This window comes from Bos javanicus, chromosome X (assembly GCF_032452875.1).
Source record: "Bos javanicus breed banteng chromosome X, ARS-OSU_banteng_1.0, whole genome shotgun sequence".
In the NCBI taxonomy this organism is placed as follows: Eukaryota; Metazoa; Chordata; class Mammalia; order Artiodactyla; family Bovidae; genus Bos; species Bos javanicus.
The window spans coordinates 53087551-53159639 of record NC_083897.1 but is presented as its reverse complement, the minus strand read 5'-3'; the positions used below and the strand labels follow the sequence as shown (position 1 = coordinate 53159639).

The 72089-nt window shown below is 41.8% G+C and overlaps 1 protein-coding gene across 2 annotated transcripts; it reads left to right on the top strand.

Annotated features, from left to right (window-relative positions):
• Positions 1-30583: 30583 nt before the first annotated feature.
• LOC133242960 (cancer/testis antigen family 47 member C1-like) lies at positions 30584-47506 on the top strand. 2 transcript variants are annotated; one of them, XM_061409246.1, is made up of 3 exons: positions 30584-33028; positions 34043-34217; positions 43072-47506. In XM_061409246.1, exons 1-3 carry the CDS (start codon positions 32458-32460, stop codon positions 43082-43084), a joined length of 759 nt encoding a protein of 252 aa, XP_061265230.1. In that variant the 5' UTR covers positions 30584-32457; the 3' UTR covers positions 43085-47506. The 2 variants fall into 2 exon arrangements, 1 of the variants encoding a protein (XP_061265230.1); XR_009734925.1 differs by having other exon boundaries at positions 30593-32491.
• The last annotated feature ends 24583 nt before the right edge of the window (positions 47507-72089 follow it).

Sequence of the window (72089 nt, the reverse complement as noted above, 5' to 3'; positions counted from 1 at the left end):
CATAGTTTAGCCTCAGGACAGAACAGGGAGGGAACGCAGCCCCTCCAATCCACAGAAAACTGGATTAAAGATTTACTGAGCATGGCCCTGCCCATCAGAGCAAGACCCATGTGCCCCGACAGCCACAGCCAGTCCATCCCATCAGGAAGCTTCCACAAGTCTCGTATGCTTATCCATCAAAGAACAGACAGAATGGAAACCACAATTACAGAAAACTAACCAAACCGATCACTTGGATCACAACCTTGTCTAACTCAATGAAACGATGAGCCATGCCATGTAGGGCCATGCAAGACGGATGGGTCAGTGTGCAGAGTTCTAACAAAATGTGGTTCACTGGAGAAGGAATGGCAAACCACTTCAGTATTCTTGCCTTAAGAACCCCATGAAGAGTATGAAAAGGCAAAAATATATGACACTGAAAGATGAACTCCTCAGGTCAGTACATGCCCAATACACTACTGGAGAAGAGTGGAGAAATAGCTCCAGGAAGAATGAAGAGGCTGAGGCAAAGCATAAACAGTGCCCAGGTGTGGATGTGACTGGTGATAGAAGTAAAGTTTGATGCTGTAGAGAACAATATTGTATAGGAACCTGGAATGCTAGGTCCATGAATCAAGGTAAATTGGAAGTGGTCAAACAGGAGATTGCAAGAGTACACATGGACACTTTAGGAATCAGTGAACTAAAATGGACCAGAATGGGCAAGTTTAATTCAGTTGGCCATTATATCTACTGCTGTGGATAAGAATCCCTTAGAAGAAATGGACTAGACCTCATAGTCGACAAAAGAGTCTGAAATGCAGTACTTGGGTTCAATCTCAAAAAAGACAGAATGATCTCTGTTCGTTTCCAAGGCAAACCATTCACTATCACAGTAATCCAAGTCTATGCCCCAACCACTAATGCCAAAGACGCTGAATTGACTGGTTTGATGAAGACGTGCAAGACCTTATAGAACTAACACCAAAAGAAGGTATCCTTTTCATCATAGGGGACTAGAAAGCAAAAGTAGGAACAGGCAAGTTTGGCCTTGGAGTACAAAATGAAGCAGGGCAAAGGCTAACAGAGTTTTGCCAAGAGAAGGCACTAGTCATAGCAAACACCCTCTTCCAAAAACACAAGAGATGACTACACATGGACATCACCAGATGGTTAACACCGAAATCATACTGAGTATATTCTTTGCAGCCGAAGATGGAGAAGCTCTATACAGTCAGCAAAAACAAGACCAGGAGCTGACTGTGACTCAGATCATGAACTCCTTATTGCCAAATTCAGACTTAAGTTGAAGAACGAAGGGAAAACCACTAGAGCATTCAGGTGTGACCTAAATCAATTCCCTTACGATTATACAGTGGAAGTGACCAATAGATTCAAGGGATTAGATCTTATAGAAAGAGTGCCTGAAGAACTGTGGACGGAGGTTCCTAACATTGTGCAAGAGACGGTGATCAAAACCATCCCCAAGAAGAAGACATGCAAGCAGGCAAAATGGTTGTCTGAGAAGGCCTTACAAATAGCAGAGAAAAGAAGAGAAGCAAAAGGCAAAGGAGAAAAGGAAAGATATATCCATCTGAACCCAGAGTACCAAAGAATAGCAGGGAGAGATAAGAAAGCCTTCTTCAGTGATCAATGCAAAGAAATAGAGGAAAACAATGGAATGGGAAAGACTACCAATCTCCTCAAGAAAATTAGAGATACCAAGGGAACATTTCATGCAAAGATGGGCTCAATAAAGGACAGAAATGATATGGACCTAAGAAAAACAGAAGATATTAAGAAGAGATGGCAAGAACACACAGAAGACCTATACAAAAATGATCTTCATGACCCAGATAACCACGATGATGTGATCACTCACATACAGCCAGACATCTTGGAATGTGAAGTCCAGTGGGCCTTAGGAAGCATCACTATTAATAAAGCTAGTGGAGGGGATGGCATTCCAGCTGAGCTATTTCAAATCTAAAAGATAATGCTGTGAAAATGCTGCACTTAATATGCCAGCAAATTTGGAAAACTCAGCAGTGGCCACAGGACTGGAAAAGTTCAGTTTTCATTCCAGTCCCAAAGAAAGGCAATGCCAAAGAATGTTCAAACTACTGCACAAATGCACTCATCTCACAGACTAGCAAAGGAATGCTCAAAATTCTCCAAGCTAGGCTTCAACAGTATGTGAACTGAGAACTTCCAGAAGTTCAAGCTGGATTTAGAAAAGGCAGAGGAATCAGAGATCAAATTGTCAACATCCTTTATATCATCGAAAAAGCAAGAGAGCTCCAGAAAAACCTCTCCTTCTGCTTCGATGACTATGCTAAAGGCTTTGACTGTGTGGATCACAACAAACTCTGCAACGCTCTTAAGGAGATGGGAATACCAGCCCACCTTACTTACCACCTGACAGATCTGGCTGCAGGTCAAGAAGCAAGAGTTAGAACCAGACATGGAACAACAGACTGGTTCCAAATTGGGAAAGGGATACATCAAGGCTGTATATAGTCACTTTACTTATTTAATTTATATGCAGAGTACATCATGCGAAATGCCAGGCTGGATGAAGCACAAGCTGGAATCAAGATTGTCGGGAGAAATATCAGTAACTAGCCTCAGAAATGCAGGTGACAGTACCCTTATGGCAGAAAGCAAAGAGGAACTAAAGAGCCTCTTGATGAAAGTGAAACAGGAGAGTGAAAAAGCTGGCTTAAAACTCAACACTGAAAAACGAAGACCATGACACCTTGTCCCATCACTTCATGGCAAATTGATGAGGAAACAATGGAAACAGTGACTGACTTTATTTTCTTGGGCTCCAGAATCACTGCAGATTGTGACTGCAGCCATGATTAAAAGATGCTTGCTCCTTGGAAGAAAAGCTATGGCAAATCTAGACAGTGTATTAAAAAGAAGAGACATTACTTTAGCGACAAAGGTCCCTCTAGTCAAAACTATGGTTTTTCCAGCAGTGGGGAGGGAGGTGGGAGGGAGATTCGGGAAGAGGGGTGACACGTATATGAATGGCTGATTCATGTTGATGTATAGCAAAATCCATCACGATATTGTAAATAATTATCCTCCAAGTAACTAATTTAAAAAATAAAAAACCATTGAGTGTACTCCCACATATATGCTCACAAATAACCTTACTCAAATGTATTCACACATAAACAAGATCACACAAAAAACACATTTACCCCAACTACTCAGTATTATGCTAATATGCATTCACATGCCTACAAATTCATTTATACAGGTGAACACACTTAAATATTCATTTTAAGCACACACATTTATACCTAAGAAAACACTCTCACCCATGAACATGCTCACACATACAATGTCACACAGAGATATGTTGACATACATACACATTCTTGCACACTAACTAAACACACACTGATTTGCCCTCAAACTCAAATTCAAAAACACATACATTCACATGCGTGCACCAACACATTCATTGTTTCACATAAACATGCTGATGTGTGTGTGTGCGTGTGTGTGTGTGTGTCTGTGTTAGCCGCTCAGTCGTGTCCGACTCTTTGTGACCCCATGGACTGTAACTGTAGCTGCCAGGCTCTTCTGTCCGTGGGGATTTGCCAGGCCAGAATGCTGGAGTGGGTTGCTAGGCCCCCCTCCAGGGGATCTTCCTGACCCAGGTATCGAACCCAGATCTGCCACATTGCAGGTGGATTCTTTACCATCTGAGCCACCAGGGAAGCCCAAGACTCCTGGAGTGGGTAGCCTATCCCTTCTCCAAGGGATCTTCCCAACCCAGGAATCGAAACAGGATCTTCTGCATTGCAGGCAGATTCTTTACCAGCTGAGCTACCAGGGAAGCCAAAACATGCTGATATAGTCACTCCATTTCAGGACCTTACTCACAAGTTTACTCACAAAGGGACTCAGATATAAACAGTCAGATGCTTCCAGATGATCCCACTCACACTTTCACTTACACATTCTTAAAATCCAGAACATGCTTATATACATGTATACACAAACATGTTTCCATCCACCATAAAGCTCAGACATTAGCTCACAGAAGAAATTTGCTCACATGTACTCACATTCTCATTTTTATCTCACATAAATATGCACATACTAGCTCACAGCTGAGAACCTGACACACATTCTCTCATTCACATGAACATAACTTGAATATTGTCAATAGATAATTATGCCACATGGAGTTTAAGGCAAGGAAGGCTTTGTTTAAGACTACTGTAAAAGGGGACAGAGACTGTTGCAACAGGGAAAATAAACTCAACTCCATCTACACGAGAGACAGATGAAAATTTATCGCCAACAGGGTGGTTGAAGGAGGTAGTGACTGGGAAATTACTAATAGGAACTTAGGTATTGTGTTGGCTAATTTTAGATGTCAACTTGCTTGTACAGCATTTCCTGGTGTGTCTGTAAGCAGGATTCTGGAAGAGATTAGCATGTGAATTGGTAGACTGAGTAAAGAAAATTGCCCTCACCAATGCAAGTGGGCATCACCCAATCCCTTGAGGGCCTGAATAGAACAGAAAGGCAGAGGAAGGATGAGTTTGCTCTTTGCCTGAACTGAGACATCCATATGACTCTGTTCTAAGACATCGGCACTCCTCGTCTTAGGCCTTTGCACTTAGACCAGGATTTGCACCGTCTGCCCTCTGATTCTCAGGCTTTTAGCCTTGAACTGGGTTCAGGGTTTGTCAGGCCTTCTGACTTAGACTGAATTATACCACCGACTTTCTTGGTTTACCAGCTTGCAGACAGCAGATTGCATGATTTCTCATCCTCCACAATTGCATGAGCCAATTTCTATAATAAATCTCTTCATGTATATGTATGCTCGTGCTCATGCTCAGTTGCTAAGTCGTGCCTGACTCTGCAACCCTGTGGAATTGTAACCCTCCAGAATCCTCTGTCCATGGGATTTCCCAGACAAGAATACTGGAGTGCATTGCCATTACCTCCTCCAGGGGATCTTCCCAACCGAGGGACTGAACCCATGTCTCCTGCGTCTCCTGCATTGGCGGGCAGATTCTATACCACTGAGCCACCTGGGAAGCCATATCTATATCTATCTTATATCTATAGCAACATCGATATATAGCAGAGAAATATAACTAATATATATATATATAATATATATATATATATGTATACACACACATATATAAATGTATAGACATTAGGTATCTGATCTAATTATCTATACCTATAGGTATAGATACTTGATATATAAGATACGTGTATATCTATCTGTTTCTTGTTGATCCTGTTTCTGTGGAGAACTCTGACTAACACAAGTATCAAGGGAGGCTGGGAGTGGGACTTGATTAGATATCAAGAGGAGGGATGAAAAACTCAGATATGAAGTATGGGGGGATTCTGATTAAACTGATTCTGATTAGGGAGGATTTTTGCTAAAACTGGGCTCGGCAGCTTGGCAGGTAGGATCAAGCTTCAGGTAGAGTGAAGAAGAGGACTCAGAACGGCCTAAGGTTTGGTTAAGGAGGGAGTTATTTTCAGTTCCTCCCCTTCTTCAAGGGAAGAAGAGGCATTCTTTTTCCTGTGAACAATATAAGTCCATTTCTCACTCAGTCACCTTTTGTTCACTAAGCAACAGCTGAAGCGTCTGCTGATATTTGGTAGTAGAAGATATCTGCTGGATCCTGCAAGGAGTCAATCACTTAATGAGGGAGGTTTCTAAGGAAACAAAAAAGAAAGATTAAGATTTATAGTGGACTATTAATATTTAGACACAGTTTCTGAGTCCAGAAGGATAACCAATTGAAAGCATTTCTAGCCGTTGGGCTTGAAGCATGTTTAGATGGTGGAGTGAGGGGATGGCAGTGCTAATCTGATAGATTTCCTAGTTTGCAGTGAATGTTTTCTATGAAGCATAGACATCAGATAGGTTTTGGTAAGCTCATCCACAATCATGATTATTTCCTGGAGCAGAGCATGGGAGATAAAGTGTAATTTCCTGAGCGACCCACGTGGCAGCAGTTTCAGGCATGAAGATCATACATAATCTGCTGCAATGATGAGTCCTTTGAAATTTATATCAAGTTGTCTAGCTTCAGCTCATAGGACTTCTTTTGATCCTATGAAGACAAAGCGTAGACTTCCAATAAGAATCTGGGCAGTCAGCTTTGTGTTCTCAATGATGTCAAATCAGGAGGGTTGGAAAAAATTTGGAAACAGAAGTTTGAGGAGTTGCCGCCAGATATTGAAGCAAACTGGAAGAGCTGAGAATTTGGTAACGACTGACAAAGTGTATGAGATAGCAGAAGCCAGTCCGATTTAGATGTAGGTCACATAACCACGTAGTTTACAACGACGTGCAAAATAGCTCAAAGACCAGAATCCCATACCTTACAATGCTGTGTTTTCTTTTTAAAAACAACATTTCAACAGTCACTTCCTTTTTGGCCAAAGATACTCAAAGTAAGATCATTCTTTGTAATTCTTGTAAATTCTTGTTCTGTTTGATCTGGGATTAGCCATCTCATGAACTTATCAGCTGAGAGTCTCCAGGAGAATTCAGGAAATCCTGACTCGGTCTAGTGGTGTGGTCTCAAAGTTGTCTAAGCAATGCCATTAGGAGTAAGAATAAGATCATTCTTACATTTATAAAATGTCTGATCTCACTAGATTTGGCTTGCTTATTTGCACAATTTCAGCAAGAATGATAATTGACCACAGAGGCCTTTTTAGTTTGCATTGCTGGAACTTTTCATAAGGAGTCTTAGATTGGACTTTGAAAAGCCTCTCGAGGCTAGGAAGCCATGCCAAGAACTCACCACCAGAATTCACATGCAGATTTAGGTAAACTAATCTCTTCTTGAAGTCCTCACAGTATCCTAAGTTTGCTAGGCCTGCCAGGTGGTGACCTCTCCTACTCAGCTCTAAGACTGAGAAAGCTGTAATCCAGGTAGGAGGCCCATTTGCCCAAGAGGACGTTGTAAGCATTGGCTTCATAAAATCACCTTTAATTTCTTTAACTATCTGATCATGTCTGATTATATGTATTGTTTTCAAATGTGATAGTCCACTAAAAGCTTATATAATCAAATCAATACAGAGGAAAGTTTCATATTGAACCTATACCATTCATTGTATTACTATGAAAATGAGAATACTTAATAAGAATATTCAACTCTAGAGTGATCAGGCAGGGAAAAGAAGATAAATACCTCACTTACATTTACAGCAGTATGATTTACTAAACTATTATGAATCTTAGATAGCTGAAGTTAGAAGAGAAAGTTGTTCTCCAGAGAATAGAACATTAAGGCATCAGCAGTAGTCCAAACAAAAGCTGTAATCATGCCTAATGTGTTCACTCAGCCCCATGTAATTCTTGTTCTGTTTGATCTTGGATTAGCCATCTCATGAACTTATCAGCTTCTCCAGGAGAATTCAGGAAATCCTGACTCGGTCTAGTGGTGTGGTCTCCAAGTTGTTTAAGCAAGGCAATTAGGAGTTCTGTGCCTCAAGAGTACCTGGCAGAGTCCTTTCAGGACTCCAAGATAGTCTCATTTTGTTGAAGATAGTCTGGCATGTAGCTGATTGCAAGGGTTTTCCGGGAAGCATCAAGGTAAAATAACTATGGATGACAAAAGATGAAAATCATTGGTCTGTATTTCTGCCTTTGTGCCAATACCATACTGTCTTGATGACTGTAGCCTTGTAGTATAATCTGAAGTCAGGAAGGTTGATTCCTCCAGCTCCATTCTTTTCAAGACTGCTTTGGATATTCAGGGTCTTTTGTGTTTCCATATGAATTGTGAACTTTTTTGTTCTAGTTCTGTGAAAAATGCCATTGGTAACTATTTACAATAGCTAGAATATAGAAGCAACCTAGATGTTCATTGACAGATGAATGGATAAAGAGGTCCTGGTACATATACACAATGGAATATTACTCAGCCATAAAAAGGAACACATTTCAGTCAGTTCTAATGAGGTGGATGAAACTGGAACCTATTGTAAGAAAGAAGTAAGTATTATAAGAGTGAAGTAAGTCAGAAAGAGAAAGAGAAATATCATATTCTAACACATATATATGGAATCCATAAAAATGGTACTGAAGAATTTATTTACAGGGCAACAATGGAGAAACAGACATAGAGAATAGACTTATGGACATGGGGAGAGTGGAAGAGATGGTGAGATGTATGAAAAGAGTAGCATGGAAACATACATTACCAAATGTAAAATAGATAGCCAATGGGAATTTGCTGTATGGATCAGGAAACTCAAACAGGGGCTCTGTATCTACCTAGAGGGGTGCAATGGGGAGGGAGATGGGAGGGAGTTTCAAAAGGGAGGGTGTATATATATATATATATATATATATATACCTATGGATGATTCATGTTGAGGTTTGACAGAAAAGAGCAAAATTCTATAAAGCAATTATCCTTCAGTAAAAAATAAATTTAAAAAAAAGATGAAAATCACCATGGTAAAAGATGGGATGAATGTTCATTATACAATGTTCATTATACAAAGTGATGCAATTGACAAGGACATTTAGTTGTTTCTGTGGCATACAACATTCTAAAATAGTAACTGGAATTGCAGCTGATAACATTATGCCAGTGTTGTCCAATTATAAGGCAAAGCAGCACCAAGATACATCATGAACAACAAAGGCATTGACATTTCTAGGAAGTTAATATAATTTCTTTTTTTTTCTAGGAAGTTAATATAATTTCTAAAGTATTTATATTAACATTGTACCCATAGAAGTATAAATTAGAAAAGGTGAAGCATCTCTTAGTATTTGAGAATGCTTCCTGTGCAACTCAGCTTATCAAATGAACCTAATTATTGTAACATCTCTCATTTACAAGGTGAAGGAACAGGCTCTTCGTGATTTTCCAGAGGCCTTCTGGGAAATATCAAAGTCAGTTTGAGATCAAGCAGATTTCATTTAGAATTTTATTTTGGAAAGACAGAATTTCACAAGTTGTTGGAAATGTCAAAAGTTTTGTACAATTTGCTAAATACATTCATGGGTCATGGACTTCCCTGGTGGTTGAATGGTTAAGACTCTGCCTTCCGATGCAGGAGACACAGATTTGAGCCCTGGTCAAAGAACTAGGATCCCACATGCGATGTGGAACAACAAATGATGCTGGAAGACTTGAATGTGTGTGTGTGTGTGCGCGTGCACACGTGCGTGTATATGTGTGCACAGGCACAGGCACATGCTCAGTTGTGTCTAACTCTTTGCAACCCCATGGACTGCCAGGCTCCTCTGTGCATGGAATTTTCCAAGCAAGAATACTGGAGTGTGTTGCCATGTCCTCCTCCAGCGGATATTTCTGACCCAGGGATCAAACCCGCATCTCCTGCATCGGCAGGAGGCTTCTTTGCCACTGGAGTCTCCTGGGAAGCCCAGAAAACGTGAATACCTCTGTGTAAATAGAACAGCAACAACAACTGATCACACCTTGCACAATATACAAAGATTAACTCAAAAAAATGAATCATAGACTGAAAAGTAAAACCTGAAAAAAAAAAACAAAACAGAATTAAAAAAAGAATCTTAGGTAACTAAGAAACTGTTTGGCTATCCATTTATCCAGAGTATTGATAAGAAGATTTCAAAAGTAAATATTGAAGGGAATGTGATTGCAAATAGCCTTATCTCTTTTATTTATTTATCTATTAAACATGTGGTTTTAATTTTTATTAAAGAATCCTTGATTAATTTCACTGAAACTAGGGAAATGTGGCAACAAAGAAGGGAAAAATTCTTGCTATTGCATCGAGGGCTTCCCTGGTTGCTCAGTGGTAAAGAACCTGCCTGCCAATGCAGGAGACGCAGGTTCCATCCCTGATCCCACATGCCGTGGAGTAACTAAGCCTGTGGCACAACTCCTGAGCCTGTGCTCTAGAGCCTGGAAGCCACAGCTACTAGACCCACATGCTGCAACTGCTGAGACTCACATGCTCTAGAACCCATGCTCTGCAACAAGAGAAGCCACTGCAACGAGACACCCATGTACTGCAACGAGAGATAGGCCCCAGTCTCCACAACTAGAGAAAAGCCTGCCGAGCAACAAAGAACTAGCAAGCCAAAAATAAATACATAAATAAATAAAATTAAGTTGCATCTACATGGGCAAACTAAAAGTCATATCTACGAATCAGTCCTATAAATCAAAGCAAAAACTACATTTTTTTTCTTTAAAACTTTAACTGCATGTGTAAGCATGAAAACAATGATCTCTTTTAGAAGTAAGACTGCTCACTTCTCTTACAAATAAAAGACGCGATAAATCAACAAAGAGCACAGGATATTATTCTGATAAGACATAGAATCTGTGCCTTCTAAGGAGATTACTTAGAAGATAAGGAAAAAACTTTTACAATCTCTTATTAAGAGCAAACCTAGGAACAAGTTGCCTTAGCAACTGTCAAATATACAATACAGTATTATTAACTATAGTCACCATGCTGTACATTATATCCTTATGATTATCTATCTTATAACTGAGAATTTGTACCATTTTTGGCTTCATAACTGTTTCATTTTTTGTTGTTGTTGCTGTTCAGTCACTATGTTGTGTCTGACTCTGCAACCCCATGGACTGCAGCATGCCAGGCACCCCTGACCATCACTATCTCCTGGACACTGCTGAGATTCATGTCCATTGAGTCGGTGTCTGTGCTAAGTCACTTCTGTCGTGTCCGACTCATTCTGACCCATGTACTGTAGCCTGCCAGGTTCCTCTGTCCATGGAATTGTCCAAGCAAGGATACTAGAGTGGGCTGCCATGCCCTCCTCCAGGGGATCTTCCCGACCAAGGAGGGATCGAACCCCCATCTCTTACATCTCCTGCTTTGGCACTCGGGTTCTTTACCACTAGCACCACCTGACAAGCCCAAAAGTAGATGAGGGTTTCCCTCATGACTCAGTGGTAAAGAATTTGCCTGCCAGTTCAGGAGACTTAGGTTCAGTCCCTGATCCCAGAAGATCCCACATGCCACTGAGCAGCTAAGCCCATGTGCCACAACTATCGACCTTTCTTTGAATCAGTGATGCTATCTAACCATCTCATCCTCTGCTGTCCCCTTCTCCTCTTGCCCTCAATTTTTCCCAGCATCAGGATCTTGTCCAGTGAGTCAGCTCTTCACATCAGGTGGCCAAAGTATTGGAGCTTTAGCTTCAGCATTGGTCCATTCAGTGAATATTCAGGGTTGATTTCCTTTTGGATTGACTGGTTTGATCACCTTGCTGTCCAAGGGACTGGAAATCATCACAATTTGAAACCATCAGTTCTTCAGTGCTCACCCCACTTTATGGTGCAAGTCTCACATCCGCATGAGACTACTGGAAAAACCATAGCTTTGACTAGATGGACCTTTGTCGGCAAAGTGATGTGTCTGATTTTTAATATGCTGTCTAGGTTTCTCACAGCTTTTCTTCCAAGGAGCAAGCGTCTTTTAATTTCATGGCTGCTGTCACCGTCTGCGGTATTTTGGAGCCCAAGAAAATAAACTGTCATTGTTTCTATTTTTTTCCCATCTCTTTGCCATGAAGGGATGGGACCAGATGCCGTGATCTTAGTTTTTCAGGGTTTTAAGCCAGCTTTTTCACTCTGCTCTTTCACTTTCATCAACAGACTCTTTAGTTCCTCTTCGCTTTCTGCCATTAAAGTGGTATCATCTGCATATCTGAGATTGTTGGTATTTCTCCTGGTGTTCTTGATTGTAGCTTGTGTTATATCCAGCCTAGCATTTCACATGATGTACTCAGCATAAAAGTTATACTAAATCAGGATGACAATATACAGCCTTGAATGCCATTCACAATTTTGAACCAGTCCATTGTTCTTGTCAGGTTCTAACTGTTGCTTCTTGACCCCACATACAGGTTTCACAGGAGACAGGTAAGGTGGTCTGGTATTCCCATCTCTTTTAAAAAATTTTCCACACTTTATTGTGATCCGCACAGTCAAAGGCTTTCATTTTTCAATATATTTTTATTGAAGTGTAATTGATTTACAATGTTATATTCAGTTCAGTTCAGTTCAGTTGCTCACTTGTATACGACTCTTTGCGACCCTGTGGATGGCAGCACACCAGGCCTCCCTGTCCATCACCAACTCCTAGAGTTCACTCAAACCCACGTCCATCGAGTCAGTGATGCCATCCAGCCATCTCATCCTCTGTCGTCCTCTTTTCCTCCTGCCCCCAATCCCTCCCAGCATCAGAGTCTTTTCCAATGAGTCAACTCTTCGCATGAGGTGGCCAAAGTACTGGAGTTTCAGCTTTAGCATCGTTCCTTCCAAAGAACACCCAGGACTGATCTCCTTCAGAATGGACTGGTTGGATCTCCTTGCAGTCCAAAGGACTCTCAAGAGTCTTCTCTAACACCACAGTTCAAAAGCATCAATTCTTTGGTGCTCAGCTTTTTCACAGTCCAACTTTCACATCCATTCATGACTACTGGAAAAACCATAGCCTTAACTAGACAGACCTTTGTTGGCAAAGCAATGTCTCTGCTTTTTAATATGCTATCTAGGTTGGTCATCACTTTCCTTCCAAGGAGTAAGCGTCTTTTAATTTCGTGGCTGCAGTCACCGTCTGCAGTGATTTTGGAGCCCCAAAAATAAAGTCTGGCACTGTTTCCACTGTTTCCCCATCTATTTCCCATGAAGTGATGGGACCAGATGCCATGATCTTAGTTTTCTGAGTGTTGAGCTTTAAGCATATACGTTTTCGTATTCTTTTCCATTATGGTTTATTACAGATAGTTCCCTGTGCTATACAGTAGGACCTCGTTGGTTATATATTTCATATTTAGTAGTTCATAGCTGCTTATCCCAACCTCTCAATTAACCCCTTCTCTACCCCCTTACCCCTTTGGTAACCATAAGTTTGTTTTTTATGTCTGTGAGTGTTTCTCTTTTGTAAATATGTTCACTTGTAACATAGTTTGATCCCACATATAAGTGAAATCCTATGATGTTTGTCTTTGTCTGTCTGACTTACTTCACTTAGTATGATAATCTCTCGGTCCATCCATGTTGCTGATAAATGGCCTCATTATATTTCATGCTCTTATGGCTGAGTAGTATTCTGTTGTATATGTGTACCACATCTTCTTTATCCATTCATGTGTGGATGGACATTTAGGTTGCTTCCTTGTCTTGGCCCTTGTAAATAGTGCTGCTATGAACGTTGGGGTGCATGTATCTTTTTGAATTAGAGTTTTCTCTGGATATATGCCCAGGAGTGGGTTTGAGGGGTCATATGGTGTGTTCTTGCTAAGTCACTTCACTCCAGTCGTGTCCAATTCTGTGCAGACAACAATGTTGTGTTGGTTTCTGCCATACAGCAACATGAATCAGCCATAGGTATCCATGTGTCACCTCCCTCTTCAGACTCCCTCTCGACTCCCACCCCATCTCACCCCTCTAGGTTGTCACAGAGCACAAAGTTGAGCTCCCTGTGTTATACAGCAACTTCACACCAGCTATTTATATTATATATAGTAATGTATAGTAATGCTCTTTCAATTCGTCCCACCCTCTCCTGCCCCCGCTGTGTCCATGAGTCTGCTCTCTATATCTGAATCCTATTCCTGCCCTGCAAAGAAGTTCATCAGTACCATTTTTCTAGATTCCATATATATGTGTTAATGAACGATATTTGTTTTTCTCTTTCTGACTTACTTCACTCTGTATATATAACAAGCTCCGGGTAGGAGGTCGGGTTTGAGAGCTCGCACTCTTTAACTGCCACACCTGCCCAAAGACCCCAGGTCCTGCCTCTGCAGCGAAGCTCACCCCATGAGTTTAAACACAGGGAATTGGAAAGTGTTTCTGTGTAGAGTGTATGTTTGCAGTTTGCTTAAAGTTCAACTGAAATAATACACATACACTCACACACACCCACACAGTGCTCCAGATAAGTTTCTGAGTCATAGAAGGTTTCTGTCTCTACTCAGGTTTTACACAGGTTTTATCTTTAGATCTCCCAATTCTTACAAAATTTTTAAGGCTGTTTTAAAATCTTTCAGGTAGAAAAACTGGCTTACGTAAGAGTAATGTTCCACCTGGTGCTCAGGCAAAGGTGTTGAGTGTGCCTGAGGCTGGAATATTAAACAAATATATGGAGAAGGATGCTTTTTACCTACACTCTGAGTTTTCTAGGTGGCCATGTGAGAAAGAAGAGAAGTCATTATGTGTATGAAATTTTCAATACCAAAATTAGTAAAATATGTAGACTTAATTAAAATCTGTCAACGGCTCCCTATTTACTATATAAACATCAGCTCCTAACAAAGGTCTAAATTTTAGTTTTTGTGTTTTTGAAAGTGGGTGTTATTGATGTTATTACAGTCATTTCTGTGTTTCTTTTGTTACAAAAGGCACAGTGTTTGCATTCTCTCTCAGGGTATATGTGGCATAAGACATAGAGGCTAGGTAAGTTACAGTTGTCTAAATATATGAGTTCCAAATCTATAATGTGTTCTATGTTTCTGGGTCACTGCCAACCCCATTTTGCCTTTTCAACTGTCTCCCGATTAAGCTCTGCCTGTAGAGATTTCCAGAGAAAGGCAAGAAGTCTGAAGGACGGAGAATCCACTATGTATTATCACTGCTCCTGCTTCCCCTCAGTTTCACACCCATAAAGGCAAAGATATTTTTTCAGATGAATTTTTTAAAAAGAATTCTATTTTATGCCATATAAGTATTTATGATATATAGTATATTATATTGAACATATACTGTATATATATATATATTATATTAAATACATATTGTTTTACATATATTGGGTTTTATATATATATCACTGGAGTGGGTTGTCATTTCCTTCTCCAGGGGATATTCCTCATCCTGGGATCAAACCTAGGTCTCCTGCATTGCAGGCAGATTCTTTACCATCTGAACCACCAGGGAAGCCCTATATATATATATATTAATATATGTATGTCCATTCTGAAGGAGATCAGCCCTGGGATTTCTTTGGAAGGAATGATGCTAAAGCTGAAACTCCAGTACTTTGGCCACCTCATGTGAAGAGTTGACTCATTGGAAAAGACTCTGATGCTGGAAGGGATTGGGGGCAGGAGGAGAAGGGGACGACAGAGGATGAGATGGCTGGATGGCATCACCAACTCAATGGACGTGAGTCTGGGTGAACTCCCGGAGTTGGTGATGGACAGGGAGGCCTGGCGTGCTGCGATTCATGGGGTCGCAAAGAGTCAGACACGACTGAGCGACTGATCTGATCTGATATGTATATTATACACACATATACATATGTATGCATATAATATTTTCTTTATCCTTTCATCTGCCACAAACACTTAGGTTGTCTTCATTCTTGACTATTGCAAATAATGCTGCAATGAGCATATAAGAGCAGAGCAGGAATCATGTCCTTTGGATATATTTTCAGGAGTGGGATTGCTGCATGATCTGATAATTCTAGTTTTAATTTTTTGAGGAATCTCCACACTGTTTTTCGTAGTGGCTGCACGATTTTCATTCCCACCAACGGAGCAGAAGGGTTCCCTTTTTACCACAACCTTGCCAATGCTTGCTATTTCTTGTCCTTTTGATAATAGCCATTGTAACAGATGTGATGTCTTTTTTCACATTTTATTTTATACTGGAGTATAGTTGATTAACAATGTCATGATAGTTTCAGGTATACAATAAAGTGATTTGTTATACATGTATTAATAGACGTAAGTATTATTTTTCAAATTCTTTTCCCATTTAGGTTGTTACATGATATGATCAGAAGATTTCTTTTGGGGGGCCATGCCACAAAGCTTGTAGGATCTTCGTTCCCTGACCAGGGGTCAAACCCATGCACCCTGCAGTGGAAGTGTGGAGTCCTAACCACTGGACCACCAGGGAAGTCCTCCATGTATTATTGATTGAGAATTTCTCTTTTGCTCTTGAGTTGACTGAGTTCCTTATACATTTTGCATATGAACCCCTTAACAGATACATGCTTTGCAAATATTTTCCTCTGCTCCATAGGTAAGTTGCCTTTTCATTTTGTTGATTGCTTTCTTTGCTGTGTAGCATCTTTTTAGTTTGATGTAATTCACCTGTTTATTTTTGCTTTCATTGCCTTGTTTTGGGGTCAATTAAAAAAATTCTTTGTCAAAACCCATGTTAAAGTGCTTACCCCAATATTTTCTTCTCGGAGTTTTACAGTTTCAGGCCTTATGTTTAATCTTTATACATTTTGAATTGACTTGGGGATATGGTGTAAGATAATAGGCTATGCTTTCCTCATGATGTTTTCTTGATTGTTGTTTTCCTTGCTTGCAGGTGGTCTTCCCAACCCAGGGACCCAACACACATCTCCTGCAAGTCTCCTGCGTTGCAGGGGAACTCTTTGCTGCTGAGCTACCAGGAAACACTCATTGCATGTTCTTGGAGCTCTTGTCAAATAGGTGAGCATATATGTGTGGGTTTGGCCTTCCCAGGTGGCACTAGTGGTAAGACACAGGTTGGATCCCTGGGTTCAGAAGATCCCCAGGAGGAGGGCACAGCAGTGCACTGCAATATTCTTGCCTAGAAAATCCCATGGCCAGAGGAGCCCAGTGGGTTACTGCCCATAGGGTTGCAAAGCATTGGACATGACTGAAGTGACTTAGCATGCATGCATGAACGCACGCACGCACATGTGGGTTTATTTCTGGGATCTATATGTTGTTTCAAAGATCTGTGTATCTATTCTTATGCCAGAACCATACTGTTTTGATTACTATATCTTTGTGACATAATGAAATCAGGAAGCATGATGCCTCCAGGACTGTAATTTGTGGAGTGGTTCATCAAAGGGTAAAAACAATCAGTTATAAGCTAAATAAATTCTAGGGATCTAATGTACAGCATGTTGAATATAAATTTAAGACATTGTATGGTATACTGTAGACTTGATGAGGGAGTAGATCTTAGTTTTATCCCACACCCCACCTCCTAAAATCCTTTAACTATGTGAGGTAATGTGTGTATTAAGTAGCCTGTGGTAATCATTTAACAATGTATGCGTACATCACATCACATTGTTCAACTTAAATATACAAATTTTATTTATAAATTATACCGCAACAAAGTAGGAGGGGATGGGAGGCACGCATATCCTGTTCACACTGAAAAATTGATATAGGGACTACCCTTGTGGCTCAGTGCTAAAGAACCTGCCTGCCAATTCAGAGGACATGGGTTTGATCCCAGGTCCAGGAAGATCCCACAGACTGTGGAGCAATTAAACCCGTGTGTCACAACTGCTGAGCCCGAGCCCTAGAGCCTATGTTCTGCAATAATAGAAGCCATTGTAATGAGAAGCCCTTCCACTGCAACCAGACAGTAGCCCCTGCTCTTCACAGCTAGAGAAAAGCCTGCGCAGCTAAATAGACCCAGCATAGCTTAAAAAATAAATGCTAAAGTAGTCCTTCAGGCTGAAGTGAAACACCGGTGGGCACCTATTTGGAGGACTGTGAAGAAATAAACCACAAAGGCCAAGGGAACTGCACAGATAAATGCGAAAGCCAGTATTCCTGCACTTTGGGTTTATAACTCCTCTTTTCAAAAAATACTTATTTATTAATGGACACATTGGGTCTTCATTGCAACACGATCTTCACTGCATCGTGAGGGTGTCTCTCCAGCTGTGACACACGGGCTCCAGAGCATGCGGGCTCAGGAGTTGTGGCCCCAAGGTTTAGTTGATCCACCACATGTGGCATCTTAGATACGGGTTCAGGGTTTGAACCTACATCCCCTGCATTGGAAGGCGGATTCTAAACCACTGGACCACCAGGGAAATCCCTGTGACTTCTGTTTATCTTCTCCTCTCTTTGTATTTTGATTTAAAAGAAAAATGTATAAAGCAGTAACCATAAATCTGTAAATAGGAACCACATGCAAACCTGCCATTTATCACAATAAATAAAGGAATGTGGCAGAGCTGGGAGGGAACAGAGTTTAGAACACTATGAAAACTATCTCAGTATTAATACAAACTTGACTTTTTTAAAGGTAAGATAATAATTATAATTCACAGCATAACAACCCTCCAAAAAAGCATAAAACAAATTTAAAAACTCCAGACTTAAAAATATTTTAAAAGTAAAGAGTAAGAGTGATAATCACTTTGTGCAAGAGAAAATTTCAATTAATCACAGAAAAAGACAGTAATTGAGGAGTGATGGAACAAAAATGGGCTGACATGTGGAAAGTTAGAAAACTGTTAGGAAAAATCTTTCCTCGGAAATAATCTCTGCAATGCTGCTGCTGCCAAGTCGCTTCATCGTGTCGGACTCTGTGCGACCCCATAGGCGGCAGCCCACCAGGCTCCTCTGTCCCTGGGATTCTCCAGGCAAGAATACTGGAGTGGGTTGCCATTTCCTTCTCCAAATCTCTGCAATACCAACAGATAAAACTATTCAATGAAAAGGCAGATTGGCAAAGAGGATTAACAATAAATGTAACCCAGTATATGTTATCTATTAATATAAGAGTCTTGTCTTACATCCAAAAAGAGTTTGCAAGCAAAAGGGTAGAAAATGGTATCCATGCAAATCGTCCCAAAGTGGGAATTGCAGTGGCTGTACTGGCATTAGATGAAATAGATTTTAAGAGAACTTTTTTTTTTTTTTTAACAGAATAGTAACAGATTTCTATATTAAAAAAAAAAATCAGTACACAAAGGAGATATATGAGTTATATATCCGTAAGTTCCCAGCAGCCTTCCCAAATATATGAAACAAAAAGTGACAGACCTGGATAGAGTACATAGTTCTAAATAATCCTTGGAGACTTCAACACTCCATTTTCAATGAGGGACAGGCACATAGACAGGAGACCAATAGTGAGATCAAGGAATGGAACAGCTAGACCTAACTAACATCTGTAGAGCACACAGCCAAGAAAAGCAAATATGTTTGGAAAGCAACACAGGGAAGCCACAAAGCTTCCCTTGTGGCTCAGCTTGTAAAGAATCCTCCTGCAATGCGGGAGACCTGGGTTCAATCCCTGGATTGGGAAGATCCGCTGGAGAAGGAACGGCTAGCCACTCCAGTATTCTGTCCTGGAGAATTTCAAGGACTGTATAGTCCATGGGGTCACAAAGAGTTGGACATGACTGAGTGGCTTTCACTTGGAAAGCAACAGCAAAGGAGACAGGAAAGTTTGCTACCCTTGCTTGAAATGGGCACACTTGAGAAGCAACCGGGATGACTGCCCCATGGTCCACCCCCTACTGCACCCCATGATCCGTCTTCAGTGACCACCCTACTACACTGGATTTCTTATCCCCAAAGACTCTAGGCAGGCCCCTGGAAAGTGGGAATCAAAAGCGGACCTGTTAAGAAGCTTTGTCATCAGCACCCCCTGTCACTATCGGCTGAACACTCCCTAGACTTCCACTCTATGGATTCACTGATGATCCCCAGCCTCAGACTGCGTCCTCAGAGGTGCCAGGCAAAGGGGGAAAAACAGCCCACCTCAGGCCAGGATACAGTCAATTCACCACAGTTCCCTCCTCAGGCACTAGAACAACAAGTTAGGGTGGGAAGAGACGGCCGAGGTCGAGAGGCAACAGAACAGGCACAAGCCAAAGCACAATCCAGGCACCTTTGGCAGCTCCAGCCCAGGTCACCATCAACTTCAACTAACAAAACTTTTAGTTAGCAAAAGAGAAGCGAGTTAAAGCTGTTCGGGCTTCCCGGGTCGTGGTTGGGCCATCTTGTTGTGACACCCAAAGTTCTGTTTATCTCCCATCTACCCTACTAACGCAGAGAAGGCAATGGCACCCCACTCCAATACTCTTGCCTGGAAAATCCCATGGATGGAGGACCCTGGTGGGCCGCAGTCCATGGGGTCGCTGGGAGTCGGACACGACTGAGCGACTTCAATTTCACTTTTCACTTTCATGCATTGGAGAAGGAAATGGCAACCCGCTCCAGTGTTCTTGCCTGGAGAATCCCAGGGATGGGGGAGCCTGGTGGGCTGCCGTCTATGGAGTCACACAGAGTCGGACACGACTGAAGTGACTTAGCAGTAGCAGCAGCACCCTACTAATGAAGGAGGGATCCCCTACCCTAAGAAGTGTGAGATGGCCAAGCACACGACACTGGACAGATGGACAGCTGTTGGTGAGTCTCAGGTACTCACAGCCTGGGTGGACAACAGGGAATGCCATGCAGGACAATGGGGGAGTGTGGCTCTGGAGTAAAGTTAAGCGGCAGGGACCGTGGGAAATAGATGTTGTAGTAACAAGAGGATGGGGCACACCAGGGTTCCCACATGAGGGGATCGTTGTCTTGTAGGAATCATTGCACTGCCTGGCAGGGAAGTAAAGCTTGGTGGCTGGAAGAATGGGAAGAATGCAGCTAGTCTGGCTGATAGGAGAGAATCAGCTGGGTGGGGTAGTTTTCTGACAGGGAGGGGGACATTGCAGGTGAGAGCAGGAGAAAGCACAGTTGGGCCAGTGGGGTATTTGAGGCTCAAAGGCATCAAGGCAGCTTAGAAAATTTGAGGTCTTAATATACAGATGGGAAGCCTATGTAAAAAGGTCTACAGATGAAAAGCAATCCTTTTCAAGATGCCAGTGACCTATTTTGCAGGAAAAAAAAGCTGGTCCTATAATTTATGTGGAATTGCAAGAGACCAGGAATAGCTAAGACAATCTTGAAAAAGAGAGTTGCAGGAGTCCCCTACCCTGTATCAGAGAACTTACCTTGGGAACAGTAATCAAGACAGTGTGGTACTGAGATAATGATAGACACACAGATCAATGGACTAGAACAGCGAGTCCAGAAATAAACCCAGATACATACTCTCAATTGATTTTCTGCAGGGATGTCAGATCATTAATTGGTTAGAAGTGCAAGTCCTGTCCCTAGAATGGTACGAGGACAGCAGGATATCCACACGTAATAGAATGAAGTTGGACTCCTACATTTCACCAATTACGGACATTAAAGTGATCCTCTGGACAGCACACAGCATTCAGCCACGAAAAGGAATGAGGTCCCAAGTGAAACTCAAAATTATTATGCCAAGTGAGAGAGGCCAGATAAAGAAGGTCACATACTGTACAATTTCATTTGTAGCAACTATCCAGGAAAGGAAAGTCCGCAGAGACAGAGAGCAGATTATTGGTTTTCAGAGCTTGGTTGCAGTGAGGGGGAAATGGAGAAGGACTGATTACTGGGCATGGGGTTTCCTTTTGGACACAACAGAGGGGATGGCTGAACTACACTGTGCATGTACCAGATGCCTGTAAAGTATACCCTTTAAAAAGGTGACATTTACCACAATAGCATACCAATATTTTTTAAAGATAACAAGTGCTTATTGGCTTAGACTTCTACAAATAGATTGGGAATTGACTTCAACATCTGCTAAAATGCATCCTTTAGGAAAATTTTTTGACCTTCATACTGGGGCACAAAATAGAGGAAACTTGAATACGGCACTAAATTTGTAAAAGATGTCCCTATAGTGTTAAGGGAGCTACTGAAGTTAGCCAATAGGTATATTTGCCTTAACCATCTTATCACTGCGGTGTTTCCGTTCTCCAGACCATAGCAGCCATTGTCGTAAAATACCCTACAGTGGGCATAGGCACTCTGACATATAGCTCATGAAGTTAAATTGAGTCTTTGCCGCTTATAAATGGGCTTGACAACATGGGACCACGTGGACTATCCTCACTGAAAACATTGATTATGAGTTAAGGTAAAATAAAACAAGGCTGATGTAAAGCGAGAAACCCATATTACATATGTTCTAAGTAGGGAAGGGGTAATTATCCCCACGGTTTTTCGATTCACTTCTCCACTATGCCCAGTTCTTGAGCCATGGAAAACAAATGGTGCCTCTGGATGGATTACCCCAGGCTTTTTTTCTTAATATATACGTATTCTTTGAACTCTAGTTGATTTACAGTGTTTTAGGTGCAGAGCAAGCTGATTCAGTTATACATATATATTATTTTTCAAATTATTTTCTTTTCTAGGTTATACAAGACATTGACTATAGTTCCCTGTGCTATATAGTAAATCTTTGTTGCATATCTACTTTTTTAATTAGAAATCTATCATTGTATTCATGCTAAGTGAAACAAATGGAATAAAAATAGAACAAATTTTTTAGGCAAACACTCGTAAGTTTTCTAAAATAGATATACATACTATGTATATGTGTGTGTGTGTAGCTTTTCTACTATGCTTGCTAAAGGCTTGAGAAAGAATATCAGAAAGAGAGATGGAAAAATTGGAAAACATAAAGTAAATGAAATGAGGGCACTGAATATGAAATAGAAAAAGTGAAAGAAACTAGATAAAAGTAAAAGATCATCGTATAGTCCAGGTGTTTTTAAACATGGTAGCTCATTAGAAATATATCTGTAGCTTTGGATAAAAAAAGCTATTGCCTGGGCATTTGTATTTTTCAAAAAAAAAAACCAAGAAAATTCTGGATTTTGAAAAGTGATTACAGGTTTTTCTATTAAATGGTAGTTTTGGTGATATCAGTTCAGTTCAGTTCAGTTGCTCAGTCATGTCCGCCTCTTTGCAACACCATGGACTAAGCACCCCAGGCTTCCCTGTCCATCACCAACTCCCTGAGCTTGCTCAAACCCATGTCCATCGAGTCGGTGATGCCATCCAACCACCTCATCCTCTGTCTTCCTCTTCTCCCACTGCCTTCAATTTTTCCCAGCATCAGGGTCTTTTCCAAGGAGTCAGTTCTTCGCATCAGGTGGCCAACATATTGGAGTTTCAGCTTCAGCATCAGTCCTTCCAGTGAATATTCAGGACTGATTTCCTTTAGGACTGACTGGTTTGATCTCCTTGCAGTCCAAGGGACTCTCAAGAGTCTTCTCCAACACCACAGTTCAAAAGCATCAATTCTCATCCTGAACCACCCTCCCGCCTCCCTCTCCATACCCCTGTGGCAGATTCATATTGATGTATGGCAAAACCAATACAATATTGTAAAGTAATTAGCTCCAATTAAAATAAATAAATTTATATTTTTAAAAAAAGCATCAGTTCTTTGGAGCTCAGCTTCGTTTATGGTCCAACTCTCACATCCATATATGATTACTGGAAGAACCATAGCCATGACTAGACAGACCTTTGTTAGCAAGGGCATGTCTGCTTTTTAATATGCTGTCCAGGTTGGTCATAGCTTTTCTTCCAAGGAGCAAGCGTCTTTTAATTTCATGGCTGCAGCCACCATCTGCAGTGAATTCGGAGCCCAGGAAAATAAACTCTGTCACTGTTTCCATTGTTTCCCCATCTATTTGCCATGAAGTGATGGGACCGGATGCCATAATCTTTGTTTTTTGAATGTTGAGTTTTAAGCCAACTTTTTCACTCTCCTCTTTGACTTTCATCAAGCAGCTCTTTTGTTCTTCTTCACTTTCTACCATAAGGGTGATGTCATCTGCATATCTGAGGTTACTGATATTTCTCCCAGCAATCTTGCTTCCAGCTTGTGCTTCATCCAGCCCGGCATTTCGCATGATGTACTCTGCTTCCCTCAGTGGCTCAGTGGTAAAGAATCTGCCTGCCAGTGCAGGAGATGCAAGAGACCTGGGTTCAGTCCCTGCATCGGGAAGTTCCCCTAGAGAAAGAAATGGCAACCCACTCCAGTATTCTTGCCTGGGAAAATCGCATGGACAGAGGAGCCTGGCAGGCTACAGTCCATGGGGTCACAAAAGAGTCGGGCATGACTTAGTGACTAAACAACAACAACAGCTCTGCATAGAAGTTAAATAAGCAGGGTGACAGTATACAGCCTTGATGTACTCCTTTCCCAATTTGGAACCAGTCTGTTGTTCCACGTCTGGTTCTAACTGTTGCTTCTTGACCTGCACACAGATTTCTCAGGAGGCAGGTAAGGTGATCTGGTATTCCCATCTCTTGAAGAAGCTTCCACAGTTTGTTGTGATCCACACAGCCAAAGGCTTTGATGGGGTCAATAAAGCAGAAGTAGATGTTTTTTAGGAACTCTCTTGCTTTTCCTATGATCCCACGGATGTTGGCAATTTGATGTCTGGTTCCTCTGCCTTTTTTTGGTGATGTAGAATTCTATTATTTTTCTGTTGACCAAGCATGACACAATGGTATTAAGTGAATAATAGTTACATACCCACCATGGTAAAAGATGTTTCTCAGATTTCACAATCAATAGCCAGATAAAAAATAAAAGGTAATTACAATTGCAAGCCATAATTGGAGCATGATTAATCCTACAGTATAAAATGATTACATACAATTTGGGAGTTAAGCAGAGTGATGGGGTAAGCGGAAGTGCATGCACACCTATGTTTTCATCCACCCAGCCAGTCTATGTCTTCTGGTTGGTACATTTTACCCATTTACATTTAAGGTAATTATCAATATATATGATGCTATTACCATTTCCTTAATTGCTTTGGGTTTATTTTCTGTAGGTCTTTTCATTCTCTTAACTTTTGCTTGTGTGGAAAGCTTTTGATTTCTCCATCAAATCTGAATGAGAATCTTGCAGGGTGGTGTATTCGTGGTTGGAGTTTCTTCCTTTCCATCACGTTAAATATATCATGCCATTCCCTTCTGGCTTGTAGAGTTTCTGTTGAGAAATCAGCTGATAACCTGACGGGGGTTCCCTCGTGTGTTATTTGTCATTTTCCCCTTGTGCTTTTAATATTTTATCTTTGTCTTTAATTTTTGTCAGTTTGATACAGTCACCAGTATACCTCCTTGGGTTTATCCTCCTTGGATAAACCTCCTTGGGTTTATCCTGCCTGGGACTCTCTGCCCTTCCTGGACTTGGTTGACCATTCCCTATCCCATGTTAGGGAAGTTTTCAGCTATTATCTCCTCAAATATTTTCTTGAGTCCTTTCTCTCTCTCTCTTCTCCTTATGGGAACCTTTTGGTGCATTTAATGTTGTCCCAGAAGTTTCTTACACTTTTTTTTTTTTTTTGCATTTTTTCCTTATATTCTGTTTCGCAGCAGTGATTTCCACCATTCTGTCCTCCAGGTCCCTTATCCATTCTTCTGCCTCTGTTGTTCTGCTATTGAATTCTTTTTTTTTTTTTAATTTTATTTTATTTTTAAACTTTACATAATTGTATTAGTTTTGCCAAATATCAAAATGAATCCACCACAGGTATACATGTGTTCCCCATCCTGAACCCTCCTCCCTCCTCCCTCCCCATACCATCCCTCTGGGTCGTCCCAGTGCACTAGCCCCAAGCATCCAGTATCGTGCATCGAACCTGGACTGGCAACTCGTTTCTTACATGATATTTTACATGTTACAATGTCATTCTCCCAAATCTTCCCACCCTCTCCCTCTCCCACAGAGTCCATAAGACTGTTCTATACATCAATGTCTCTTTTGCTGTCTCGTACACAGGGTTATTGTTACCATCTTTCTAAATTCCATATATATGCGTTAGAATACTGTATTTATGTTTTTCCTTCTGGCTTACTTCACTCTGTATAATAGGCTCCAGTTTCATCCACCTCATTAGAACTGATTCAAATGTATTCTTTTTAATGGCTGAGTAATACTCCATTGTGTATATGTACCACAGCTTTCTTATCCATTCATCTGCTGATGGACATCTAGGTTGCTTCCACGTCTTGGCTATTATAAACAGTGCTGCGATGAACATTGGGGTACATGTGTCTCTTTCCCTTCTGGTTTCCTCAGTGTGTATGCCCAGCAGTGGGGTTGCTGGATCATAAGGCAGTTCTATTTCCAGTTTTTTAAGGAATCTCCACATTGTTCTCCATAGTGGCTGTACTAGTTTGCATTCCCACCAACAGTGTAAGAGGGTTCCCTTTTCTCCACACCCTCTCCAGCATTTATTATTTGTAGACTTTTGGATCGCAGCCATTCTGACTGGTGTGAAATGGTACCTCATAGTGGTTTTGATTTGCATTTCTCTGATAATGAGTGATGTTGAACATCTTTTCATGTGTTTGTTAGCCATCTGTATGTCTTTTTTGGAGAAATGTCTATTTAGTTCGTTGGCCCATTTTTTGATTGGGTCGTTTATTTTTCTGGAGTTGAGCTGTAGGAGTTGCTTGTTTATTTTTGATATTAGTTGTCTGTCGGTTGCTTCATTTGCTATTATTTTCTCCCATTCTGAAGGCTGTCTTTTAACATTGCTAATAGTTTCCTTTGATGTGCAGAAGCTTTTAAGGTTAATTAGGTCCCATTTGTTTATTTTTGCTTTTATTTCCAATATTCTGGGAGGTGGGTCATAGAGTATCCTGCTGTGATGTATGTCGGAGAGTGTTTTGCCTATGATCTCCTCTAGGAGTATTATAGTTTCTGGTCTTACGTTTAGATCTTTAATCCATTTTGAGTTTATTTTTGTGTATGGTGTTAGAAAGTGGTCCAGTTTCATTCGTTTACAAGTGGTTGACCAGATTTCCCAGCAACACTTGTTAAAGAGATTGTCTTTAATCCATTGTATATTCTTGCCTCCTTTGTCGAAGATAAGGTGTCCATATGTGCGTGGATTTATCTCTGGGCTTTCTATTTTATTCCATTGATCAATATTTCTGTCTTTGTGCCAGTACCATACTGTCTTGATAACTGTGGCTTTGTAATAGAGCCTGAAGTCAGGTAGGTTGATTCCTCCAGTTCCATTCTTCTCTCTCAGGATTGCTTTGGCTATTCGAGGTTTTTTGTATTTCCATACAAATTGTGAAATTATTTGTTCTAGCTCTGTGAAGAATACTGTTGGTAGCTTGATAGGGATTGCGTTGAATCTATAAATTGCTTTGGGTAGTATACTCATTTTCACTATATTGATTCTTCCAATCCATGAACATGGTATATTTCTCCATCTATTAGTGTCCTCTTTGATTTCTTTCACCAGTGTTTTATAGTTTTCTATATATAGGTCTTTAGTTTCTTTAGGTAGATATATTCCTAAGTATTTTATTCTTTCTGTTGCAATGGTGAATGGAATTGTTTCCTTAATTTCTCTTTCTGTTTTCTCATTATTAGTGTATAGGAATGCAAGGGATTTCTGTGTGTTGATTTTATATCCTGCTACTTTACTGTAGTCATTGATTATTTCTAGTAATTTTCTGGTGGACTCTTTAGGGTTTTCTATGTAGAGGATCATGTCATCTGCAAATAGTGAGAGTTTTACTTCTTCTTTTCCAATTTGGATTCCTTTTATTTCTTTTTCTGCTCTGATTGCTGTGGCCAAAACTTCCAAAACTATGTTGAATAGTAATGGTGAAAGTGGGCACCCTTGTCTTGTTCCTGACTTTAGAGGAAATGCTTTCAATTTTTCACCATTGAGGATAATGTTTGCAGTGGGTTTGTCATATACAGCTTTTATTATGTTGAGGTATGTTCCTTCTATTCCTGCTTTCTGGAGAGTTTTTATCATAAATGGATGTTGAATTTTGTCAAAGGCTTTCTCTGCATCTATTGAGATAATCATATGGTTTTTATTTTTCAATTTGTTAATGTGGTGTATTACATTGATTGATTTGCGGATATTGAAGAATCCTTGCATCCCTGGGATAAAGCCCACTTGATCATGGTGTATGATCTTTTTAATGTGTTGTTGGATTCTGATTGCTAGAATTTTGTTAAGGATTTTTGCATCTATGTTCATCAGTGATATTGGCCTGTAGTTTTCTTTTTTTGTGGGATCTTTGTCAGGTTTTGGTATTAGGGTGATGGTGGCCTCATAGAATGAGTTTGGAAGTTTACCTTCCTCTGCAATTTTCTGGAAGAGTTTGAGCAGGATAGGTGTTAGCTCTTCTCTAAATTTTTGGTAGAATTCAGCTGTGAAGCCGTCTGGACCGGGGCTTTTGTTTGCTGGAAGATTTTTGATTACAGTTTCAATTTCCATGCTTGTGATGGGTCTGTTAAGGTTTTCTATTTCTTCCTGGTCCAGTTTTGGAAAGTTGTACTTTTCTAAGAATTTGTCCATTTCTTCCACGTTGTCCATTTTATTGGCATATAATTGTTGATAGTAGTCTCTTATGATCCTTTGTATTTCTGTGTTGTCTGTTGTGATCTCTCCATTATCATTTCTAATTTTGTTGATTTGATTTTTCTCCCTTTGTTTCTTGATGAGTCTGGCTAATGGTTTGTCAATTTTATTTATCCTTTCAAAGAACCAGCTTTTGGTTTTGTTGATTTTTGCTATGGTCTCTTTTGTTTCTTTTGCATTTATTTCTGCTCTAATTTTTAAGATTTCTTTCCTTCTACTAACCCTGGGGTTCTTCATTTCTTCCTTTTCTAGTTGCTTTAGGTGTAGAGTTAGGTTATTTATTTGACTTTTTTCTTGTTTCTTGAGGTGTGCCTGTATTGCTATGAACTTTCCCCTTAGGACTGCTTTTACCGTGTCCCACAGGTTTTGGGTTGTTGTGTTTTCATTTTCATTCGTTTCTATGCAAATTTTGATTTCTTTTCTGATTTCTTCTGTGATTTGTTGGTTATTCAGCAGCGTGTTGTTCAGCCTCCATATGTTGGAATTTTTAATAGTTTTTCTCCTGTAATTGAGATCTAATCTTACTGCATTGTGGTCAGAAAAAATGCTTGGAATGATTTCTATCTTTTTGAATTTACCAAGGCTAGCTTTATGGCCCAGGATGTGATCTATCCTGGAGAAGGTTCCATGTGCGCTTGAGAAAAAGGTGAAATTCATTGTTTTGGGATGAAATGACCTATAGATATCAATTAGGTCTAACTGGTCTATTGTATCGTTTAAAGTTTGTGTTTCCTTGTTAATTTTCTGTTTAGTTGATCTATCCATAGGTGTAAGTGGGGTATTAAAGTCTCCCACTATTATTGTGTTATTGTTAATTTCTCCTTTCATACTTGTTAGCATTTGTCTTACGTACTGTGGTGCTCCCGTGTTGGGTGCATATATATTTATAATTGTTATATCTTCTTCTTGGATTGATCCTTTGATCATTATGTAGTGACCTTCTTTGTCTCTTTTCACAGCCTTTGTTTTGAAGTCTATTTTATCTGATATGAGTATTGCTACTCCTGCTTTCTTTTGGTCCCTATTTGCATGGAAAATCTTTTTCCAGCCCTTCACTTTCAGTCTGTATGTGTCCCCTGTTTTGAGGTGGGTCTCTTGTAGACAACATATGTAGGGGTCTTGTTTTTGTATCCATTCAGCCAGTCTTTGTCTTTTGGTTGGGGCATTCAACCCATTTACGTTTAAGGTAATTACTGATAAGTATGTTCCTGTTGCCATTTACTTTATTGTTTGGGGTTCGAGTTTATACACCGTTTTTGTGTTTCCTGTCTAGAGAATATCCTTTAGTATTTGTTGGAGAGCTGGTTTGGTGGTGCAGAATTCTCTCAGCTTTTGCTTGTCTGAAAAGCTTTTGATTTCTCCTTCATACTTGAATGAGATCCTTGCTGGGTACAATAATCTGGGCTGTAGGTTATTTTCTTTCATCATTTTAAGTATGTCTTGCCATTCCCTCCTGGCTTGAAGAGTTTCTATTGAAAGATCAGCTGTTATCCTTATGGGAATTCCCTTGTGTGTTATTTGTTGTTTTTCCCTTGCTGCTTTTAATATTTGTTCTTTGTGTTTGATCTTTGTTAATTTGATTAGTATGTGTCTTGGGGTGTTTCTCCTTGGGTTTATCCTGTTTGGGACTCTCTGGGTTTCTTGGACTTGGGTGATTATTTCCTTCCCCATTTTAGGGAAGTTTTCCACTATTATCTCCTCAAGTATTTTCTCATGGTCTTTCTTTTTGTCTTCTTCTTCTGGAACCCCTATGATTCGAATGTTGTAGCGTTTAATATTGTCCTGGAGGTCTCTGAGATTGTCCTCATTTCTTTTAATTCGTTTTTCTTTCATCCTCTCTGATTCATTTATTTCTACCATTCTATCTTCTAATTCACTAATCCTGTCTTCTGCCTCTGTTATTCTACTATTTGTTGCCTCCAGAGTGTTTTTAATTTCACTTATTGCATTATTCATTATATATTGACTCTTTTTTATTTCTTCTAGGTCCTTGTTAAACCTTTCTTGCATCTTCTCAATCCTTGTCTCCAGGCTATTTATCTGTGATTCCATTTTAGTTTCAAGATTTTGGATCAATTTCACTATCATTATTCGGAATTCTTTATCAGGTAGATTCCCTATCTCTTCCTCTTTTGTTTGGTTTGGTGGGCATTTATCCTGTTCCTTTATCTGCTGAGTATTCCTCTGTCTCTTCATCTTGTTTAAATTGCTGAGTTTGGGGTGTCCTTTCTGTATTCTGGCAGTTTGTGGAGTTCTCTTTATTGTGGTGTTTCCTCGCTGTGTGTGGGTTTGTACAGGTGGCTTGTCAAGGTTTCCTGGTTAGGGAAGCTTGTGTCGGTGTTCTGGTGGGTGGAGCTGTATTTCTTCTCTCTCCTTTCGAAGAGTTGGGTTGCTTTTCTGGGTGCCTGATGTCCTCTGCCGGCATTCAGAAGTTGTTTTGTGGAATTTACTCGACGTTTAAATGCTCTTTTGATGAATTTGTGGGGGAGAAAGTGTTCTCCCCGTCCTACTCCTCCGCCATCTTGGCTCCTCCCTCTCTGCTATTGAATTCTTCTCGTGTTGTGTTCATCTCAGTTTGCTCTTTACTTCTTCTAGGTCTCTGGTAAACAATTCTTGCATCTTCTCCATTGTTTTTCTTTTTGCTTCTTCGGCATGCCCTCTGGTGGATGAGGCTAAGAGGCTTCTGTAAGCTTTCTGATGGGAAGGACAGGGTGGGGAAAACTGGGTCTTGTTTTGGTGGGCAGGGCCTTGGTCAATAAATCTTTAATTCAATTGTCTGCAAATGGGTGGTCTTGTACTCCCTTCTTGTTAGTGTTTTGGCCTGAGGCATCCCAGGGCTGGGATCTATGGGCTCTGTGGTAAGGTTAATGGCAAGTCCAATTGGACTTACATCAAGGGGGACCTTCCAGGACTGCTGCTGCCAGTGTCCCCGTCCCTGCCATGAGCCCTTGCCGACTCAGGCCTCCTTAGGTGACCCTCCAACAGTAGCAGGTAGTTTTGTATCAGTTTCCTCTGGGGTCACTGCTCCTTTCCCTTGGGTCGTGGTGCGTGTGAGATTTTGTTTGTGCCCTCCAAGAGTGGAGTCTCTGTTTCCTCCAGTCCTGTGGAAGTACTATAATCAAAGCCCGCTGGCCTTCAAGGTCAGATACCCTGGGGATTCCCAGCCCCTTTATCAAATTCCCCAGGTTGGGAAGCCTGATGTGGGGCTCAGAACTTTCACAACAGTGAGAGAACTTCTTGAGTATCATTGTTCTCCAGTTTGTGGGTTGCCCAACGGGTGGGTACGGGATTTGATTTTATCGTGATTGCGCCCTTCCTACCATCTCATTGTAACTTCTCCTTTGTATTTGGACGTGGGGTGTCTCTTTTTGGTAGGTTCCAGCATCCTCCTGTCGATGGTTGTTCAACAGGTAGTTGCAATTCTGGTGCTCTCACAGGAGGAGATGAGCACATATCCTTCTACTCCCCAAATCTGGGGTGTGAGGTGGCTAAGCAATTCAAAATATGAATTTGGGAGGGAGTGTGTATAACTGTTTAGTGTAGACCAGGTGCTTAGTGCAGTCTTGAAAGAAGTCACTCTCTCTTCATGTCATGGAGCCTTGAAGTGAGTTAGGGGAGCCCTGATGAAACAGGGTTCAGTCCAATTTTTACTGCTTCTTCCACTCTCCATTCTCATCAGCATCCATACCAACTTTGTATGCGCTTACTAAGTAGCTTTAGCAACATTAAAACCACCACATTCTCCTTCTGTCTCTCACAGGAGGTTTTAATCAGTTGCTGATATTTGATCTATACACCTTTGCTTTTTCTTTCTTTTTTTAAAAAGTGTATCTCTGCTGGTGTGAGTTGTCCCAGCGTGGCAACTGGGCACCACATCCAGGTTCCCATACACCAGGGCACCCCACCCCCCGCCCCGCCCCATTCAGACACTGTAGTTTTGCTTTTGCAATGATGGAATGAAAGGGAAGGGACTCCTGGGGGCTTAAAGTGTGACCTGGGCCTGTCAGGCCTCCAGGGAAGCTGAGGGCCTTGACCATTCACTGGATGGCGATCATGCCAATCCTTGACTCCTGGCAAATGAGCTTAGAGCTGGCGCTGGAGGAAGTGGTCCCCGGTTGACCTTTAAGCTCCACCTACCATCGCCAGTCCTTCAGGTTCCTTCCTGCCTGTACACCGCCACCTCAGCCTCGGTCGTGGTGGGCCAGTCTGCAGGCCACCCCCTTCCATTCCTGTCGTGGGGCCCACACCAGCAACTTCACAGACTCCTGTTCCCTGTGCAGCTGACATCTCTGCCGCCCACACCCACACCCTGCGGTCTGCGCTGCCAACGGCATCTCCTCCGCGACTCTAAGCTCGGCGGCTGCCATCTTCCCCGTGGACATCACTGCAGGCCCATCACCGTCTGGCACAGTCTCTCCTGCCATGTCTGCCACAGAGGAGCACGACTGGATGCCAGGTGGCCTGGACAGGGCTGGTGGCAGGGCAGGCTGTGACCCCAGTCCCCTTGGGGTCCTGGCACCTGCTTGGGAGGGGACGGATGTGGTTGAGGAGGCTGCGGCCCTTCTGCCCTCCCTGAGGGTGTCAGGAGGCCTTCGCAGGGGGCACGGTGGGCCACAGGCCACAATGGAAGAGTGGGCTATAGAGCCGTTAGAGGAGGAGGAGTCTGATTTCGAGCTGGAGGCCCTGGAGGAGGAGGAGCACCTGTTGGAAGAGGTCGAGGAGGAGGAGACAGTAGAGAATGATGAGAGTGAGCAGGAAGGCGCAGCAGTGGTTGCAGGCCACGGGGACCCCTTGGAGCAGTTTGGGCCTGTGTTCTGGGGTCTGGTCCACTCCCTTCTACACAGTTTCTCCTACGATGACCATGTCCTGGTCTGGCCCCCTGGCCCCTGCCCGATGGTCACGCAGAGCTCCCAGCCTCCCTCCGGCCCTGGAGAGGGTCCCGTGCCTCGGCAGGAGCAGGAAGACCTGGCAGAGGGAGGCGAGGCCTCGCAGTGTGAGTACCAAGCAGAGGGCGCCCCACCCTGGGAGCCTCAGGGTCCCAGGGTCCAGGGGTCTGCATCCCAGAAGTCAGAGTAATCTGCAGTGGAGGCTGAGCTCTGGGAGGGTGGAGGCTGAGCTCTGGGAGGGTGGCGCCCTGGCTGTTGCCTCTGAGTCCTGGGAGGCTGGGGCCTGTGGTCCTGGCAGGGCCGAGGTGGGCAAATGGCGGCCAGGCCCTCAGGCCCTTGCGGACCCTGTGGGGGCATCGGGCTCAAAGGCAGGCTGCACTCAGCACTGGCCTCTAGCGGTTAAGCAGCGGGTCAAAGCTCTCAAAAACCTCCAGGCATAATTTTCACAAGTGGAAGCCCAATTCTATAAAGACCTTTACGGTCTTGAGAAAAAGTGTGCTTCCTTCTGCCAGCCTCTGTTTGATAAGAGAGCTGACATCATCAATGCAATTCATGAGCCCACAGAACGTGAATGTTAGTGGCCAGTACCTGTTCCAGAAGGAGCCTGGGAGGAGATGGAAAGAGAGCCTGAAGGGAAGGGGAAACAAAGGGCATCCCTCGCTTTTGCTTGAGGGCATTTAAAAACCTAAAGATTCTCGGTAGCGTGATCTGGGGAAATGATGCACTTGTACTGGAGCACCTGAAAGATGTAAAAATAAAAATTCTCAGGGGTCCGGGAACCAATGAGCGTCACTGTAGAATTTCTTTTTAAGTGAAAGGAATACTTTTTCAACGAAGTTCTGACAGAAACATACCAAATGCGGTCAGACCCAGATGATTCTGATCCCTTCTCCAAAGGGCCAGAAATAATCAGCAGCACAGGGTGTGAAATCTACTGGAAAGATGGTAAAGACCTCACCCTGAAAACCCTGAAGCTGCAGAAATGTGAGTGCCCTGAAGGTGTCACACCAACCTCTAGGAAGGTGCCCAGCTATTCTTTCTTCACCTACTTCTCTCCTCCCTGGGGGTAGAGTACTGGATGTGGCTACTGATTATAAATTGGGTTATTTTTTTCCGTGAAGTTCCAGTCCCAAAGTCTGTATTATACTTCACAAAAGAAGCGAGTGATTATCAGTATGAAGAGTCTGATGAGGAGGTCCAAGAAGCTGAAGGTGAGGAGGAGGACAGCGATAAAAAACCAGAAGAAGGACCTGGAAAGGACCTGGACCCAGCAGAGGACAGCCCCGGAGAACCCAGGTATCTTTGTGCAGCTCTGAGTATCACCCAGCCACCATTCCTGACATACATTTTTAAATGTTCTCCCCAAAGTAAATAATAATTAAAACTTGGTTAAAGTCTAGTTTCAAAACAGCTTAATGTTAATAATACTTTGTGTGCTAGATAATATAGAACACAGCATGTTCTGAAATGTACTTCATTCACAGCTACAGGTCCTTTGAGCTGTAGCTGTAAGGCTTCCCCACGTGGGAAATTTTTGAGACCTGGTAGCAGAGACCACTGTTTGTCTGGAATGCAGTTAACCAGAACAAGCGACTAAAGGTGACTGGAATGTACACTAGCTGGGCCTTCAGCACTGAGCTACAGACATACGGTCTTTTGTCCTAACCGGGAGAAAGCAAATGCCTTTGAGTTTGTGACTATTGACAAAGATGTAGTCAGTGAAAAATTTTCAAGTGGGAGCACATTTAATGACTAATCCCTATTTGTTCAGTTGCAAGATTTTCTAGTTCATGGGACAATCAGAAGAAAAGCAAATTAGTCATGGTGAGATTGTTGTTCACTGCTGAATTGGTCATTCAGTTCAGTTCAGTTCAGTCACTCAGTCGTGTCTGACTCTTTGCGACCCCATGAATCGCAGCACGCCAGGCCTCCCTGTCCATCACCGAATTGGTCATTAAGTCAACTTATATCTGACCTATCCCTCCCTCTCTTTCTTGCTTTGCTTTTTCCTGTCTTTCTTCTCTTCCTTTTATGGATGTGCAAACTGAGAGTCTGGGAGTTTAAGAGTGTGATTGATTGAGAGAGCACAGACTTGTAAGGTGGAAAGACTTATTAGATAAAAGTCTCTCTCAAGAAAAACCACCACCAACAAAGCAGGCATTTTGGTGTTTGGTGAGTGGGAGAGGACATTGGTATGAGGGGTGAGTGATTGATGACATATGTCAAGGTCTGTGTTGAGAGAGGTAAATGTGGTAATTTCTCTTTTGACTTAGCAGGCATATGTAGGACTGACTGTTTTCTTAGATTTAGAAAGCCACTGTTGCCTGTTACTGGTTTACAATTTTTTAAATTAATTTATATATTTTAATTGGAGGCCAGTTACTTTACAATATTGTGGTGGTTTTTGCCATACATCAACATGAATCAGCCATGGGTGTACATGTGTCCCACCATCTTGACCCCGCTCCCACCTCCCTCCCCACCCCATCCCTCTGAGTTGTCCCAGAGCACCAGCTTCGGGTGCCCTGCTTCATGCATCAAACTTGCACTGGTCATCTATTTTACATAGAGTAATATACATGTTTCAATGCTATTCTCTCATATCGTCCCACCCTCGCGTTCTCCCACAGAGTCCAAAAGTCTGTTCTTTACATCGGTGTCTCTTTGCTGTCTTGCATATAGGGTTGCTGTTACCGTCTTTCTAAATTCCATATATATGCGTTAATATACTGTATTTGGTGTTTCTCTTTCTGACTTACTTCACTCTGTATAATAGGCTCCAGTTTCACCCCCCTCATTAGAACTGACTGAAATGCATTCTTTTTTTTTTTTTATAGCTGAGTAATAGTCCATCGTGTATATGTACCACAACTGCCTAATCCATTCGTCTGCTGATGGACATCTAGGTTGCTTCCATGTCCTAGCTATTGTAAACAGTGTTGCATTGAACATTGGGGTATATGTGTCTCTTTCAACTCTGGTTTCCTCAGTGTGTATGCCCAGCAGTGGGATTGCTGGGTTGTATGGCAGTTCTATTTCCAGTTTTTTTTTTTTTTTTTTTGTTAAGGAATCTCCACACTGTTCTCCATAGTGGCTGTACTAGTTTGCATTCCCACCAACAGTGTAAGAGGGTGCCCTTTTTCTCCACACTCTCTCCAGCATTTATTGTTTGTAGACTTTTTGATGGCAGCCATTCTGACTGGCATGAGATGGTACCTCATTGTGGTTTTGATTTGCATTTCTCTGATAATAAGTGATGTTGAGCATCTTTTCATGTGTTTGTTAGCCATCTGTATGTCTTCTTTGGAGAAATGTCTGTTTAGTTCTTTGGCCCATTTTTTGATTGGGTTGTTTATTTTTCTGGAATTGAGCTGCAGGAGCTGCTTGTATATTTTGGAGATTAATTCTTTGTCAGTTGCTTCGTTTGCTATTATTTTCTCTCATTCTGAAGGCTCCCTTTTCACCCTGCTTATAGTGTCCTTCGTTGTGCAAAAGCTTTTATGTTTAATTAGGTCCCATTTGCTTATTTTTGCTTTTATTTCCATTACTCTGGGAGGAGTGTCATAGAGGATCTTGCTGTGATTTATGTCAGAGAGTGTTCTGCCTATGTTTTCCTCTAAGAGTTTGATAGTTTCTGGTCTTAGGTTTAGATCTTTAATCCATTTTGAGTTTATTTTTGTGTATGGTGTTAAAAAGTGTTCTAGTTTCATTCTTTTACGGGTGGTTGACCAGTTTTCCCAGCACCACTTGTTAAAGAGATTGTCTTTTCTCCATTGTATATTTTTTCCCCGTTTCTCAATGATAAGGTATCCATAGGTGCATGGGCTTATGTCTGGGCTTTCTATCTTGTTCCACTGATCTATATTTCTGTCTTTGTGCGAGTACCATAATGTCTTGATGACTGTAGCTTTGTAGTGTCATCTGAAGTCAAGCAGGTTGATTCCTCCTGTTCCATTCTTCTCTCTCAGGATTGCTTTGGCTATTCGAGGTTTTTTGTGTTTCCATACAAATTGTGAAATTATTTGTTCTAGTTCTGTGAAAAATCCCGTTGGTAGCTTGACAGGGATTGCTTTGGGTAGTGTACTCACTTTCACTATATTGACTCTTCCAATCCACGAACATGGTATATTTCTCCATCTATTTGTGTCATCTTTGATTTCTTTCATCAGTGTTTTATAGTTTTCCATATATAAGTCTTTTGTTTCTTTAGGTAAATTTATTCCTAAGTATTTTATTCTTTTCATTGCAGTGGTGAATGGGATTGTTTCCTTAGTTTCTCTTTCTGTTTTCTCATTGTTAGTGTATAGGAATGCAAGGGATTTCTGTGTGTTAATTTTATATCCTGCAACTTTACTATATTCATGGATTAGCTCTAGTAACGTTCTGGTGATGTCTTTAGGGTTTTCTACATAGAGGATCATGTCATCTGCAAACAGTGAGGGTTTTACTTCTTCTTTTCCAATCTGGATTCCTTTTATTTATTTTTCTTCTCCAATTGCTGTGGCTAGGACTTCCAAAACTATGTTGAATAGTAGTGGTGAGAGTGGGCACCCTTGTCTTGTTCCTGATTCTGGAGGAAATGCTTTCAATTTTTCACCATTGAGGATAATGTTTGCTGTGGGCTTGTCGTATATGGCTTTTATTATGTTGAGGTATGTTCCTTCTATGCCTGCCTTCTGGAGAGTTTTTATCATAAATGGGTGCTGAATTTTGTCAAAGGCTTTCTCTGCATCTGTTGAGATAACCATATGGTTTTTATCATTCAATTTGTTCCTATGGTGTATCCCATTGATTGATTTGTGAATACTGAAGAATCCTTGCATCCCTGGGATAAAGCCCACTTGGTCATGATGTGTGATCTTTTTAATATGTTGTTGGATTTGGTTTGCTAGAATTTTGTTGAGGATTTTTGTGTCTCTGTTCATCAGTGATAAAGTGTCCTGTAGCTTGCTTTCTTTGTGGCATCTTTGTCTGGTTTGGGCATTAGGGTGATGGTGGCCTCATAGAATGAGTTTGGCACTTTACCCGCCTCTGCAATTTTCTGGAAGAGTTTTGAGTAGGATAGGTGTTAGCTCTTTAAGTTTTTGGTAGAATTCACCTGTGAAGCCACCTGGTCCTGGGCTTTTGTTTGTTGGAAGGTTTTTTATTACAGCTTCAATTTCCGTGCTTGTGATGGGCCTGTTAAGATTTTCTATTTCTTCCTGGTTCAGTTTTGGAAAGTTATACTTTTCTGAGAATGTGTCCATTTCTTCCAAGTTGGCCATTTTATTTGCATATAACTGCTCATAGTAGTCTCTTAGGACCTTTTGTATTTCTGTGTTGTCTGCTGTGATTTCTCCATTTTTGTTTCTAAGTTTATTGATTTGATTCTTCTCCCGGTTTTTCCTGTGAGACGGCTAATGGTTTGTCTATTTTATTTATCTTCTCAAAGAACGAGCTTTTAGTTTTGTTGATTTCTGCTACAGTCTCCTTTGTTTCTTTTTCAGTTATTTCTGCTCTCAGCTTTATGATGTCTTTCCTTCTACTAACTTTGGGGTGGTTCTTTTCTTCTTTTGCTACTAGCGTTAGATGTAAAGTTAGGTTCTTTATTTGATGTCTCTCTAGGTTCTTGAGGTAGGCTTGTATTGCTATGAATCTCCCTCTTAGTACTGCTTTTACTGAATCCCATAGGTCTTGGGTTGTTGTGTTTTCATTTTCACTTGTTTTCTATGCAGATTTTCATTTCCTTTTTGATTTTTTCCATCATCTCTTGGGTATTCAGAAGCGTGTTGTCTAGCCTCCATATGTTTGTATTTTTAATAGTTTTCTTTTTTTTTTTTTCCTGTACTTGACATCTAATCTTACCGCCTGGTGGTCAGAAAAGATGCTTCAAATAATTTCAATTTTTTTTTTAGTTTTGCCAAGGCTATATTTATGGCCCTGGATGTGATCTATCCTGGAGAATGTTCCATGTACACTTGAGAAAAAGGTGAATTCCATTGTTTTTGGGTGACATGCCCTATAGATATCAATTAGCTCTAACTGGTCCATTGTATCATTTAGCACTTGTGTTTCCTTGCTAATTTTCTGTTTGGTTGATCTATCCATAAGTGTGGGGGGGTATTAAAGTCCCCCACTATTATTGTGTTACTCTTAATTTCCCCTTTCATACTCGTTAGCATTTGCCTTCCGTATTGAGGTGCACCTGTGTTGGGTGCATATATAATTGTTATATCTTCTTTTTGGATTGATCCTTTGATCATTATGTAGTGTCCTTCTTAGTCTCTTATCATGGTCTTTATTTCACATTCTGTTTTTTCTGATATGAGGATTGCTCTCCTGCTTTCTTTTGGTCCCCATGTACATGAAATATCTTTTTCCAGCCCTTCAGTTTCAGTCTGTACATGTCCCTAGGTTTGAGGTGAGTCTCTTGTAGACAGCATATATAGGGGTGTTGTTTTTTGTTTTTTCTTTTTCCAGTTGACCAGTCTTTGTCTTTAGGTTGGCGAATTTAACCCATTTACAGTTAAGGTAATTATTGATAAGTATGATCCTGTTGCCATTTACATTTTGGGGGCGGGGTTCGTTTTTATAAACATTTACTGTGTTTCCTGTCTAGAGAAGATCCTTTAGTATTTGTTGAAGAGCTGGTTTGGTGGTGCTGAATTCTCTCAGCTTTTGCTTGTCTGTAAAGCTTTTGATTTCTCCTTAATATCTGAATGAGATCCTTGCTGGGTAGAGTAATCTTGGTTGTAAGTTTTTCTCTTTCATCACTTTAAGTATGTCCTGCCATCCCTTTCTGGCCTGGAGAGTTTCTATTGAAAGATCAGCTGTTATCCTTACGGGGATCCCCTTGTGTGTTTTTTGTTGCTTTTCTCTTGCTGCTTTTAAAGTTTGATCTTTGTTAGTTTGATTAATTTGTGTCTCGGGGTGTTTTGCCTTGGGTTTATCCAATTTGGGACGCTCTGGGTTTCTTGGACGTGGGTGGCTGTTTCCTTCCCCACATTAGGGAAGTTTTCGACTACTATCTCCTCAAGTATTTTCTCACGCACTTTCTTTTTGTCTTCTTCTTCTGGGACACCTATGATTCAAATGTTGGGGCATTTAACTTTGTCCCAGAGGTCTCTGAGTTTGTTCTCATTTCTTTTGATTCTTTTTTTTCTTTTTTCCTCTGTGCTTCATTTATTTCCACCATTCTGTCTTCCACCTCACCTATCCTCTCTTCTGCCTCAGTTATTCTACTGTTGGTTCCCTCCAGAGTGCTTTTGATCTCAATTACTGCATTATTCATTACTGGTTGATTCTTCTTTATTTCTTCTAGGTCCTTAGTTAAACATTTCTTGCATTTTCTCGATCCTTGCCTCTAGTCTATTTATCCGTAGCTCCATTTTGTTTTCAAGATTTTGGATCATCTTTACTGTCCTTATTCTGAATACCTTTTCAGGTATCTCCTCCTCTTTTGTTTGGTTTGGTGGGTTTTTAGAATGTTCCCTCACCTGCTGAATATTTCTCTGCCTTTTCATTTTGTTTAGATTGCTGTGTTTGGGGTGCCCTTTCTGCAGGCTGGAAGTTTGTGGTTCCTCTTAATTGTGGAGTCTTCTCCCTGTGGGTAGGGTTGGACTAACGGCTTGTCAAGGTTTCCTGGTTGGGGGGAGCTTGTGCCTGTGTTCTGGTGGGTGGAACTGGATGTCTTCTCTCTGGAGTGCAGTGAAGTGTCCAGTAGTGAGTTTTGGGGTGTCTATGGGTTCAGCATGGCTTTGGGCAGCCCATCTTTTAATGTTCAAGGTTGGGTTCCTGTTTTGCTGGAGAATTATTGTGGTGTGTCTTGCACTGGATCTTGTTAGGTCTTGGGTGGAGCTTGGTTTCAGTGTAGGTGTGGAGACTTTGGGGTGAGCTCTTGTCTATTAATGTTCTCTGGAGTCAGGCATTCTCTGATGTTCTAAAGTTTTGGAGTTAAGCCTCCTGCCTCTGGCTTTTGGTCCGTGTCTTACAGTAGCCTCAAGACTTCTCCATCCACACAGCACAGACGATAAAACCCCTAAGTTTATTGATGAAACAGTTCTCCACAGCCAGAAACACCCAGAGAGATTCACAGAGTTATATAGAGAAGAGAAGAGGGAGGAGGAAGATAGAGGTGACCAGGAGGAGAAAAGGGAGAGTCAAAAGGGGAGAGAACAATCTAGCCATTAATCTAATCCCTAAGTGCTGTCCACGGCCTGGGACACCCAGAGAGATTCACAGAGTTATATACAGAAGAGAAGAGGGAGGAAGGCGATAGAGGTGACCTGGAGGAGAAAAGGGAGAGAGCAGTCAAGCCAGTAATCAGATCTTTAAGTGAAAATGGATACTGAAGATTAGATTCTTAGAGGTACAAAATTGATAACAAATATCAAAAAGCAAAGATTATAAACCTGGGAGAGAGGTTAGACTCTCAAAAATAAAATATAAAAAATACAAACATAATCAGTCACAGTAATCAAAGAACTATGGAATTTGTTTTCTAAATAAAAATAGGGGTTTTGTGGGAAACGTAATAGTAGGCTATAAAAATGAAAGTTAAAGGAGTGATAAAAACTAAATTAACAAAAAATTAAAAAGTGATAACAGTAAAAATATATCTAGGAATTTCTCTGGGCATTGTGGGGGTCTGTTCAGTGTCAGATCATCCCTTGTTCTGGCTTGTACTTGTTCTCAAGGTCTATAGGCGCCCCTCAGATGTCTCCAGTATTAAATGCAGGGTTTCAATCTGTTGTACCTGTTACTTCCAAAGCGGTTCCCCCTTCTTTGTTTATTTTGACTTCCTCTGCAAGTCTCTTCAGTGTCTTAATTTCTGCCCTGACACAAGGGGGCGAAGGTGGCCACTTACTTAGGCTCACTTGTTCAGTTGTGTTGTGGAGAGGGAGGGACTCTGCAAACAAACACCGCTGGCGTGTGTGGGGAGTGCTCGCAGTGGATGGACCACACTGGGTTTGCCACAGTCCAAGGCAGCATGTGCTTCCCGGGTCTAGACTGATCAGTCTCCAGGGTGCTCTGCAAGGGCACTGTGCCAAGTGGGCCCTGCATTTCATGCACTTCCCAGGTCTCAGCCGCTCAGGTTCTCAGGTGCTCCACAAGGGCACAGACCCGGATAGGCTGTGCGTTTTGTGCCCCTCCCAGGTCCGAGCAGCTCAGGCGACCGGGTGCTCGCTGGGCCATGCGTCTAACTCACCTGCCTGGTCCCCGCCACTCAGTTTCCACAAGAGCGCAGTTCCAGGTGTGCCGTATGTCTCCTCTCGGGAGCTGATCCCAGGCTGTGACACTCCTGGCAGATGTCAACCATCTAGGATCCCAAGAAGACGAGGTTAGCAACTGCGAGCCTGCTCACAGTTTGGTGGAAGATGTCATCTCTGGGGCCGAGATTGCAGCAGCCCCTTGCCTTCGGGCTCTGGCTGTCTCTCGCCTGCCTCTCTGCCTCCGGGGAGGGAGGGCCCTATGTGGCAGCTGGCTTGCTCTCCTTGGGTATTTGTGCAATCCTTTGTTCTGTGAGCGTGCCAGGGGTGCCGATAGAGCCTTTCGTGAGAAAGGTCTCTTTTGTGTGTCTCTCTGGCGATCCCACGGTTTGGGTTGCTGTCTCACATTAGCTCCCTCAGACTGTCCTCAGGGCCCCGGTCCTTACCCTAAGGACCAGTTATGCAGGCTGCGCCTCCCTGCCCAGCCCCCACTCACTGGTGGTGGACCTGAGTGTCTGGGCCACTTCTCCACTGGCAGTTGTGCTTAGGTGCGTATTCTGTGGGTTTTGTTTGTTTTTTTTTTTTTTCCTCCTGGTTATGTTGCCCTCTGAGATTCCAGAACTCCCCTCAGACACTCCTGTGCGAGGGTTTCCTACTGTGTGGAGAGTTCTCCTCTTTCCTGACTCCCTCCCCAGGATGGGTCTCCGTCCCTAAATCTTTTCTCTGAGTTTTTGTCTTTTATATTTTGTCCTACCTCCTTTTGAAGAGATTGGGCTGCCTTTCTGGGTGCTTGGTATCCTCCGCCAGCATTCAGAAGTTGTTTTGTGGAAGTTGCTCAGCATTCAAATGATGTTTTGATGAATTTGTGGGGGAAGTAAGTGGTCTCCCCGTCCTATTCCTCTGCTATCTTGGGAATGCCCCCTGGTTTACAATTGTTAATTGACTCTTACTTCATCCCACAGCTGTCAAGCATAGAAAGACATGATGGAGGAAGAAACAATGGACGTGTCCCTCATGAATTTGAGATTTTCGGCTGCTCAGTAGCCACTGGGAATTTTATCAACACTGGTTTTGTTCCAGATTTCATCATGTGAAATGTCTTATCCACTGACATCTGACTTTTTTTCTTACGTTTGTCAGATATATTTGACTGCGTTTGTTCATGATAAAAATAAAAATTTGCTAGCCATGGATAAGCTGCAGATTTTTTAGATGTGTAACACTGATGCAAATCTTGTATCTTTTTGTTTTTGTCCACTTTACTGTCATTGAAACCATTTTTTTAAGTTCTTGCATTGCAGGTGGATTCTTTACCAACCAAGTTATCAGGAAGCCCTGTATTGCAGCCACAGGTTAATTAATATATCAATTGACAAACAATTTATGTAAAGAGAGAGACAGAGGTCTAGCCCCTACTTCATTTTAGTGAGAGGAACCAGGGGGTGACCAAGCTTATCTGGAGACCAGATGGAGCTACTGAGCTGCCACAGACCAGCGGCATCAGCATCACCTGGGAACTTGTTAGAAGTGCAACCTCTCAGGCCCCACTCCAGATTTACTGGATCATTATTCTGAAGGTGGCCCAGCTATCAGGCTTTACATGTCCTCCAGGTGACTCTGAGGCATCTCAAAGTTTGAGCATCACCGTCTAAGAGCAATGATGGGCATGGGGCAGGGGATGGGTGTTGTGAGGGACTGAGTTTCTCCTGTGGTAAGACCATCGTTTGTTCAGTGACTTGATACACAGGTAAGCTGAATGGGACAGTAAAGGCCGACAGTAAAGGAATGGGGACGAGACTAGAATTCTCAAGGCCCTGAGATACAGAAAAACCTCCTGGCAGTGAAGAAAAAAATGGATGAGGGAACAAACTAGGTTCAGAAGGATAGAACCATTATGATATGAATATGAGATTTAAATACATGCAAAACATTCACTGATTATAGATACATATATGTAGTAAAAGGTATGCATGGAAGGAATGCATGCATATGTAACTTGTAGAAAGGCATGCATGAGGATGATAAACACCTTGCTTAGGCTGGTGGAGAGGGAGAGAGGAGAATTCAACTGGGAAGGGTTACTTTTACTTTCCTAGGGCTGCCGTAACAAATTGCCACAAAGTAGGTGGCTTAAAACAACATAAAGTTTATTCTCGCATTAGTTCTAGAGGTCAGAAGTCTGAAAGCAAGGGGCTCTGGGGGAGAATCCTCCTTGCCACCCCCAGTTTGTGGTGGCTTCTGACACTTCTTGGCTTGTGGCAAAATAACTCCTGTCTTCACATGACCTTCTTCCCTGTGTCTGTGTATCTCAAATCGCACTCTTTCTGTCATAAGGATACCACCCAGTCCATTTAGGGCCCATCCCAAATCCAGGGTGACTCCATTAAATTAGATCCTGATGTAATTACAACTGCAAAGACCCTATTTCCAAATAAGGTCACATTCACAGGTACCAGGGACCTGGACTTGGGCATATCTTTCTGGAGGACACAGGTATGTACCGGGCTTCAGCTGTATCTGTAGTGTAAAATTTCTGAAGTTGGGTGATGGGTACACGGATGTAGTATTCTTTATACCATTATGTAGGTCTGAAATATTTCCTGACCTTCCCATGCCAAAAAGATGGAAAGAAGAAAATGGGCCTAAGAAATGGAAGCTATCTAAGGGGGGTGACAGGGGGATGAAGTTGTAATTGATCAGAATACAGGATCAGAGAAGGAGAAAGGCCCGGGGGTTGACGGTAGAGGATTTCCTTTAGGCATGTTTTGGTAAGGCAGTGTAGGTGCTCTCTAGGTCTCATTGGTACCACCCCCTCTGCCTCTTTCATATTCTATGGTAGCATGTCTCATATCCTAATATATTTTCACATTTTTATGTATTTGTGTCTACTTCCATCTCCCAACCCCTAGGATATGAGCTTCTGAATGATTGGGATCTTAAAGGGATTTATTTCTCTCTGTCTCTCCCAAAGCACCTATCAATACTACTGTGTTTTCTTCTTAGTAGGTGCTCCATACATGAGCACTAAAATAAAGTTAATGCAACGCCATCCTCTTTTCTGTCATCGGTGTTAACATTTTAAAAGTGCATTACCACATAGTAACATGCAGTATTCCGTACGGAGTGGCACAGGGCTTTGTCTCCCCCACTCAGTATTTAATTTCATTAAATGAGTTAATACATATAAAGCACTCAGAAGAGCACGTGGCACTTAAGTGTCATGTAAGTGTTTGCTCTTAGTCTTAGCATTTTAATTTAATTTTCATAGTGTTACTATTATCCCTAAGAAGTTAAAATGCACAAGAGTCCCACAGCCAGTGCAAGTACCACTTTATAAATAAATAAAGCAAAGAGAATGTAACCAATTTAATAATAATAATACCTTGGAGACTAGAAATCTTGTGCCCTCACCCCCAGACTTTTGTAGTAAAAGTCTGACTCCATTAGATAGCTGACAAACTACATTAAAAAATTTATTTTCATTGATTTATAATTTATCCTTTGTGTACATTCAGAGAAAAATTGAGACACCTTACAGTAAAAATACATAAACAATAGCCACACTATTCACAATAGCCAAGACGTGGAAAAAGCCTGAATGTCCATCAACAGATGAATGGATAAAGAAGATGTGATACATTACTCAGAATGAAATAATGCCATTTGCAGCAATATGGAGTAACATCGATGGGCCTAGAGATTACCATACTAAGTAAAGTAAGTCAGAAAGAGAAAGACAAATGCCATATGGTAGCACTTATATGTGGAATCTAAAACATGACACGCGTAAACTTACCTGTGAAACAGAAACAGACTCACAAACCTAGAGAACAGACTTGTGATTGCCAAGTGGGAGCAGTGTGGGGGGAGGGATGGATTGGGAGTTTGGGGTTAGCAGATGCAAACTATTATATATAGAATGGATAAACAACAAAGTCCTACTGTATAGGACAGGGAACTGTATTCGATATCCTAGAGTAAGCCATAATGGAAAAAGGATATGAAAAACTATATATGTGCATGTATAACTGAATCACTCTGCTGTACAGCAGAAATTAGCACAACATTGTAAATCAACTATACTTCAATAAAATAAATTTAAAAAAATACAAAAGGGCAGTCCAAGTAGAAATTTATCCACGTAATGTCATTTGAAGGGCTTCATGTTGTTTCTGATTGGTTTGTGCTGTGCTTTCTCCTATCTTTCTGCTAAAATATAAAAAGGGATCCTTTCCTCCAGTTTCCATAGCACTTTCCCTATTTCCCTTATAACTCACTGGCAGCCTCCACAATTGCCCTCAACCGGGCTTCTGATAAGGTTCTCTTCAAAGCATCTTTGACTATCGCTAATGCTCCAAAATCACTGCAGATAGTTATTGCAGCCATGAAATTAAAAGATGCTTACTCCTTGGAGGGAAAGTTATGACCAACCTAGACAGCATATTAAAAGCAGAGACATGTCTTTGCCAACAAAGGTCCGTCTAGTCAAGGCTATGGTTTTTCCAGTAGTCATGTATGGATGTGAGAGTTGGACTGTGAAGAAAGCTGAGTGCTGAAGAACTGATGCTTTTGAACTGTGGTGTTGGAGAAGACTCTTGGGAGTCCCTGACTGCAAGGAGATCCAACCAGTCCATTCTGAAGGAGATCAGTCCTGGGTGTTCTTTGGAAGGACTGATGCTAAAGCTGAAACTCCAATACTTTGGCCACCTCACGCGAGGAGTTGACTCATTGGAAAAGACTGATGCTGGGAGGGATTGGGGGCAGGAGGAGAAGGGGACGACAGAGGATGAGATGGCTGGATGGCATCACCGACTCGATGGACGTTTGTTTGAGTGAACTTCAGGAGTTGGTGATGGACAGGAAGGCCTGATGTGCTGCAGTTCATGGGGTCGCAAAGAGACATCACTGAGCGACTGAACTGAACTGAATACTCTCTCAAAGTCCTTTCTTTGTTGTTATTGTTTACCATGAACCCCTACTCTCAGTGCCAACATGTATTTTACTTTTCCATTGCTGTGCAACAAATGGTTGGTCACATTGTTGTTCAGTTGCTAAATAGTGTCTGACTCTTTATGTCCCCATGGACTGCAGCCCATCAGGCTTCCCTGTCCTTCACTATCTCCTGGAGTTTGTTCACACTCATATCCACTGAGTCTGTCATGCCATCCAACCATCTCATCCTCTGTCGCCCTCTTCTCCTCCTGCCCTCAATCTTTCCCAGCATCAGGGTCTTTTGGTCATCTTTATTAAATGAGGTAAGGCTCTACACTAGAACATGAACACCAGGAGGCAAGGATCTTCGGGGCATTCGTAGAGGCTGGCTGTCACAGTGCCTCTGCTGAACCGGTTGTTGATCACAGCACTGCTCTGAGATCCAGGTTAGAGGGGCTTGTAATAGGCTCCTCCAACTTTCTTTTTCAAGATTGTCTTAGTTTTCCCTGGTCTCTTGCAATTCCACATAAATTATAGGGCCTTTTTTTTTTTCTGCAAAATAGGTCACTGGCATCTTGAAAAGGATTGCTTTTCATCTGTAAACCTTTTTACATAGGCTTCCCATCTGTATATTAAGACCTCAAATTTTCTAAGCTGCCTTGACGCCTTTGAGCCTCAAATACACTGCTGGCCCAACTGTGCTTTCTCCTGCTCTCACCTGCAATGTCCCCCTCCCTGTGGGAAAAATACCCCACCCAGCTGATTCTCTCCTATCAGCCAGACTAGCCGCACTCTGCCCATTCTTCCAGCCACCAAGCTTTACTTCCCTGCCAGGCAGTGCAATGATTCCTACAGGACAACGATCCCCTCATGTGGGAACCCTGGTGTGCCCCATCCTCTTGTTACTACAACATCTATTTCCCACGGTCCCTGCTGCTTAACTCTACTCCAGAGCCACACTCCCCCATTGTCCTGCATGGCATTCCCTGTAGTCCACCCAGGCTGTGAGTACCTGAGACTCACCAACAGCTGTCCATCAGTCCAGTGTCGTGTGCTTGGCCATCTCACACTTCTTAGGGTAGGGGATCCGTCCTTCATGAGTAGGGTAGATGGGAGATAAACAGAACTTTTGGTGTCACAACAAGATCGCCCAACCACGACCCGGGAAGCCTGAACAGCTTTAACTCGCTTCTCTTTTGCTAACTAAAAGTTTTGTTAGTTTAAGTTGATGGTGACCTGGGCTGGAGCTGCCAAAGGTGCCTGGATTGTGCTTTGGCTTGTGCCTGTTCTGTTGCTTCTCGACCTCGGCCGTCTCTTCCCACCCTAACTTGTTGTTCTAGTGCCTCAGGAGGGAACTATGGTGAATTGACTGTATCCTGGCCTGAGGTGGGCTGTTTTGCCCCCTTTGCCTGGCACCTCCGAGGACACAGTCTGAGGCTGGGGATCACCAATGAATCCATAGAGTGGAAGTCTAGGGAGTGTTCAGCCGATAGTGACAAGGGGGTGCTGATGACACAGCTTAACTGTTTCGCTTTTGATTCCCACTTTCCAGGGGCCTGCCTAGAGTCTTTGGGGATAAGAAATCCAGTGTAGTAGGGTGGTCACTGAAGATGGATCATGGGGTGCAGTAGGGGGTGGACCATGGGGCAGTCATCCTGGTTGCTTCTCAAGTGTGCCCATTTCAAGCAAGGGTAGCAAACTTTCCTGTCTCCTTTGCTGTTGCTTTCCAAGTGAAAGCCACTCAGTCATGTCCAACTCTTTGTGACCCCATGGACTATACAGTCCTTGAAATTCTCCAGGACAGAATACTGGAGTGGCTAGCCGTTCCTTCTCCAGCGGATCTTCCCAATCCAGGGATTGAACCCAGGTCTCCCGCATGGCAGGAGGATTCTTTACGAGCTGAGCCACAAGGGAAGCCTTGTGGCTTCCCTGTGTTGCTTTCCAAACACATTTGCTTTTCTTGGCTGTGTGCTCTACAGATGTTAGTTAGGTCTAGCTGTTCCGTTCCTTGATCTCACTATTGGTCTCCTGTCTATGTGCCTGTTCCTCATTGAAAATGGAGTGTTGAAGTCTCCAAGGATTATTTAGAACTATGTACTCTATCCAGTTCTGTCACTTTTTGTTTCATATATTTGGGGAGGCTGCTGGGAACTTATGGATATATAACTCATACATCTCCTTTGTGTACTGATTTTTTATTAATATAGAAATCTGTTGCTATTCTGTAAAAAAAAAAAAAAAAAAACAGTTCTGTTAAAATCTATTTCATCTAATGCCAGTACAGCCACTGCAACTCCCACTTTGGGACGATTTGCATGGATACCATTTTCTACCCTTTTGCTTGCAAACTCTTTTTGGATGTAAGACAAGACTCTTATATTAATAGATAACATATACTGGGTTACATTTATTGTTAATCCTCTTTGCCAATCTGCCTTTTCATTGAATAGTTTTATCTGTTGGTATTGCAGAGATTTGGAGAAGGAAATGGCAACCCACTCCAGTATTCTTGCCTGGAGAATCCCAGGGACAGAGGAGCCTGGTGGGCTGCCGCCTATGGGGTCGCACAGAGTCGGACATGATGAAGCGACTTAGCAGCAGCAGCATTGCAGAGATATTTCTGAGGAAAGATTTTTCCTAACAGTTTTCTAACTTTCCACATGTCAGCCCATTTTTGTTCCATCACTCCTCAATTACTGTCTTTTTCTGTGATTAATTGAAATTTTCTCTTGCACAAAGTGATTATCACTCTTACTCTTTACTTTTAAAATATTTTTAAGTCTGGAGTTTTTAAATTTGTTTTGTGCTTTTTTGGGGGGTTATGCTGTGAATTATAATTATTATCTTACCTTTAAAAAAGTCAAGTTTGTGTTAATACTGAGATAGTTTTCTTAGTATTCTAAACTCTGTTCCCTCCCAGCTCTGCCACATTCCTGTATTTATTGTGATAAATGGCAGGTTTGCATATGGTTCCTATTTACAGATTTATGGTTACTGCTTTATACATTTTTCTTTTAAATCAAAATAAAACAGAGGAGAAGATAAACAGAAGTCACAGGGATTTCCCTGGTGGTCCAGTGGTTTAGAATCCGCCTTCCAATGCAGGGATGTAGGTTCAAACCCTGAACCCGTATCTAAGATGCCACATGTGGTGGATCAACTAAACCTTGGGGCCACAACTCCTGAGCCCGCATGCTCTGGAGCCCGTGTGTCACAGCTGGAGAGACGCCCTCACGATGCAGTGAAGATCGTGTTGCAATGAAGACCCAATGTGTCCATTAATAAATAAGTATTGTTTGAAAAGAGGAGTTATAAACCCAAAGTGCAGGAATACTGGCTTTCGCGTTTATCTGTGCAGTTCCCTTGGCCTTTGTGCTTTATTTCTTCACAGTCCTCCAAATAGGTGCCCACCGGTGTTTCACTTCAGCCTGAAGGACTACTTTAGCATTTATTTTTTAAGCTATGCTGGGTCTATTTAGCTGCGCAGGCTTTTCTCTAGCTGTGAAGAGCAGGGGCTACTGTCTGGTTGCAGTGGAAGGGCTTCTCATTACAATGGCTTCTATTATTGCAGAACATGGGCTCTAGGGCTCCGGCTCAGCAGTTGTGACACACCGGTTTAATTGCTCCACAGTATGTGGGATCTTCCTGGACCTGGGATCAAACCCATGTCCTCTGAATTGGCAGGCAGATTCTTTAACACTGAGCCACAAGGGTAGTCCCTATATCAATTTTTCAGTGTGAACAGGATATGCATGCCTCCCATCCCCTCCTACTTTGTTGCGGTATAATTTATAAATAAAATTTGTATATTTAAGTTGAACAACGTGATGTGATGTATGCATACATTGTTAAATGATTACCACAGGCTACTTAATACACATATTACCTCACATAGTTAAAGGATTTTAGGAAGTGAGCTGTGGGATAAAACTAAGATCTACTCCCTCATCAAGTCTGCAGTATACCATACAATGTCTTAAATTTATATTCAACATGCTGTACGTTAGATCCCTAGAATTTATTTAGCTTATAACTGATTGTTTTTACCCTTTGATGAACCACTCCACAAATTACAGACCTGGGGGCATTGTGCTTCCTGATTTCATTATATCACAAAGATATAGTAATCAAAACAGTATGGTTCTGGCATAAGAATAGATACACAGATCTTTGAAACAACATACAGATCCCAGAAATAAACCCACATGTGCATGTGTGAGTTCATGAGTGCATGCTAAGTCACTTCAGTCATGTCCAACGCTTTGCAACCCTATGGGCAGTAGCCCACAGGCTCCTCTGTCCATGGGATTTTCCAGGCAAGAATATTGGAGTGCACTGCCGTGCCCTCCTCCTGGGGATCTTCCCAAACCAGGGATCCAACCTGTGTCTTACCACTAGTGCCACCTGGGAAGGCCAAACCCACACATATATGCTCACCTATTTGACAAGAGCTCCAAGAACATGCAATGAGTGTTTCCTGGTAGCTCAGCAGCAAAGAATTCCCCTGCAATGCAGGAGACTTGCAGGAGATGTGTGTTGGGTCCCTGGGTTGGGAAGACCACCTGCAAGCAAGGAAAACAACAATCAAGAAAACATCATGAGGAAAGCATAGCCTATTATCTTACACCATATCCCCAAGTCAATTCAAAATGTATAAAGATTAAACATAGGCCTGAAACTGGAAAACTCTGAGAAGAAAATATTGGGGTAAGCACTTTAACATAGGTTTTGACAAAGAATTTTTTAATTGACCCCAAAACAAAGGCAATGAAAGCAAAAATAAACAGGTGAATTACATCAAACTAAAAAGATTCTACACAGCAAAGAAAGCAATCAACAAAATGAAAAGGCAACTTACCTATGGAGCAGAGGAAAATATTTGCAAAGCATGTATCTGCTAAGGGGTTCATATGCAAAATGTATAAGGAACTCAGTCAACTCAAGAGCAACGGAGAAATTCTCAATCGATAAAATGATACATGGAGGACTTCCCTGGTTGTCCAGTGGTTAGGCTACAGTACATGGGTCAGAATGAGTCGGACACGACAGAAGTGACTTAGCACAGACACCGACTCAATGGACATGAATTTGAGCAGTGTCCAGGAGATAGTGATGGTCAAGGGTGCCTGGCGTGCTGCAGTCCATGGGGTTGCAGAGTCAGACACAACATAGTGACTGAACAGCAACAACAACAAAAAATGAAACAGTTATGAAGCCAAAAATGGTACAAATTCTCAGTTATAAGAAAGATAATCTTAAGGATATAATGTACAGCATGGTGACTATAGTTGATAATATGGTATTGTATATTTGACAGTTGCTAAGGCAACTTTTTCCTAGGTTTGCTTTTAATAAGAGATTGTAAAAGGTTTTTCCTTATCTTCTAAGTAATCTCCTTAGAAGGCACAGACTCTATATCTTATCAGAATAATGTCCTGTGCTCTTTGTTGATTTATCGCGTCTTTTATTTGTAAGAGAACTGAGCAGTCTTACTTCTAAAAGAGATCATTGTTTTCATGCTTACACATGCAGTTAAAGTTTTAAAGAAAAAAAATGTAGTTTTTGCTTTGATTTATAGGACTGATTCGTAGGTATGACTTTTAGTTTGCCCATGTAGATGCAACTTAATTTTATTTATTTATGTATTTATTTTTGGCTTGCTAGTTCTTTGTTGCTGGGCAGGCTTTTCTCTAGTTGTGGAGACTGGGGCCTATCTCTCGTTGCAGTACATGGGTGTCTCGTTGCGGTGGCTTCTCTTGTTGCAGAGCATGGGTTCTAGAGCATGTGAGTCTCAGCAGTTGCAGCATGTGGGTCTAGTAGCTGTGGCTTCCAGGCTCTAGAGCACAGGCTCAGGAGTTGTGCCACAGGCTTAGTTACTCCACGGCATGTGGGATCAGGGATGGAACCTGCATCTTCTGCGTTGGCAGGTAGGTTCTTTACCACTGAGCAACCAGGGAAGCCCTCGATGCAATAGCAAGAATTTTCCCTTCTTTGTTGCCACATTTCCCTAGTTTCAGTGAAATTATACAAGGATTCTTTAATAAAAATTAAAACCACATGTTTAATAGATAAATAAATAAAAGAGATAAGGCTATTTGCAATCACATTCCCTTCAATATTTACTTTTGAAATCTTCTTATCAATACTCTGGATAAATGGATAGCCAAACAGTTTCTTACTTACCTATGATTCTTTTTTTAATTCTGTTTTTTTTTTTCAGGTTTTACATTTCAGACTATGATTCATTTTTTGAGTTAATCTTTGTATATGGTGCAAGGTGTGATCAGTTGTTGTTGCTGTTCTATTTACACAGAGGTATTCACGTTTTCTGGGCTTCCTAGGAGACTCTAGTGGCAACGAATCCTCCTGCCGATACAGGAGATGCGGGTTTGATCCCTGGGTCAGAAAGATCCGCTGGAGGAGGAAATGGCAACACACTCCAGTATTCTTGCTTGGAAAATTCCATGCACAGAGGAGCCTGGCAGTCCATGGGGTTGCAAAGAGTCAGACACAACTGAGCATGTGCGTGTGCCTGTGCACACATATACACGCGCGTGCGCACGCGCACACACACACACACATTCAAGTCTTCCAGCATCATTTGTTGTTCCACATCGCATGTGGGATCCTAGTTCTTTGACCAGGGCTCAAATCTGTGTCTCCTGCATCGGAAGGCAGAGTCTTAACCATTCAACCACCAGGGAAGTCCATGACCCATGAATGTATTTAGCAAACTGTACAAATCTTTTGACATTTCTAACAACTTGTGAAATTCTGTCTTTCCAAAATAAAATTCTAAATGAAATCTGCTTGATCTCAAACTGACTTTGATATTTCCCAGAAGGCCTCTGGAAAATCACGAAGAGCCTGTTCCTTCACCTTGTAAATGAGAGATGTTACAATAATTAGGTTCATTTGATAAGCTGAGTTGCACGGGAAGCATTCTCAAATACTAAGAGATGCTTCACCTTTTCTAATTTATACTTCTATGGGTACAATGTTAATATAAATACTTTAGAAATTATATTAACTTCCTAGAAATGTCAATGCCTTTGTTGTTCATGATGTATCTTGGTGCTGCTTTGCCTTATAATTGGACAACACTGGCATGATGTTATCAGCTGCAATTCCAGTTACTATTTTAGAATGTTGTATGCCACAGAAACAACTAAATGTCCTTGTCAATTGCATCACTTTGTATAATGAACATTGTATAATGAACATCCATCCCATCTTTTACCATGGTGATTTTCATCTTTTTTTAATGTATTTATTTTTTATTGAAGGATAATTGCTTTATAGAATTTTGCTCTTTTCTGTCAAACCTCAACATGAATCAGCCATAGGTATATATATATCCTCTCCCTTTTGAACCTCCCTCCCATCTCCCTCCCCATTGCACCCCTCTAGGTAGATACAGAGCCCCTGTTTGAGTTTCCTGAGCCATACAGCAAATTCCCATTGGCTATCTATTTTACATTTGGTAATGTATGTTTCCAGGTTACTCTTTCCATACCTCTCACCATCTCTTCCCCTCTCCCCATGTCCATAAGTGTATTCTCTATGTCTGTTTCTCCATTGTTGCCCTGTAAATAGATTCTTCAGTACCATTTTAATAGATTCCATATATATGTGTTAGAATATGATATTTCTCTTTCTGACTTACTTCACTCTTATAATACTTACTTCTTACTTACAATAGGTTCCAGTTTTATCCACCTCATTAGAACTGACTGAAATGCGTTCCTTTTTATGGCTGAGTAATATTCCATTGCGTATATGTACCACAATCTCTTTATCCATTCATCTGTCAATGACCATCTAGGTTGCTTCCATGTTCTGGCTATTATAAATAGTTACCTATGGCATTTTTCACAGAACTAGAACAAAAAAGTTCACAATTCATATGGAAACACAAAAGACCCTGAATATCCAAAGCAGTCTTGAAAAGAAGAATGGAGCTGGAGGAATCAACCCTCCTGACTTCAGATTATACTACAAGGCTACAGTCATCAAGACAGTATGGTATTGGCACAAAAGCAGAAATACAGACCAATGATTTTCATCTTTTGTCATCCATAGTTATTTTACCTTGACGCTTCCCTGAAAACCCTTGCAATCAGCTACATGCCAGACTAACTATCTTCAACAAAATGAGACTATCTTGGAGTCCTGAAAGGTCTCTGCTAGGTACTCTTGAGGCACAGAACTCCTAATGGCATTGCTTAAACAACTTGGAGACCACACCACTAGACCGAGTCAGGATTTCCTGAATTCTCCTGGAGAAGCTGGTAAGTTCATGAGATGGCTAATCCAAGATCAAACAGAACAAGAATTACATGGGGCTGAGTGAACACATTAAGCATGATTACAGCTTTTGTTTGGACTACTGCTGATGCCTTAATGTTCTATTCTCTGGAGAACAACTTTCTCTTCTAACTTCAGCTATCTAAGATTCATAATAGTTTAGTAAATCATACTGCTGTAAATGTAAGTGAGGTATTTATCTTCTTTTCCCTGCCTGATCACTCTAGAGTTGAATATTCTTATTAAGTATTCTCATTTTCATAGTAATACAATGAATGGTATAGGTTCAATATGAAACTTTCCTCTGTATTGATTTGATTATATAAGCTTTTAGTGGACTATCACATTTGAAAACAATACATATAATCAGACATGATCAGATAGTTAAAGAAATTAAAGGTGATTTTATGAAGCCAATGCTTACAACGTCCTCTTGGGCAAATGGGCCTCCTACCTGGATTACAGCTTTCTCAGTCTTAGAGCTGAGTAGGAGAGGTCACCACCTGGCAGGCCTAGCAAACTTAGGATACTGTGAGGACTTCAAGAAGAGATTAGTTTACCTAAATCTGCATGTGAATTCTGGTGGTAAGTTCTTGGCATGGCTTCCTAGCCTCGAGAGGCTTTTCAAAGTCCAGTCTAAGACTCCTTATGAAAAGTTCCAGCAATGCAAACTAAAAAGGCCTCTGTGGTCAATTATCATTCTTGCTGAAATTGTGCAAATAAGCAAGCCAAATCTAGTGAGATCAGACATTTTATAAATGTAAGAATGATCTTATTCTTACTCCTAATGGCATTGCTTAGACAACTTTGAGACCACACCACTAGACTGAGACAGGATTTCCTGAATTCTCCTGGAGACTCTCAGCTGATAAGTTCATGAGATGGCTAATCCCAGATCAAACAGAACAAGAATTTACAAGAATTACAAAGAATGATCTTACTTTGAGTATCTTTGGCCAAAAAGGAAGTGACTGTTGAAATTTTGTTTTTAAAAAGAAAACACAGCGTTGTAAGGTATGGGATTCTGGTCTTTGAGCTATTTTGCACGTCGTTGTAAACTAGTGGTTATCTGACCTACATCTAAATCGGACTGGCTTCTGCTATCTCATACATTTTGTCAGTCCTTACCAAATTCTCAGCTCTTCCAGTTTGCTTCAATATCTGGCTGCAACTCCTCAAACTTCTGTTTTCAAGTTTTTGCCAACCCTCCTGATTTGACATCATTGAGAACACAAAGCTGACTGCCCAGATTCTTATTGGAAGTCTACGCTTTGTCTTCATAGGATCAAAAGAAGTCCTATGAGCTGAAGCTAGACAACTTGATATAAATTTCAAAGGACTCATCATTGCAGCAGATTATGTATGATCTTCATGCCTGAAACTGCTGCCATGTGGGCCACTCAGGAAATTACACTTTATCTCCATGCTCTGCTCCAGGAAATAATCATGATTGTGGATGAGCTTACCAAAACCTATCTGATGTCTATGCTTCATAGAAAACATTCACTGCAAACTAGGAAATCTATCAGATTACCACTGCCATCTCCTCATTCCACAGCCTAAACATGCTTCAAGCCCAACGGCTAGAAATGTTTTCAATTGGTTATCCTTCTGGACTCAGAAACTGTGTCTAAATATTAATAGTCCACTATAAATCTTAATCTTTCTTTTTTGTTTCCTTAGAAACCTCCCTCATTAAGTGATTGATTCCTTGCAGGATCCAGCAGATATCTTCTACTACCAAATATCAGCAGACGCTTCAGCTGTTGCTTAGTGAACAAAAGGTGACTGAGTGAGAAATGGACTTATATTGTTCACAGGAAAAAGAATGCCTCTTCTTCCCTTGAAGAAGGGGAGGAACTGAAAATAACTCCCTCCTTAACCAAACCTTAGGCCGTTCTGAGTCCTCTTCTTCACTCTACCTGAAGCTTGATCCTACCTGCCAAGCTGCCAAGCCCAGTTTTAGCAAAGATCCTCCCTAATCAGAATCAGTTTAATCAGAATCCCCCCCATACTTCATATCTGAGTTTTTCACCCCTCCTCTTGATAGCTAATCAAGTTCCACTCCCAGCCTCCCTTGAAACTTGTGTTAGTCAGAGTTCTCCACAGAAACAGGATCAACAAGAAACAGATAGATATACACATATCTTATATATCAAGTATCTATACCTATAGGTATAGATAACTAGATCAGATACCTAATGTCTATACATTTATATATGTGTGTGTATACATATATATATATATATATATAATATATATATTATATATGTATTAGTTATATTTCTCTGCTATATATCGATGTTGCTATAGATATAAGATAGATATAGATATGGCTTCCCAGGTGGCTCAGTGGTAAAGAATCTGCCTGCCAATGCAGGAGACGCAGAAGACATGGGTTCAGTCCCTCGGTTGGGAAGATCCCCTGGAGGAGGTAATGGCAACGCACTCCAGTGTTCTTGTCTGGGAAATCCCATGGACAGAGGATTCTGGAGGGTTACAGGTCCACAGGGTTGCAGAGTCAGGCATGACTTAGCAACTGAGCATGAGCACGGGCATACATATACATGAAGAGATTTATTATAGAAATTGGCTCATGCAGAAATCATGCAATCTGCCGTCTGCAAGCTGGTAAACCAAGAAAGTCGGTGGTATAATTCAGTCTAAGTCAGAAGGCCTGACAAACCCTGAACCCAGTTCAAGGCTAAAAGCCTGAGAATCAGAGGGCAGATGGTGCAAATCCTGGTCTAAGTGCAAAGGCCTAAGACGAGGAATGCCGATGTCTTAGAACAGAGTCATATGGATGTCTCAGTTCAGGCAAAGAGCAAACTCATCCTTCCTCTGCCTTTCTGTTCTATTCAGGCCCTCAAGGGATTGGGTGATGCCCACTTGCATTGATGAGGGCAATTTTCTTTACTCAGTCTACCAATTCATATGCTAATCTCTTCCAGAATCCTGCTTACAGACACACCAGGAAATGCTGTACAAGGAAGTTGACATCTGAAATTAGCCAGCACAATACCTAAGTTCCTGTTAGTAATTTCCCAGTCACTACCTCCTTCAACCACCCTGTTAGCGATAAATTTTCATCTGTCTCTCATGTAGATGGAGTTGAGTTTATTTTCCCTGTTGCAACAGTCTCTGTTCCCTTTTAAACAAAGCCTTAAACAAAGGCTTAAACAAAGTCTTAAACAAAGCCTTCCTTGCCTTAAACTCCATGTGGCATAATTATCTATTGACAATATTCAAGTTATGTTCATGTGAATGAGAGAATGTGTGTCAGGTTCTCAGCTGTGAGCTAGTATGTGCATATTTATGTGAGATAAAAATGAGAATGTGAGTACATGTGAGCAAATTTCTTCTGTGAGCTAATGTCTGAGCTTTATGGTGGATGGAAACATGTTTGTGTATACATGTATATAAGCATGTTCTGGATTTTAAGAATGTGTAAGTGAAAGTGTGAGTGGGAACATCTGGAAGCATCTGACTGTTTATATCTGAGTCCCTTTGTGAGTAAACTTGTGAGTAAGGTCCTGAAATTGAGTGACTATATCAGCATGTTTTGACTTCCCTGGTAGCTCAGCTGGTAAAGAATCCGCATGCAATGCCGGAGATCCTGGTTCGATTCCTGGGTTGGGAAGATCCCCTGGAGAAGGGATAGGCTACCCACTCCAGGATTCTTGGGCTTCCCTGGTGGCTCAGACGGTAAAGAATCCACCTGCAATGTGGCAGATCTGGGTTCGATACCTGGGTCAGGAAGATCCCCTGGAGGGGGGCCTAGCAACCCACTCCAGCATTCTGGCCTGGCGAATCCCCACGGACAGAAGAACCTGGCAGCTACAGTTACAGTCCATGGGGTCACAAAGAGTCGGACACGACTGAGCGGCTAACACAGACACACACACACAGACACACACATCAGCATGTTTATGTGAAACAATGAATGTGTTGGTGCATGCATGTGAATGTATGTGTTTTTGAATTTGAGTTTGAGGGCAAATCAGTGTGTGTTTAGTTAGTGTGCGAGAATGTGTATGTATGTCAACATAATCTCTGTGTGACATTGTATGTGTGAGCATGTTCATGGGTGAGAGTGTTTTCTTAGGTGTAAATGTGTGTGCTTAAAATGAATATTTAAGTGTGTTCCCCTGTATAAATGAATTTGTAGGCATGTGAATGCATATTAGCATAATACTGAGTAGTTGGGGTAAATGTGTTTTTTGTGTGATCTTGTTTATGTGTGAATACATTTGAGTAAGGTTATTTGTGAGCATATATGTGGGAGTACATTCAATGGTTTTTTAAATTAGTTAGCTGGAGGATAATTATTTACAATATCGTGATGGATTTTGCTATACATCAACATGAATCAGCCATTCATATACGTGTCACCCCTCATCCTGAATCTCCCTCCCACCTCCCTCCCCACTGCTGGAAAAACCATAGTTTTGACTAGAGGGACCTTTGTCTCTAAAGTAATGTCTCTGCTTTTTAATACATTGTCTAGTTTTGCCATAGCTTTTCTTCTAAGGAGCAAGCATCTTTTAATCATGGCTGCAGTCACAATCTGCAGTGATTCTGGAGCCCAAGAAAATAAAGCCTGTCACTGTTTCCATTGTTTCCTCATCAATCTGCCATGAAGTGATGGGACAAGATGTCATGGTCTTCGTTTTTCAGTGTTGAGTTTTCAGCCAGCTTTTTCACTGTCCTCTTTCACTTTCATCAAGAGGCTCTTTCGTTCCTCTTTGCTTTCTGCCATAAGGGTACTGTCACCTGCATTTCTGAGGCTAGTTACTGATATTTCTCCCGACAATCTTGATTCCAGCTTGTGCTTCATCCAGCCTGGCATTTCGCATGATGTACGCTGCATATAAATTAAATAAGTAAAGTGACTATATACAGCCTTGATGTACTCCTTTCCCAATTTGGAACCAGTCTGTTGTTCCATGTCTGGTTCTAACTCTTGCTTCTTGACCTGCAGCCAGATTTGTCAGGTGGTTAGTAAGGTGGGCTGGTATTCCCATCTCCTTAAGAGTGTTGCAGAGTTTGTTGTGATCCACACAGTCAAAGCCTTTAGCATAGTCATCGAAGCAGAAGGAGATGTTTTTCTGGAGCTCTCTTGCTTTTTCGATGATATAAAGGATGTTGACAATTTGATCTCTGATTCCTCTGCCTTTTCTAAATCCAGCTTGAACTTCTGGAAGTTCTCAGTTCACATACTGTTGAAGCCTAGCTTGGAGAATTTTGAGCATTCCTTTGCTAGTCTGTGAGATGAGTGCATTTGTGCAGTAGTTTGAACATTCTTTGGCATTGCCTTTCTTTGGGACTGGAATGAAAACTGAACTTTTCCAGTCCTGTGGCCTCTGCTGAGTTTTCCAAATTTGCTGGCATATTAAGTGCAGCATTTTCACAGCATTATCTTTTAGGATTTGCAATAGCCCAGGTAGAATGCCATCCCCTCCACTAGCTTTATTAATAGTGATGCTTCCTAAGGCCCACTGGACTTCACATTCCAAGATGTCTGGCTGTATGTGAGTGATCACATCATCGTGGTTATCTGGGTCATGAAGATCATTTATGTATAGGTCTTCTGTGTGTTCTTGCCATCTCTTCTTAATATCTTCTGTTTCTCTTAGGTCCATATCATTTCTGTCCTTTTTTGATCCCATCTTTGCACGAAATATTCCCTTGGTATCTCTAATTTTCTTGAGGAGATCGCTAGTCTTTCCCATTCTATTGTTTTCCTCTATTTCATTGCATTGATCACTGAGGAAGGCTTTCTTATCTCTCCCTGCTATTCTTTGGTACTCTGGATTCAGATGGATATATCTTTCCTTTTCTCCTTTGCCTTTCGCTCCTCTTCTTTTCTCTGCTATTTGTAAGGCCTCCTCAGACAACCATTTTGCCTGCTTGCATTTCTTCTTCTTGGGGATGGTTTTGATCACCGCCTCTTGCACAATGTCAGGAACCTCCGTCCACAGTTCTTCAGGAACTCTTTCTATAAGATCTAATCCCTTGAATCTATTGGTCACTTCCACTGTATATTTGTAAGGGAATTGATTTAGGTCACACCTGAATGGTCTAGTGGTTTTCCCTTCGTTCTTCAACTTAAGTCTGAATTTGGCAATAAGGAGTTCATGATCTGAGTCACAGTCAGCTCCTGGTCTTGTTTTTGCTGGCTGTATAGAGCTTCTCCATCTTTGGCTGCAAAGAATATAATCAATATGATTTTTGTGTTAAGCATCTGGTGATGGCCATGTGTAGTCATCTCTTGTGTCATTGGAAGAGGGTATTTGCTATGACTAGTGTGTTCTCTTGGCAAAACTCTGTTAGGCTTTGCCCTGCTTCATTTTGTACTCCAAGTCCAAACTTGCTTGTTCCTTCAGGTATGTCTTGACTTCCTACTTTTGCTTTCTAGTCCCCTATAATGAAAAGGATATCTTCTTTTGGTGATACTTTTAGAAGGTCTTGTATGTCTTCATCAAAACAGTCAATTCAGTGTCTTGGCATTAGTGGTTGGGGCATAGACTTGGATTACTGTGATACTGAATGGTTTGCATTGGAAATGAACAGAGATCATTCTGTCTTTTTTGAGATTGAACCCAAGTACTGCATTTCAAACTCTTTTGTCAACTATGAGGGCTAGTCCATTTCTTCTTAGGGATTCTTCCACAGCAGTAGATATAGTGGCCAACTGAATTAAATTTGCCCATTCTGGTCCATTTTAGTTCACTGATTCCTAAAGTGTCGATGTGTACTCTTGCAATCTCCTGTTTGACCACTTCCAATTTACCTTGATTCATGGACGTAGCATTCCAGGTTCCTATACAATATTGTTCCCTACAGCATCAGACTTTACTTCTATCACCAGTCACATCCACACCTGGGCACTGTTTACGCTTTGCCTCAGCCTCTTCATTCTTCCTGGAGCTATTTCTCCACTCTTCTCCAGTAGCGTATTGGGCATCTACTGACCTGAGGAGTTCATCTTTCAGTGTCATGTATTTTTGCCTTTTCATACTCTTCATGGAGTTCTTAAGGCAAGAGTACTGAAGTGGTTTGCCATTCCTTCTCCAGTGAACCACGTTTTGTCAGAACTCTCCACCATGACCCATCCGTCTTGTGTGGCCCTACATGGCCTGGCTCATCGTTTCATTGAGTTAGACAAGGCTGTGATCCAAGTGATCAGTTTGGTTAGTTTTCTGTAATTGTGGTTTCCATTCTGTCTGTTCTTTGATGGATAAGCATACGAGGTTTGTGGAAGCTTCATGATGGGAAGGACTGGCTGTGGGGACATCTGGGTCTTGCTCTGATGGGCAGGGCCATGCTCAGTAAATCTTTAATCCAATTTTCTGTGAATTGGAGGGGCTGCGTTCCCTCCCTGTAGTCTGTCCTGAGGCTAAACTATGATAGGGATAATGGAGGTCCTTCAAAAGAACTTATGCCAGGACTGTTAGATTCAGTGCCCCTGATGCCACAGAAAGCCACTGTCGACCCATGCTTCCACTGGAATCTCCTGGATACTCACAGCCAAGTCTGGCTCATTCCCTTGTGGGGCCACTGCTCCTTTCTCCTGGGTCCTGGTGCACACAAGGTTCTGTTTGTGCCCTCCAAGAGTCTGTTTCCCTAGTCCTGTGTAAGTTCTGTAATCAAAGCCCACAAAGCCTTCAAAATCAAATTCCCTGGGGGTTCTCAGTCTCTTTGCTGGATTCCCAGGTTGGGAAATCTGTTGTGGGCCCCAGAACTTTCACAGCAGTGCGAGAACTTCTTTGGTATAATTGTTTGATTGTCCTCCAGTTTCTGAGTTGTCTGCTTGGTGGCTCTATGGTGGGGCTTACACACCACACGTTCCAGGTCTGCTGCAACCAGAGCCCCTATTCCCATGGCAGGACAATGCTAACCTATGCAGCCATAGAGGAGACTCAAACACTGAAAGGCAGGTGTTGCTCAGTCTCTTGTGGGGTCCCTGGGTCCTGGTGCACACAAGGTTTTGTTTGAGCCCTCTGAGCATCTCTGGTGGGTATGAGGTTTGATTCTAAACACGATTTCACCTCTCCTACCATCTCGTTGGGGCTTCTCCTTTGCCCTCGGACATGGGGTATATTTTTTCAGTAGGATCCAACATTGTCCTCTCCATGGTTGTTCAACAGTTCTTTGCAATTTTGGAGTTCTCATGGGAGAAGATGAATGCACATCCTTCTACTCCACAATCTTGTGGGACCTGTCTGTTCACTGAGTCTTGAGGGTGGGGGAAAGTGTGCAGCTGAAGTGCTGTCCAGCAAGGAAAGGATGCAGCCCAAAGGTGCTGGTGCTCCAGTGCTGGTTCCACCTCTGGAGAAGTGCACTCCTCCCTCCATGCCTCAGAATCCTATACATCATAAGAGTCTGTTAGTGTGATAATATTTGAGTATTAAAGTACATGTTTATGTTCAAGGGGTATGACTGAAACTTGTGAACACATGAGAGAACACCAGTATGTTCATGTGAGGCAGTGAATGTGTACTAGGTTCCCACAAGTTAAAGTGAGCTTAAATTGCAAGAATTGTTAGTGTAACATAATCATGAATGGAAGTGTGAGTTTATTTACATATGAGTGAATGGTTGAGCTTCATGGTAGACGCGAGTTTGCTTGTGTGTGAGTGTGTATGCTAGCAGATTCCTTATTTTGAGGTTAATGCACATGTGTAAATGAAGGGGTATATGGGAAGATCAGAGTGTACATATTTGGACCAACCTAGATAGCATATTAAAAAGCAGAGACGTTACTTTGCCAACAAAGGTCCATCTAGTCAAGGCTATTGTTTTTCCAGTAGTCATGTATGGCTGTGAGAGTTGGAGTGTGAAGAAAGCTGAGAGCCGAAGAATTGATGCTTTTGAACTGTGGTGTTGGAGAAGACTCTTCAGGTTCCTTGGACTGCAAGGAGATCCAACCAGTCCATTCTACAGTCCTGGGTGTTCTTTGGAAGGACTGATTCTAAAGCTGAAACTCCAATACTTGGGCCACCTTATGTTAAGAGTTGACTCATTTGCAAAGACTCTGATGCTGGGAGGGATTGGGGGCAGGAGGAGAAGGGGACGACAGAGGATGAGATGGCTGGATGGCATCACCGACTTGATGCACATGAGTTTGGGTGAACTCCGGGAGTTGGTGATGGACATGAATTGTGTGCTGCAATTCATGGGGCCACAAAGAGTCAGACATGACTGAGTGACTGAACTAAACTGAACTGAACTGAGTGATTTTATGAGCATTTGTGTGAAGGAGTCAATGTGTCAGGGTCCAGGTGAGTGTATCTGTGTTAGAGCTTACTGAGAGGATGCGACCACTGGTTGACAGGTGAGCTGGACTCAGGCAATGAGAGGCTCCTCGCTACCTCCCCTGTCCTTGGAATGTAGATGTGGCCCACAGTTCCCACACTAGGAGCCATGTCAAAAATGCAGCCTTGAGAGTGTGGTGTTGCTTATCGATCTAGATTGGATACGTGATTGAACTTCATTAAGGCTTCTTTACGAAAGAAAAAAAAGACTTTAATATCTATAGTGTACTTATGTAAATCTAAAACTTAATTTTACCTCATCAGTTAAAAAGGGCAGTTTTTTTTGTTTGCTTGTTTTCTTTTTTTACTGTTTGTCTTTCTCCATAAATTTCATGGGACTGAGTGAAATAATGAGGATGATCATAATTTTGACTTTCTGTTTGAAACATTGTTAGTTCTTTTGTGTTTTGGTTTTCCAGAGTTAAGAAAACTTTTTCTCTTTTCTCTTAAGCTATGAGCAATTTGCTAACATATACATTTGTGAATAAAGATGAAATATTTACTTTTTTCTCCCTATCTGATCCCTCCAGGTTTTGGAGTGTTCTGTGAGTGTTCTATTTTTATGGTTATATATTTATTTGTATAAATACAATAATAATCTGTTCTCCTTGTAACAGGACACAAACGGAAACACTGGTTATATTACCAAGGCTCTGACTGGAATATCTGAGAATGCACACAAATTAGATATGACCAGACAGTTTTAAGGAACAGCATTTTATAGTAAGAATTTGCCTTCCTATCAAGGGGAGATTGAGAACATGTTCTATTGACCCACATCTGCCATAGCTTAACCCCCCACTTTGACTAAATGGTTGCCTATTTGCAGCAGAGGCGCATCCTGTATGCCAGCCCACTGTCTCTAAAAATGCAGGTGCTACTAGGCCTTATGAGGTGAAGTGAAGTGAAGTGAAGTCGTGCAGTCGTGTCCGACTCTTTGTGACCCCATGGACTGTAGCCCACCAGGCTCCTCAGTCCATGGGATTTCCCAGGCATGAATACTGGAGTGGGTTGCCATTACCTTCCCCACTAGGCCTTATAGAATGTGTCAGTCCTCCAAATTCCCCCACTCGTATTCCTCTGGCAGCCCATGAGGACATCAGGTACAGATCGGTTTAATCCAGGTGTCTGGGAATTTGGTCTTGGTCTTAGCAACACTGACATCATCTGGATAGAAACAGGAATGAACTGCGGCAGCCATGAGGATGAACGCAGAAGATTTCACTGGTAATCACTCATAGGTCCTGACTGTTAACATTTTGCACTGACAATTCTGCTGTTCTAAAGGGATTAACCCTATGGCTTGGACAGTGGGAAGCATATGGGTGGATAATTATGAATAAGCCCTTTGGGGGTTAGAATATATAGAAAGCCATCTGGGTTTGCTTGCCAGAACCTGAGTCAGTTGTCACTGATTTCCATATACCAGATCATGAGGCACTGATATCTGCCCTTCAGTAGATACAGCATAGAAAGATTGGCTACCATAGTGTTCAAACGGGATGGCATATGGCCAAGGTTGCTAGAATGCACTTGAAACAAAATGACTTGGTTAATGCAGTTGCTGTGTGTTCTTAAAAAGGCCCAAGGCAACTGCCAAAGGAGCATGAGTCCATTCACTGGAGCTCCCCACTGGTGAGTCACTGAGAGCAAAATGATTATATCGGCCCCCTTCCTCCGAGTGAGGGTTCTAAAAGTCTTGGTTTGGGTGGACACTGTGTCTGGCCTAATTTAGACTTTCTCCAGTTACCACACAAGAAAGAGGTCATCATTAGGGAATTACAAGAGTAGAGTACTATGTATAGATACACTAGTCAAATGGACAGTGACCAAGGATGACATTTCAAATATCATGATAGACAAGCTTGCAGAAAAGAACATGATAGTAAATGGAGGTTCTGTCTCCCCTAAGGAGCATGGGTGATGGAAAAGAAAAGGAGAATATTGAAGCAGCAGATTAAATTACTAACAGGTAAAACCACTTTAGCCAGGTAGACTAAAGTACTATCTCTAGCTTTAATACATTTGAATGATGCTGACTGCCCCATAATCCAGACTGAGGCCCTCTATCAAGACACCCAGTATCATGAAGGTACAGAAGTCATGGAATATGACTTAGATTGCACTCTTCTCTCTGTGGACTGTAGGAAAATACAGTCTTTTCTACCAAAAGGGAAGGTATGAGAAATAGAGAAATGATCCATATTCATTTTAAGCACACATTATTTAGATATATATACCTATACACCCAGCTTGTGAATAAGGTTTCTAAAAATGGCAGCTTGTTGCCAGTCCTTTGTTCTCTCCCCTTTCTCATAAAAACAGTTTGGTAGGGTAATTTCATGGGTTTTTACCCCGCATATAATCAGAGAACTAAAGGGTTGGGTGAAACAGTCCTCCACTCAAGAGCTTGCAGGTATTACTCATGACCCCATCAACCAATAAAAATCTTAGGTGACATCCTGGGAAGATTGTGACTCTGGTCCTCAGCCTATGAGGAGCCAGGGGAGGGAACCTGGGTCTTAGGGATAAAACCTGGTCAGACCTCCCACTCAGTGTGCTTGCTCCCAGACCTTTTGTCTGCAAAGCGCCCTTCTGCAGAAGTGAAGAATACCTTGCTGAGCCATTTTTGATTGTCTGTTCTATTCCCGTGGCACCATTTTGAAAGCATTTCCAACAGGATCTACATACTTTGATGCTGGGAACACCCAAGCCACATCACACCTGGGAAAGGCATTATCTACTGGAATTTGCAATAAGACATTCTACCAGGATGGATGAGTTACTCTGCAACCCTGGGTGAGGAGGAACTGCTCAAATCTCCACTGGGAGCCAGACCTGAGGAAATGCACTATGCTTGGAATCGAATACACACCACTGAAAGAGGGGAGAAGGTGGGAGTCCTGGCCTAGCATATCCCACCCACAGTTCATCTCCATATGCCTGACAGCGCTGCCTTCCCCAGCCGATATATATGGTATAAACAACCAGGTCAAGCTCCTAATGCAACAGCCACATTAACCATTAACATCTAAGGATTAGGCCAGAAGTGTAATTTTTATGTGAGGGGAAGACTTTCCATACAAGTCCCTACTAAATATCTGTCTTTTTGTCTTTAGACTACTGCTGCTCCAGTGTCTGGTCACACAATGAACTCTGATGGAAATACCTTCCTTCAGTATATCTGCTCAAGGGCCTGCCAAAGGAATCAATACAACCGTTGGGTAACAGAATGATATATATTCGTACCTGATGAGTCTACTAATGTATCATCCTTATTAAGTCACACAAGTGAACACCTTGAGTGATCCAACTCCCTGCTTAGGGGACTTATTTTCAGTGGTTCAGATCATGGAGCTCTTGGTGGGGAGAACAAAAAAGCTTATTCATCAGGAATCATAATCTGTCTTTTCTCTTGCATATGCTTATATTATTATTGGGGTATCTGCCTCCAATGCAGCTAGACAGCCACCAAATGAACTATTTCCATGCTAATAAAACCCCTTGTTAATGGCTCAGGGCACATGGCAGAAGAGGGGGATGTATAAGAGTGTAAGAATCAGTCATGAGGGATGGAATGTTGGAGAAGATCATCAAGAAGATGTGACAGGGACTTCTCTGGTGGTCCAGCGGCTAAGATGCCACATTCCCAATGCAGGGGGCCCAGGCTCAATCTCTGGTCAAGGAACTAGATCCCACATGCCGCAACTAAGAGATTACATGTCACAGCTAAAGGTCCCTCATGCTGTAACTAAAAAGATCCTGCATGCTGCAATGAAGATTGAAGATCCCGTGTGTCAAAACAAAGACCTGGCATAGCCAAATAGAAATACTTAAAATTTTTTTAAAAAGAAGACATGACTACTGGTTGACCCGAGAGCTGAATCTTGGCAATCAGAGTCTCCTCACCCCCTCCTCATCCTTGCAATGTATGTTCTGCCCACAGTTCCCACACTAGGTCCTGTTTTAAAGACACAGCCTTGAAAGAGGAATGTGCTGTTGAGAACATATGGACAAGCCATTTGGCTGAGCCCCATTAAATTCACCATATAAACTTAAGATTCTGACAGGCAGGCATGGAGATCTACTTGTCTTGTGGCCACTCAACACAAGCCTTGTATGTAAGTTCTCTTGCTAATAACACATGTACATCCATGGCTGATTCATGTGAATGTATGGCAAAAACCACCACAATATTGTAAAGTCTCCAATTAAAAGCCTCCAATTAAAAACATATGTATATATATATATACACACACACACATATATACATAAATATATACACACATATATATATATATATATATATATATATAAATTTCCCTTTTAGAGCTAAAAAAAAAATTGCCACCCACCCACTTGGAGTGCTCTGCCTCTTGCTCTGGTATCTCCTTGCCCTTCATACATGGGAGTGAGTTTCAAATTTCATCCAGGGAACTCATGAGGTTTCAAATCAACAATCTGAATGTGTGCTGGCATATGAGTAAGATTTTCATCACATTGGTGGGAGCTAATGAGTGAGCGTTTTTGGTAAGAAAATGTTTTGAGCATTTTTTAGTGTATTTGTTATTTGGATTTTTTTGTTTGAGCATTTTTGCACGTGAGCATAAATGTGACAATGTCAGTGTGTATTTGAGCCTGTCATCAGTAAGAGCAGTCCATTGTGAGTAAATTTTTGCTTTAGTGAATATGTGTGTGCTCGATTGTATGAAGGTATTTGTGAGCATGAACACACATGTTAGCATGTTTATGTGTTTTTGTGTAATCTTATTAATATATGGTTGTATTTGTGTAAAGGCACATATATGTGTGTCAGTGAATGTAAGTGTATTTATGTGACTGAATTTGTGAGCTTCCTAGTGAGCTTTACTGTTTGTGTGCAAATGAATACCTGGGCATGTTCTTCTTTATGTCAATGTTGGCCTGCATGTGTAAATGAGTGTGTCATTGTGGGTACACTAACCTCATGAGTGTGAGTGAATTTTTGATCATGTATGCACGTGAGTGAATGTGTGATAACTTTCATGTGAATGAGATCTGAGTATGTTTATGTGAGTGAATGTGTCAGTGTCTGCATGTGTGAGTAATACTGTTCAAGAGGGTGAACATATGAACTTGTACATGTCAGAGTAGGTTAAAGTAATGTTTGAGTGTTGAAATGCATGTTTGTGTGTGTCCAAGTGTATACCTGAATTTGAAGCCATGTGTATGGATGTTATTAGCACTTTCCTGTGAGTCAGTGAATGTGTATCATGTTTCCTGCTGCAAACTAGGTAACATGTGGAGTATTCTTGTATGAGTGAAATGTGAGCATCTGAATGTAAATACATATGGGTGTATTTTCTTTATGAGGGAATATTTGTACTTTGTGGAGGATGTGCACATGTTTGTAGGAGAGCATCCATGTGAGCATGTTCCTGACTATGAGAGTGCTAGTGTGCATGTGAAAGTGAATGTCTGGGAGCACCTGAGTTTATGTATTCATGAACCTGTGTGACTGAACTTGTAGGAATATTCATGTGATTGAGTGAATTATTGTGCAAGTTTGCACAGAGTGAATTTATTATAGTGTGACTAGTTATGTCTATGTATTTGAATACATCTATGAGCAAGTTCCGGAGAAGGCAACGGCACCCCACTCCAGTACTCTTGCCTGGAAAATCCCATGGATGGAGAAGTCTGGTGGGCTACAGTCCATGGGGTCGCTAAGAATCGGACACGACTGAGCAACTTCCCTTTCACTTTTCACTTTCATGCATTGGAGAAGGAAATGGCAACCCACTCCAGTGTTCTTGCCTGGAGAATCCCTGGGATGGGGGAGCCTGGTGGGCTACTGTCTATGGGGTCACACAGAGTCGGACACGACTGAAGCGACTTAGCAGCAGCAGCAGCAGCATGAGCGTGTTCACGTGAGGCAATGACGGTGTGAGGACATCTGTATTAATGAGTGAATGTGTGACCATGAGGGTGTGAATGTACATGAGCGTGTCTGCGTGTGAATAATTTGTCAGCATGTTCATTTGAGTGAGTAAACAGTAAACATGTTAATGTAAGTGACTGAATGTGGGAGCATGCACATACATGTGAACATATACATTTGTACACACTACCTGCCTCCTGTGAAACCTGTATGCAGGTCAAGAAGCAATAGTTAGAACCGGACATGGAACAAAGGACTGGTCCCAAATTGGGAAAGGAGTACGTCAAGGCTGGAAATTGTCACCTAGTTTATTTAACTTATATGCAGAGTATATCATGAGAAATGCTGGGGTGGATGAAGCACAAGCTGGAATCAAGATTGCCAGGAGAAACATCAATAACCTCAGATATGCAGGTGACACCATCTGTATGGCAGAAAGCGAAGAGGCTCTTCATCTTGATGAAGGTGCAAGAGGAGAGTGAAAAAGCTGGCTTAAAACTCAATATTCAAAAAACTAAGATCATATCAGACTTTATTTTTTGGGCTCCAAAATCACTACAGACAGTGACTGCAGCCACGAAATGAAAAGACTCTTACTCCTTGGAAGGAAAATTATGACCAACCTAGATAGCATATTCAAAAGCAGAGACATTACTTTGTCAACAAAGGTTCTTCTAGTCAAGGCTATGGTTTTTCCTGTGGTCATGTATGGATGTGAGAGTTGGACTGTGAAGAAGGCTGAGCGCCAAAGAATTGATGCTTTTGAACTGTGTTGTTGGAGAAGACTCTTGAGAGTCCCTTGGACTGCAAGGAGATCCAACCAGTCCATTCTGAAGGAGATCAGCCCTGGGATTTTTTGGAGGGAATGATGCTAAAGCTGAATCTCCAGTACTTTGGCCACCTCATGCAAAGAGTTGACTCATTGGAAAAGACTCTGATGCTGGGAGGGATTGGGGGCAGGAGGAGAAGGGGACGACGGAGAATGAGATGGCTGGATGGCATGGCTTACTCAATGGACGTGCGTCTCTTGAACTCCGGGAGTTGGTGATGGACAGGGAGGCCTGGGGTGCTGTGATTCATGGGGTCGCAAAGAGTCGGACATGACTGAGTGACTGATCTGATCTGGTCTGATCTGATGACATCTGGTCCCAATGCTTCATGACAAATAGATGGGGAAACAATGGAAATCATGACAGACTTTATTTTCTTGGGCTCCAAAACCACTGCAGATGGTGGCTGCAGCCATGAAATTAAAAAAGACACTTGCTCCTTGGAAGAAAAGCTATGACCAACGTAGACAGGGTATTAAAAAGCAGAGACATTACTTTAGCAACAAAGGTCCGTCTAGTCAAAGCTATGGTTTTTCCAGTAGTCATGTATGGATGCGAAGGCTGGACCATAAAGAAGGCTGAGCACTGAAGAACTGATGCTTTTTCAACTGTGCTGTTGGAGAAGACTCTTGAGAGTCCCTTGGACTGCAAGGAGATCAAACCAGTCAGTCCTA

Excerpts from the sequence above, each read along its gene's own strand:
- LOC133242960 (XM_061409246.1), top strand. The coding sequence starts at position 32,458 with ATGTCTGCCACAGAGGAGCACGACTGGATGCCAGGTGGCCTGGACAGG. Across the intron at positions 33,029-34,042 it reads GGGAGGCGAGGCCTCGCAGT|TTCCAGTCCCAAAGTCTGTA; the intron begins GTGAGTACCAAG and ends TTTTCCGTGAAG.